This window comes from Helianthus annuus, chromosome 11 (assembly GCF_002127325.2).
Source record: "Helianthus annuus cultivar XRQ/B chromosome 11, HanXRQr2.0-SUNRISE, whole genome shotgun sequence".
NCBI lineage: Eukaryota > Viridiplantae > Streptophyta > Magnoliopsida > Asterales > Asteraceae > Helianthus > Helianthus annuus.
Genome location: NC_035443.2, coordinates 1,530,957 through 1,603,045, shown reverse-complemented (window position 1 = coordinate 1,603,045; position 72,089 = coordinate 1,530,957). Strand labels below are relative to the sequence as shown.

The 72,089-nt window shown below is 38.6% G+C and overlaps 1 protein-coding gene and 2 long non-coding RNA genes across 3 annotated transcripts; all 3 read left to right on the top strand.

Moving 5' to 3' along the window:
• The first annotated feature begins 12,394 nt into the window (after positions 1 to 12,394).
• Positions 12,395 to 15,778, top strand: LOC110889114 (probable glucan 1,3-beta-glucosidase A). Its single transcript, XM_022136620.2, has 6 exons — positions 12,395 to 12,552; positions 12,660 to 12,779; positions 13,218 to 13,415; positions 13,504 to 13,662; positions 13,807 to 13,976; positions 14,899 to 15,778. Exons 1-6 carry the CDS (start codon positions 12,460 to 12,462, stop codon positions 15,590 to 15,592), a joined length of 1,434 nt encoding a protein of 477 aa, XP_021992312.1. The 5' UTR covers positions 12,395 to 12,459; the 3' UTR covers positions 15,593 to 15,778.
• A 30,902-nt stretch (positions 15,779 to 46,680) lies between these two features.
• Positions 46,681 to 47,549, top strand: LOC118483843. The gene is made up of 3 exons (XR_004871884.1): positions 46,681 to 46,800; positions 47,076 to 47,139; positions 47,213 to 47,549. It is a non-coding gene; the product is annotated as an uncharacterized LOC118483843 (long non-coding RNA).
• A 15,442-nt stretch (positions 47,550 to 62,991) lies between these two features.
• Positions 62,992 to 63,465, top strand: LOC110891593. The gene is made up of 2 exons (XR_002565410.2): positions 62,992 to 63,117; positions 63,197 to 63,465. It is a non-coding gene; the product is annotated as an uncharacterized LOC110891593 (long non-coding RNA).
• Positions 63,466 to 72,089: the final 8,624 nt, after the last annotated feature.

Here is a 72,089-nt window from a genome sequence, read left to right as displayed (position 1 = left end):
TCACACATGCCCGCAGCATGTCTTCAAGCGTCTGAATAGTGCGCTCACTCTGACCATCCGTCTGTGGGTGGTAAGCAGTGCTCATGTCGAGTTTCGAACCGAACAATTTATGCATAGACTGCCATAGTTCAGAAGTAAAACGCGGATCTCGATCCGAGATGATAGAAGTTGGCACTCCGTGCCTAGCAACCACCTCCTTAAGGTACACTGCTGCAAGTTGCGAAAATTTATCTGTTTCCTTAATTGCTAGGAAGTGCGCCGATTTCGTCAGTCGATCGACAATCACCCATATGGTATCGTTTCCAGCCTGTGTCCTCGGTAACCCGGTAACGAAATCCATAGCGATCTGTTCCCACTTCCACTTAGGTATTTCTGGCTGCTGTAGTAGACCCGAAGGCTTCTGGTGTTCCGCTTTAACTCTAGCACAAGTTAAGCATTTACTCACGTACGTGGCTATGAGGGCTTTCATGTTCGGCCACCAATACATAACCTTAAGATCATGATACATCTTGTCCGATCCCGGGTGAATAGAATATCGTGACTTGTGTGCTTCATCCATCACAAGTTCTCTAAGATCACCAAACAAAGGAACCCATACTCTTTCCATAATGTAATAGATACCATCAGATTTCTGCTCAAGCTGCTTTTCCATACCGCATAAACCCTCAGCTTCGATGTTCTCTTCCTTCAGTGCCTCAGTCTGAGCCGTACGAATCTTATCAGGAAGGTTGGAATGAATAGTGAGTTGTAGTGCGCGAACACGTTTAGGCTTTGTCTCTTTGCGGCTGAGTGCATCAGCTACCACGTTAGCTTTACCTGGGTGATATTTGATGGCACACTCGTAATCATTGAACAATTCCACCCAACGACGCTGTCGCATATTCAATTCTCTTTGGTCGAAGATATGCTGAAGGCTCTTGTGGTCGGTGTAGATAGTGCATTTAGTACCGTATAGATAGTGCCTCCAGATCTTTAGCGCAAACACTACTGCTCCTAACTCCAAGTCATGTGTCGTGTAGTTCCTCTCGTGAACCTTCAACTGTCGAGAAGCGTAAGCTATCACTTTCTCGCGTTGCATCAACACGCAACCGAGACCCTGAATCGAAGCATCACAATAAACTACAAAATCCTCAGTACCATCCGGTAGAGATAAGATGGGTGCGCTGCATAACCTTTGTTTCAAAAGCTGGAAAGCCTCCTCCTGTTTCGTCCCCCAAGAGTAAACTACTTTCTTCTGTGTTAACGAGGTGAGTGGCTGTGCAATCTTTGAGAAGTTCTGTATGAAACGACGATAATACCCTGCTAGACCGAGAAATTGTCGCACCTCCGAAGGGTTCCTCGGTGCCGCCCAATTTCTAATGGTGTCAATCCTGGCAGGATCCACATGTATGCCTACCTCATTGACTATATGCCCCAGAAAATGTACCTCCCGTATCCAAAAATCACACTTAGAAAACTTTGCGTACAACTGCTCCCTCCTCAGGAGTTCTAGAATAAGGCGTAGGTGCCGCTCATGATCCTCCTTGTTCTTGGAGTAAATTAGAATATCGTCAATAAAAACGATAACGAAGTCATCAAGGTATGGCTTGCACACGCGGTTCATGAGGTCCATAAAAACTGCTGGTGCGTTGGTTAACCCGAATGGCATAACCAAGAACTCATAGTGACCGTATCGCGTCCGAAACGCGGTTTTGGGAACGTCTTCTTCTCTGACTCGCACTTGATGGTAACCCGACCTTAGGTCGATCTTGGAGTAAAAACTTGACCCTTGCAGTTGGTCAAACAAGTCGTCGATACGAGGTAAAGGATAACGATTTTTTATTGTCATTTTTTTGAGCTCGCGATAATCTATACACATTCGTAAGGACCCGTCCTTCTTTTGCACAAACAAGACTGGGGCTCCCCAGGGGGAAGAGCTAGGTCGGATGAAACCCCTATCCAACAGCTCTTGGAGTTGGTTCGATAGTTCCTGCAGTTCTCCTGGCGCAAGACGATAAGGAGCACGGGCAACTGGGGCTGCCGCTGGGGCGAGGTCAATCTGGAATTCCACCTGACGATGTGGAGGTAAACCAGGGAGTTCCTCAGGAAATACGTCAGGATATTCCCGAACAACTGGAAGATCCTCGATCTTCCTTTCATCAGACGATGAATCGGTAACAAGAGCTAATATAGCAGGATAGCCCTTACGCAAATACTTCTGAGCCTTCATTGCCGAAACAATACTAACTGGGGTCCCGCTGCGATGACCCTGAACTGATAAAAATTCCCCACTGGGAAGGGGAACACGTATGATCTTCTCCTTACAGAGAATCTCCGCTTGATACTTGGACAACCAGTCCATACCAACGATCACGTCGAAGCTTCCAAGAGTAACAGGAATCAAGTCAATGTCGAAGACTTGACCCAGGAGATCGATTTTACACCCAAATAGAACATGCGTAGCTTCGATTGTTTTACCATTTGCGATTTCTACTATGTGTTTCATTACAAGAAGTGTAGGACTTAATCCTAACTGGGAACTAAACTCTAAAGACACATAACTCCAGTCGGCACCAGAATCAAATAAAATAGAAGCAATAACACCGTTTACTGAAAACGTACCAGTAACCACGTTGCCGTCGTTCCGCGCTTCCCCAGCTCCCAGCACAAACCCGCGCCCACGCGCAACATTACCCCCGTTGTTCCCTGCATTGTTATTCCCGTTACCACCCCCTGTGTTCTGTCTCAGCTGAGGGCAGTCTCGCTTGAGGTGCCCCTCGGCCCCACACTGATAACACCCTTTCTGATTACCCTGAGTTTGCTGAGGCTGTTGCCTACCCGCCTGCTGCGCTGGCTGCTGCTGAGTTGGGAGTGTGGCCCTACAATCCCTGGCCTTGTGCCCCGGTCGATTACACCGATAACAAACTCGAGTACACTGCCCCTTGTGATGAAAATCACACTTGCTGCACAAGGGTAGCTTCCCCGCATATGATCCCTGCCCTGATCTGTTACTCGAGTTCTGATTTACTGATGCTGTCTGACTGAAACTGCGGGTGCTGCCAGTATCCGTCTTCTTCTGAGGCTGTGCAGAGTTGGACCCCTTGTCCGCATCGTTCCACTTACGTTTGCCATCAGCAGCAGATGCAGTGGAAGTAGTGGCAGCTGTGGTAGTGCTAGAAATACGAGGTGGCAATGAGTCGCTCTCCACCTCCTGGTCAACGATTTTATGTGCCAACCTAACAATCTGGGTTAGGTTATTGAGGTTCGCCGCTGTAACTAAACCCTTCACCCGTGGAGGTAACCCCTTAATAAACAACTCGATTCTTCGTGGCATGGGTCGGGACAAGTTTGGACACAAATCAGCTAACTCATATGACCGCTTCACATACGCCTCGATTTCAGACCCCACCATTGTCAGATGATAGTACTCATTCTCTAACTTCGCTATTTCATCTCGAGGACAGTATTCCTCCCTCATCAGTTCCTTAAAATCATCCCACGTGGTGGCGTTCTCCGCCTCAATACCTAGCAGTTGGACCTGGGCATTCCACCAGGTCAAGGCACCATCCAGAAGCGTGCCTGCAGCAAACTTTACCCTATCCCCAGCTGGGCAGTTACATATCGCAAACACTGACTCCGCCTTTTCGAACCAGCGTATAAGTCCCACAGCCCCTTCAGTGCCACTGAAGGTCTGTGGCTTGCAATCCATGAAAGTTTTAAAGGTGCAGACCGGTGGGTGAGGCTGGTTTTGTGGCGCCGGCTGACCTATTAACGAGAGAAAATAAACCAACAAGTAAGACTCAAGTTCACGACCCAAAGGAAAGGAATGTCTGGTACATGCCATACCAGCCTGATAAGCTGCCAAGGCTGCAGCCACCTGGGCGTTGAGTAATGCTTCTAGCTCAGCTTGGGTCATATGGATTTCGCCACGCCCACCACCGCGGCCTCCATTACGTCCACCACGACGACCTCCACCACGTCCGTTCATGATTCTACAGGTATGGGGAGAAGTAACAAATTAACAGACTATTTCAAGCAGATGTCAAGTATTGCTATAGTATTCACAGTTTTCGAGGTTCTAATACAACACTGACTAACAACGCGGGATTCCTTTTTCACACTAGTCGAGATTTACTGGGACTCACATGCACCTCACGTTGTTATTATGTGTGCACCCATAATAATAACCTGATTTGCATGCTTATCTCAGTTCCTCCCTACTCATGTTAAAAAGGTTTCCCAAATTCATACAGTACGACCGTCGATATCACAACATAGAGCACGTAAACCCAAGAAGAGTTCCACTCTTAAAACACGTAGTATAGACAGATAGCATAGTAATTCGTATTGTAATATCATGCGTGCGTTCGAGTGTGATATTAATCATGAGTATGTACTAGCTATGCTATGCAATAGTAAACAAGAGACGAACCTTGCTGCCTGGAGCTGAGTGTCATGGTCCATGTCGTATCAGTATGTCGTATCAGTTCAGTTATAGTCTGGTTTTATAAAACATTTTTAAAACCAATTCACTATAACCAGTGGCTCTGATACCAAACTGTCACACCCCCAAAATTACCACCTAGGGAGTGTCCCTGCTAGGCGTGTGACAACTAGCAATGAGCCACCAATTACATTGAAACACAAGTTTGAAATAAAACTTCATTATTTAAAGATACTGAAATCCCAACATAAGTTATTCAAAAACCATAAGTTTAGCGGAAGCGTTAATGTATCGTAATATAAATGTTATCCAGTCAATCATAGTAAATAAATGTCTAATAATAAATCCATCAAGCAACCATGACCACTCGCGCCCTCCAGCCAGCAAGTTCCTGCTTTCAACGCACCTAAGGACCTGCGAGCATGTAACACACGTATCAGACAAAGCTGGCGAGTTCACAGTTTTAGAAAACGTTTGTTACCCGGTGTATGTAAAACAGTTTAATACCCAATGCAAGTAATATTGTTAATATCTCATTTCCAAACACGGACGGCTCACGGACTGCCCTTCCCACGTACTCCTATCTAGTACTGGGCCAGACTGGGTCATTAGTTCACCTCCGTCCTCTACAGGCACGGGGTGAGGGTGCCAAACCTAAGTAGCGCTACTAACTAATACCCGATGAGGGACTTACAAAAGATGATAGGTGAGAATATTAACCAATATACCCGTTTTTACCCAAAGACTTATCCCCCCCCCCCATGGGATACCCACTGACTGTCCCCCAACCACTGGGACGCATGCTCGAATGTAGTGAACTCACCTGGGATTGCTCGGTAGAATTAATTATTCGTTTAACCACAGTGATTTACCAAGCCCTATGATATTCACATTTAACAGTCAGTTTGCATACAAGCACACCACATATTCTTTCACATTTAATCATCAACTATCTTTCGATTCACATTACACATCCTTCGATACATTGCTCATCTTTCGGTCTAACAATTATCACAATTATCACAATTATGTTTCGACACATCTTTCGATACACAGTTATCATCTTTCGCTTCATGGTTATCTTTCGACACACAGATTATGTTTCGGTCAACACAACTATCTTTCGGTCAACACACTATCTTTCGGTCAACACACTATCTTTCGGTCAACAGAAACAGAAACCCTAATCATACGATCAGCAATCACGTTTTGTGTTTTCACCAGGAATCAGTCTGTGAAAGTGTGTGAGTGAATGCATATAGGTGCTGTAACGTTCAAACAGATCATGATAACCGAACAACAATGATTAATAGCCTATCCGATTGACTAGAATGTAACCGATTAACCCTAGTCCGATTCCCCAACCCGAAACCATTCATCCATTAACCCTAATCGATTGAACCCTAGTTCTATGCATGAATTATCTATCAAACAATAACACCAATCATCATCATAACACAGAATCGTCAATCAATCACCTATCAGTTGAACCCTAGTTTTATGCATGAATTCTCCATCGAATAAGATCATGTAATCGAGAGTATCACATAGAAACAATATGCAAAGAATCATACTAACCGAATGATGGATGATGATACGATGTTGATGATCACGACAGGGAGTTTCCTGAGTTCTGCCGTCGCCCAAAAAGGTTTCTAGGGTTTGGGATGTTCGAATGATTCTGTGCAGTCATACTACGTAACTGCTGTTAATATAGGTAAGGTTTTGGGCCGGTGACTAGTTGGGCCGAAAGTTAAGGCCCCACATCGAAGGATCGATCGAAGGATCGATTATTGTCTCGAAGGATCCTTCCTAGGTCGAAGGATATGTTTCGTGATCCTTTGAAGGTTGAATGATCCTTCGAAGGTTAGACCTTTCGGTCGAAGGATCCCAACTTGAAAGATGTCCTAGTGTAAATCCATTATTCGAATACGTTACTCATTAACAAGTACAAGTTTGTAACATATACCCACTAACACACAAGTCTAGGATATGTAAATACAACAAAGGAGTCGGGAAATAGAATAATACTAACCTCAAGAAGTCGGGTTGTCACAAATGACGTTTAACCTTCCTGGTATGATTTAGATATATTAAAATGATTAATTTAATCATTTAAATTAGTTTCACTCGCGTTTGATCGATTGAAGATCGTACGGCTGAGGGCATCGCGTACATAATGTAGGATAAGAGGTATTGTACGTTAACCGGCCTCTATATATATATATATGTGTGTGTGTGTGTGTATATATTAATATACACACATACATATACACTGCAATTCATCATCCCCAACATAAATCAGTCTTCTCTCTCTCTCTCTTCTCTCTCTCTATATAGCACCACCACCACCGCCACCTCCTCCTCCCTCTCTCTCTCTCTCTTCTCTCTCTCTATAGCACCACCGCCACATCCTCCCCCTTCTCACCACCGCCACTCCGGCGTCGTCCCATCCAACAGTCACACCCACTACGGCGTCATCCCCCTTCTCACCACCGGTGTCGATGATAAAGATGATGAAGGTGTCGATGAGGAAGATGAATCGCTGAAGTTGAATCGCTGATTCTGCTGATGAAGGTGTCGATGATGAAGATGAATCGTTGAAGTTGTTGATGATGAAGATGAATAGCTGATTGATTGATGCTGATGAAGGAGGTTCGAAGTTTCCCCAAATAAATCATCATCATCCCCAAATCTGAGTTTGAGTTGTATTTGTTGAGACATGAAAGTTTTAGATCTGAATTTGTGTTGATAAATTGCAAGATTGTTGTGTTCATCAATCTGAAAGATTTGCAGGTTTTTGTGTTGTTGATCGACTGGTTTTGCAAATTGTTGTTTCTGATTAAGAAGGAGTATAGTTTACAGGTTCGATTATTGCAGATTTTTGTTTGCTGTTGCAACGAAGAAGAACACAAGTTGCAGGTTTTGTTTGCGGCGATCTGGGGGATGATGTTCATTAACGCCGCCGCATATCATCTTCCCCCAAATCAAAGGTCCAGTTTCATGTGGGTTAATGGGTTTGATGCAAAATTAGGGTTTGGGTTTTGTGTGGCTCGGAGTAAAGAAAGAAGGTGAGATTGTCGGTTTGATTGTCTCTGTTTGATTGTCGGAGATTTTGAAGCCGATTTGATTGTCGGTTTCTTCACTGCCGATTTAACAGCTTTGAGTTATGTGAGGGTTTTTGAGGGTTTTGGGTTTGGGAGGGTTGGTGGCAGTGGGATGGTGGTGTTGGCGGCAGTGGGATGGTGGTGGTGGGGGTGGTGGTGGTGGTGGAGGTGTGGTGGTGCTTGTTGTTGTTCTGGCAGTGGTATTATTGTTGTTCTGGCAGTGACATTATTATTTATTAAATTTGAGTTATAATAAATCTAAATGACCAAAATACCCCTGAGGATAAAGACAAAATAGGGGGTTTAAGTTAAGGAATCTGGCCAAATTTAAAATTTGGACTAAAATGGCAACAAAATGCAAACCACAGGGACCCAGATGTAAAAAGTTTGAGATTTGGACTAAAATGGTAAAAATGCCCAAACCACAGGGACCAAAATGGCAGTTTACTCAATTTTAAATTAATACCTAGCTTGTATACCATCAAAACATAATCAAAAACACTTGTAAACCTCAACTTACGGCTGAATATAGATGGTTATTTGATGGAGCAGAAGTGTGTAAGGATTTAAAGATGAAATGAATTGCTTAAAGTGGAAGAAAGGATTTTATAAAGGGTGGGGGTTGGTCGTTCGGACTCAAGGAGGTGCCAAGTGCTTTGATAAGTATTAACTGAATATTTAGGGTTAAGTTCGTCATCGGGTCTTAAACGCCCCAAACACCCCCCCCCTAAATAGCAAAAGAAGCATTCGTCGCGCGGTTTTTCGTAATTAAAAAACTAACCCAATGTTAACGAAAACCAGAACGCTTTGACATATTTACTTAAAATATATTATATTAATGTATTATAAGTGTTTTTAGACTTGACGGATGATACAATGCATGTTTGGGTGCTATGATGCGCGTTAAAATCGAAGATGTTTTGTTGACTGGGAACTGTTTCATTTAGCGTGCTTGCTACATCCTAGGGCCACAAAATCCTTATGTTATTGTCTAGGTACCATGTTTATGTAATTCCATACCCATAGGATCGTTTACGGCATGTTCGTTCAAGTTTAAATTGTTAATGTACTGTTAACTGGAAATCCTTCCGTTTAGCTGGTTTTCTGCATTCTAAGGCCCCAATATCACCCTATTAATTACTAGCATTCATATGTTAACTATAACGTGCCCTCAGATTCGTCCGAGGCACGATCAGTGTTGTTCTGTTAGTCATGTAAGCCGTAATTATCAATTAGGGTTTACCTGATTTTGCCACAGATGTCATAATACTTCTCCCACGTCCTCATGAACCACTACTAGAACCTTCATAGACTGTCTTCTTGGGACTAGAGAATGCTTGCAAGGTCTTTGCTTATTAGTCAAAGTAGCTAAATCAGAGGCTACTTCTATAGATGGAACCACATAATCAAATTTGGAGGACAAGTTCCTGAGTATCTTTTCTACCACTTTCTTATCTTCCAGAGCTTCATCATATGATCACCTTTGGCTGGCTATACCTATAACACGGGAGAAATAGTCACTAATTTGCTCAGATTCTCCCTTCATCAGATTCTCAAAGTCTCACCTAAGGCCTTGTAGTTTGAGATCAGATTCTCCCTTCATCAGATTCTCAAAGTGTCACCTAAGGCCTTGTAGTTTGAGAGCTTGAACTTGAGTATCACCTTGGAATTCAACCCTTAAAATATCCCATATATCATTCGCAGGTGTACACCTGCAATGCAAGAGAACAAGGAATCATGAACTCCTTGTTGAATCATAGCCATAACTCTCGCATCCTTCGTTCTGGACTCACGTTGCCTCTCTTGATATCCCCTCACCTGAATGCCATTTTCCACTATTTCCCAAATCTCCTCCTGGGATCTGAGAATAGTTCGCATCCGTATGCTCCAGAATTCATATCCCTCGCCTTTGAATACAAGGATTACTTGGTTAGGGTTTTGAGACATAGGTTTATCAGACATGATTTACGAACAGGAGACTGAATGATAAGCTATGCTCTGATACCACTGTTGGATTACAAAAACTGACTCAAATGGTGCTCTGCAGTACTTATTCAACCATGCACGTGAACAAAACAAAATCATCTATATTGCAAAAAGGCCCTTAAAGTTTGAATTACTTAGCAACACTCTATCTTGGGAGCGCCTAGCGACTTTTGCGACCATCGTATATAGTACGTATAAATATATTTTTAAAGAGGAATACACATTTGGTGTATGTATATTTTTTGATAACCTTCGAATTGATTTGCAACGGAAACATCACAGTGATTTGGTTCCAATTAACAGCGAATTGATAATGAATTGGTATTGGTGTGTGATGACGAATTTGAGAGGACAATTTGGACAGTTAATTGTCTTGGTACCGATAAATTTATCGGCAACCAAACATATATACATGAGGGAGAAAAACAGTTTTGAAGTTGGATGAATTTGGCGGGAATAACCGCCATTCGAAACGAGTTTAACCAACCGTCATGCCCATTCCCTCCTCGAGTTATAATGTTACACACACACATATATAATCACATAAATAATACATATATCCTAATTAAATATAAGAATTATGTTTATCATTAGTCTAATACTCTCCCCTAAACATGATTCTGTTTGCGAGAGTATTTAAGAACACTTTCATTAGCATCATCCATTGCAGCTCTTGCCCTGTTGAAATCAAACTTCCTTCTTGTATTCATCCTCTTGATCTTATGCCATCCATTGTCAGTAAAGAGTGCATAGTGCTCCGATTGATTAACAGCAACATCTTGTCTTGCTTCATTCTTCTCAGCCTGATCTGCTTCATGTTCAGCATGATCTCCTTCACTTCGGCTGCATCTTGGATCCATCTTTCTTCCCAGCACTTCATTTCCTTCTGTTGCTTCTTTATCATACACATTTGATTGAATGACCTTGAATTTGTGGTAATAGACAAGAACATCCAAGTACATTGCGTACATTAAACGCATTAGTTCCCCATCATTGCACTCAAAACCTATATCTTTGGCCACCTTTGGCCACAAATTATTTTCGCTCACTATTCGATGCCCTCCTTCTCTTTCTGTTATCAGATATAGGTCTAACAAACACACTTTGCGATTGTTTGAGGCATAAGCCGGAATTGGCCTTGTTGTCACTCCTAATTTCTTCGTTATAAACCACTCCACCATCTCATCAAACTTCGTTTGCAGTATAAACTTATACTTTCCGACATATTCATCATCATCCATCATGTCGAGTAACACTTTACAATCTAAAAAATCCTTGAATCTCATTGTCTGAAGTATCATCACGTTCCAATCTGGTTCGTTAGATGATATATCCAGTTTTTCGAAGTAATCATTCAGGAAATTTGTTTTAAACATCATAAATTCAGATTCCTTATTCATCATTTTCTGTTTTTCTGCAACACTCATCTCCTCTTCCTTTGTCATCCCAGAAATCATACTTATGTTATTGTTTAGGGGAACACTAAAAGTTGGGAACAGTTTGCACTTATCTCCGGTGAATTTCACCGTAAATCCTTGTGTAATTAACTGATCAAAACTTAAAACATTTCTATCTATATCTTGTGTATAAAATACACTTTGAACACGGATCTTCTCCGCCCCTGAAACAATATCTACAACTCCTATACCCCTTATGAAATAAAACTGATTTTCACCAGTTTTTGTTTCAACATCGTTCATGCATTTAATACGCTTAAACATATCTAGATTTCCAGAAAAATGGTGTTTCAAAGTTTTGCTTACATACCACATTTCCGACCAAAAACCTCCATCGGTTCTGACCACGAGATACTCTGATTTCTGACCATTTCTGTGATCTTCATCTTCGTCATATTGTTGTTGTGTCCCAGTGTTTATAGCGAGACGTATTAGTTGAGATTCTTCATCGTCTTCCTTCTTCTTGCAGTTTGAAATTTGGTGGCCTGGATTGTTACAGTAGTAACATCGCTTCATCAGCCACTTTCGTTCCCGTCTTTCGTGTGAACAATGTTGACATGGTAATGTTGTAGAGGTTGCCCTTAGATTATAATAACCTGGCGCTCTGATACCACCATGATAACCTTCGAGTTGATTTGCAGCGGAAACATCACAGTGATTTGGTTCCATATTAACAGCGAATTGATAATGAATTGGTATTGGTGTGTGATGACGAATTTGAGAGGACAATTTGGACAGTTAATTGTCTTGGTACCGATAAAGTTGTCGGCAACCAAACATATATACATGAGGGAGAAAAACAGTTATGAAGTTGGATGAATTTGGCGGGAATAACCGCCATTCGAAACGAGTTCAACCAACCGTCATGCCCATTCCCTCCTCGAGTTATACTGTTACATACACACATATATAATCACATAAATAATACATATATCCTAATTAAATATAAGAATTATGTTTATCATTAGTCTAATATTTTTCAAGAGGAATACACATGTGGTATATACATATTTTATTACATATGTATATGGTTTTATCTTTCAAACCAAAAAAAGGTGGGCGTTAGTATTTCAACTTGTATTTTTAAATGTTCAATCCTCTTGCTCATTTCACACTCACCTAATATATATCTCTATCCATACAAGGGATCATTGGTGTTACATTTATGAAGTGTATGAACCAATCCCAAATTTAAACATACCATCCAGATCATCCTAGTACTTTTTTTTCAGAAAAAATAGTTAACAAGAATATAATATCTTAGAAATGCAAGTGGTAGATGTGGATATCTTAGAAATGCAAGTGGAACTAGATATGATGTGGAGAAGTATACGCTACTTTTTCATATACATCAACATGGATTATTGTAATGTTTTATTTAACATTTTCCTTGTTTAAAATTGAAAATATGTATGTATAAATACACACCAGCCCTTTGATTAAACGGCATTCAAGCTACTGAAGAACGTTGAACATAAACAGAAAGATGATCAAAGCGGTTAATCTTGGGGGGTGGCTAGTCACCGAAGGCTGGATGAAACCTTCTCTCTTTGATTCCATCCCAAACAAAGATTTCTTGGTTTGTTATTGATTCCAGTTTATGTGTTATTCATTTTGCTATTCTTTTTTTCATGTTCAATTGTTGTTACTTGTTAATAACCTTAATTATGAATTGATCATCACTAGGATGGAACTACACTTCAGTTTAGATCGAAAAAAACCGGGAAATTCCTAGCTGCAGAGAATGGTGGAGGTACAAACATTGTTGCAAACCGTGAATCTGCTTCCGGCTGGGAAACGTTTACGGTAATATGATCATTCAGTGGTTACCATTCTTTAGCGACTTAAAATGTAGTTCACGACTAGAAAAATGTTAATTTGTTACGAAAATTTCCAACGCAAAAAAATGCGTTACAAATTCGGACATATTTGCAACGCATTTTTGACAGAAAAAAAAAAAAGCGTCACAAGTGCGTTGCAAAACTTTAAAGCTCTAATTAAACTGAAATTGCGTTGAAAATTCGACACAAATTTCCGACACCATATTTTTGTCGTAAATGCGTTAAAGATTGCGTAGTAAATGCATAGCAAATAGTTTTCAACGGGGCTTTTTCCAACATCAAGGTTTTGTTGCAAATGGGTAGCAAACCTGAATTTGCTACGCAATTGTAACGGAAAAGCTTGTTAGAAAATGCCAAATTTCTAGTAATGTTGACTGAAGATGGTTTTTTGTTGGTTAAATAGTTGTGGAGGATTGATGAGAACAAATTTCACATACGGGTGTTTAACAAGCAGTTTCTAGGACTTGACTCAACCGGGATCAATTTGGTGGCAATATCAAATGATCATCAAACATCAGGTGTTTTTGATATTGTTATGAAATCCGATGATCCGAACCGTATTCGTGTCCGGATTAAAGCACCAAACGGATTGTACTTGCAGGTTCTCTTAAATGGTTGATTTTATACATAATGAAAGCTTTACTGACTTTAGTATTGATGTGGTTTATACTTTATATGAACAATTGTAGGCAAAAACTGAAAATCTTGTGACTGCTGATTCAAATGGATACGGGCCATGGCGAGACGATGATCCTTCGGTTTTTGAGATGATAAGAATCCAAAGATTAGAAGGAGAGTACCAAGTGACTAATGGTCACGGTCGTTTAAAAGCACCACAAATCATGAAAGTAATGTTTTCTTTATGTAATTTGCCCTGGTGATGAAGAAAATTTTGTAAAAAAAAAAAAGTTTTCTTTTAAAATTGGTTGGTTACTTAAAATAAAATGTCAAATATTGATTTTATTTTGCTGTTTGTTTCAAATATGATTCAGGATCACTGGGATACATTCATAGTAGAAAAAGATTTCGAATTCATAGCAACACATGGATTAAACGCGGTGAGAATTCCGGTAGGATGGTGGACCGCTAGTGATCCAGCACCTCCGGAGCCTTATGTAGGAGGATCTCTACAATACCTTGATAAGGCCTTCTTGTGGGCAGGGTATGCACATGTTTCTTTGTTTAAAGTATGTATTTCTTGATACCAAATGGCCTTTGATCTTAGTAGTATTGAGGTGTGCAACTTAGCTGTGGCGGATGCAGTGTATAAGGAGGGGTAAATATTCTTTAATTCTGTCTACGTGGTGTAAAATTTTTATTTTTTTATACAAATGATACCCTTAACCCCAATTTTTTTTAAGATACCCCTGAATTTTTGGGCTAGCTCCGCCATTACAACTTAGTGTCTCTCCCTTGAGATCGAGAGTTCAAGTCCCACAATGAACAGTGAGAGATGTTTGGGAGCTCCCGCTAGAGAACTTTTTTTATGAATAAGAAAATTCAAATTGTAGATTTAATCTTAACTAGAACTTGTAATGACAATTAATAGTGAAAAATAGACATGTTAAGATCGATTACATGTTTGTAGAAAAACACATGAACAAATAAATTTTTTGTAGGTGTAAAAAAACATTTCTTAATTAACCGTGAATTTTTTTGTTAACATAAATGTAATTTCATGCAAACAAAAATAATATTTTTAGGCTTCTAGTTATAATTAAATATAAATCTAAAAAAATTATAATACATATAAGGAGAAAAAAAATATAATTTTAAAAAGGTTTAATAATTTCAATTTTTAAAGCATATGATGCAATCATTTAAACATATTGTTGAGTTTTGAACCGACTTTCCCCGGTGACTTTTGATTCGCCGTAACTTTTTTATATGTTAATGTTTTTTAAAAAAAATTACACCATAAAAACGAGCATTTTTTTTTTTTGACAAAAATAAACATTTTACGTGATGCGTGTGCCTGTATACCCCACTACATCACACGGACACCCTTCTAACATACACACGCATACATCATATACTTGTTAGTGAAAACGATATAACAAATGTTTATCCATTTGTGTGCATAGGAAATACAAGTTAAAGGTAATACTAGATCTGCATGCCGCTCCTGGTTCTCAAAATGGTTACGAGCATAGCTCTTCTTGGGATGGTTCTATCCAATGGGGCCAAACAGAAGAAACTATACAAGAAACCGTTAATATCATTGAGTTCTTTGCGGCTAGGTACGCGAACAATGCTAGCTTATATGCAATTGAGCTCATAAACGAACCTAATGCATCCGGGGTTTCACTAAGCGTCTTGACCAAGTATTATGAAGCTGGTTATAAAGCTATACGAAGTCATGCTCCCAATGTCTTTGTGATTCTATCAAACCGGATTAACGGTGATTCAAAAGAACTCCTTCCAGTTGCGAGTGGAAAGACGAATGTGGTTATTGATGTTCATTACTACAATCTATTTTCTAGCATTTTCGATAACATGACCGTCCAACAAAACATTGATTTCATCAAAACAGACCGTGCTAATGAGCTACAAGCCATCACGACGTCAAATGGACCGCTGACTTTTGTAGGCGAATGGGTGGCCGAGTGGAATGTAAAAGCATCTACTACTACTAAAGAAGATTTCCAGAGGTTTTCAAAGGCTCAACTAGAAGTGTTTGGAGGTGCAAGCTTTGGGTGGGCTTATTGGTCACTAAAACATGTGTATGACCATTGGAGTATGGAGTGGATGATAACAAATGGCTATATTAGCCTTTAGAGGTTCATCGAAATTTGATGAAGAAGTTGCGCAACCGTTTGAATTATAAAGTCTATGGGGTTGACTATGGAATATTACTATAAGTTAAGATGCAAGAAAAAGGTTTATGTTAAGAGTTTACTTCTTTTATTTTGTAATGCTATATAAGCATATGTTGATCATAATAAAAGCAATCAATTCCGGTTATTGTTGTTTAGTTAATTCAACAAAAATTATCATTGAACCCAAAATCACCCCCTCTCATCGTATTTAAAAACTTTGCATTTGCGAATGAACCACCACCTATTGATAGTTAGTTGCACATAAGGATATTAGTAATTAGTTATGTAAAATGTTAAAAGTGTTTTACACATTTATTTTTTTGCGGCGAGACCTGAATAAAAAAATGAATGTAAAAACGTTAAACCGCAAAATTTATACCAAAACGTAAATAAAAAAGAATTTCCACGCTTTATAGCAAAAAACATTGGTTGATGTAACCAATTTGAATTAGTATTGGATAATTACAGAATTCAAATTAATTATTATTATTATTATTATTAAATGATAATTACCAAATTTGAATTATAAACCCAAACATATTTATTAATTATTATAAACGAGAAAAAATAGACAACGTAAAAATCTTGAATCACACGTACATATTCGTTGCGTCATGTTAACTCGCAAAATTTAAAACGAAACGTAAAAACATTAAACCACAAACACACATTGAGTTGTGGTAACTCGCAAAATTTAGAACAAAAAGTAAAACAAGAATAAAAATTTAGGAATAGTGCAAATACACAAGTGTAGGAAAAATATATAATAGAATGGTAATATTTTAGTTAGTGGGGAATAATTCAACAAAAAGTGATTCAAGTTGGAATGCAAGTTGGGAGACTAGGGAGCATGGCGCCATGGTTGGACATTTGTGAGTTAATAATCAACACCCATGTGCCTGTTAGTGCCCTACCGAAAACAACTTGCATGATAAGAGAACAATAATTTTTCGGTCGCGAACTTAGAGCATTTACATTGAAGCCTCCATCTTTATAATTCAAGTATAAAACATATTTTTCTCTATATTTTACTAATTTTTCAAAAACTTCTCACATCCGACTCTCCATCTGTACCTCCATCTCACTCAAAAACACTTAATCTTTTTTTCTCGATTGTATATACTGACAATAAAATATAGAGGGTTGAATATGAGGCTCAAAGAGCATTCACATTCGATTCTCTATATTTATGTGAGTGAGTTCTTTATATTGTATGAAGTGGTTGTGACTGAAGAGAGAGAAAATGTTATTGTTTATTAGTAAATTTGGTAAGACATTGTTAACCCTCTATTATTGTTTAAATATATTTTGAAAGTGATTGTGAGTGAACGAAAAGAAAATATAATGATAGGTATATTTAATTAAAGAGAAGAGAAAAAAGGTGGTGTAATTATAGAGATAGAGATGGAGAAATGGTTGTGACTTGTGAGAGCATTCATATCCAACCCCCTAAAAGTAATGATTTTGAACGTTCTATTTACCCTATATTAATCATCAAATTTGGTTTGTGAGGTAAAAGTACTATTCAATTTTTTACAATCAATTAAGCTTGGTTTACAAGTTCATAATGCATCATTTTCTTGCTACATATCCAACTATACATCAAATCTTATATCCATATATACCTATACATGCATTTCTTATATCCATGCTATTTCTTTCTTTCTTAAGCTTGGTTTACAAGTTCATAATGTATCAATGTATCATTTTCTTGCTACATATCCAACTATACATCAAATCTTATACACATGCATTTCTTATATCCATGCTATTTCTTTCTTTCTTTCTTTCTTTTGTTTTTTTTTTACTTTTAAACCATTTAATTTCATCTTTTAGTTTTAGTTTTTCAACCCCTCTAGTTTTCACTCTAACGCGGATAATTTTCCACTTTCAACTTTGGTCCTTTATACTTTTCATCTTTTACAAATTTGTCATTTTACATTTCCGTCTAAGTCTTGCGAGTAAATACGTTGCAACACGTGTGTGTGGTTCACCGTTTTTATGTCTATATTTTGTGGTTTAACGGTACCTTCACAACTCGCGGGTGCTAAGCCGACTTAGTTAAATTTTTTTTATGTTTTAAGTTTCGATTTAATTTTTACGAGTTAACGTGCCTTCAACACTTCTAGTTACTTATATTTCATATCACATGGACATATATTGCTAGCATGTAAGGAAAGATTATCAAAACTAAACAAAACACATTATTAGTTTTACTAGTTACAAATATTTCTAGATTGTTAATGCACAATGAAAACACTTTTATAAGAACATCCACCAACTAATAAAAAAAATAAAAGTATGTTAAATAAGAAACAAAACAAAAAAGAATGTTAAATAAACAAAATAAAAGTATTTTAAATAATAAACAAAACAAAAAAGAATGTTAAATAAAACACAATGAAAAGAAGTCCAGAACTAGACCTTTTGGGCTTTTGAATTTGGAGAGGGCTTTTGAGTTTGTAGATACCGAACCCATCCCCCGTCCAAGCACAAAATTTAACCAAACGGGCCAAAGAAAAATATAGCAGGAACTCACTCATTTGAATTGTACTTAAATTCCTGATCGATTGGCCCAATCACATATCCAAGAAAGCCCAATAGAAAATATACCCATATATTTTGTTTCTCATAGGAGTGAGTGATGTATCTATGGCCGTCCCAAGAATCCTCGAAAATTAGTTGCCCATGACGACGAGTAGAAAAAGTTGGCTCCTAAAATATAAACTCAATAACTCATATATGAAAAGTTAATTTTGACTACCAGGTCGGTATTTAGAAGGCACAATTTCTTAAAAGAATATGACTTTGATGTGTGCACAATTATACATATAATTCATAACTCGTTTTTATTGTTTTCGCGTCAAATTATGGTAAGATTAGCTCTAAATCTATTTACTTATGATTTTCAGAAACAATCAAGCTACGAAATGACAAAAGGAGCGTTTCTATAAAGAAAATCAAGAAATTATCACTACGTAGCCTAAAGCACGAGCCATGCCTGCAAGGCACGCCCCATGCCTCTCTCTCAAGTGAAGACCAAACTTTGGTGGATCCTAAGAAGTTGACCACGTCCCGTGCTATGGATACACGGGTCATGCTTGTAGAATTGTAATGTTATAACAGCTTAACAAATCCTGACATGAGATTGCAGCAGTTGCACATGTTGTGCTTCACGCCCCGTGCTATGCAGACACGGGTCATGCTTGCAGAATTGTAACGTCATAACAGCTTAACAAATCGTGACATGGGATTGCAACAGTTGCACGTGTCGAGTCCCATCCCCAGGTCAGCTTATAACTTAATCTCTTCTCCAACCAATTCACCGTCCTTTTTCTCATCTTCTCCCCCACTTTCATTATGGAAATTATGTTTATTTCCTAAATTTGGTTTGATTTAAGGATCCAAGTTGTAAGAATAGTATCTAAGATCATGGGGTATGGTGGGGTGGGGGTTTGGCCGTTTGGGGCATGGGTTGACACGTGGAGTTCGAGCGCCCGCGTGGGGTATGGCGGGGCGTGGCTCACCCACGTGGCTTGATAGGTTTATTAAGATAAAAATAAAAATAAAAACCTAAAATTAAAAAATACACACAACATTTAAAAAAAAAAAAGCCTAAAATTTTATTAAATTCCTAAAAAGTACAAAATTCTAACAAAATAAAAAAAAACCTAAAGCGTTAGGTAGATTTCGAAAAGGGCGAGCTTGTCGAACGGCTTCCGCTCCTTGCCCCGGAACTCGATGTTGGCCACCGCCACCCGGTCTTCGTGACTTATCCAAGAGGCCATCGATCAAGTGTTTGTGGGTAGCGGTTCGGGTAGGTGACTTGGGTTGGGGTAGCGATGTGGACAGCCGGTGGGGTTGGGGGTTATATAGTGATGCGGACAGGTGGGTGGGTAAACCGTTTGGCTTGGCCAAACGGTTATATTTTAAAATTTAAAATGGCCCGCTATGACCTAGCCAACAAGCGAATAGGAGCCGGCCACGTGGGACTGCTAGGCATGCCCAACGCCCGGCCTTAAACTCCCGTCCAAGGGGTCACACCCAAACCCAAGCCCACCCGGGATGGTGACTTGGGCGTTTTTAGCCAACCCACGCCCCAACCCCCGCCCCATACCCCATATTCTAAGCATTTCAATCTTGTATGTTTATCATCAAGTTTGATAATGTTTTATTTTTAGCCATGACTGGCTAAGTTCTTGCAATCACTTTTGAAAGATGGTTCCTTAGGATGTGTTCGTTTCCTGCCGCAACCATCACACCCGCTATCACCACCGACCGACCTGCACTGTCTTGACTTGACTTGACCCGGCCCAATTCCGACCCGCACCGTCTTAACCCGACCCGACCCGACCCAACCTCAACCAGCATCATCTTGACTCGGCCCACATCGCATCAACCCAACACTGACCCGAAAGTCTCGACCTGACCTATCCCAACGTCGAATCGCAACGTCTTGATCCGACCTGACCCTTTCCACGTCAACTCACACCGTTTTGACCTGACCTGACACGACACGACACGACGCGACCCACACCTTTTCCACTCCGACGACCCGTATTGTTTCAACCCGAATCGTTTTGACCATCCTACCACCCGCATCGTTTCAACTCAAATTGGCCACTCTTGCGGTGAAGGTTAGACGTAAAACGTAGATTATAAAACTATGCATGTATCTCAACCCAAAAGGAAAAAAAAAGCTCATGGAATGTTATCAACACAAAGATGCATTATCATACTTGATTCAAGTCACAACATATAATTACATAAAGATACAGTTTCTTGATCAAATCAGTATAATTATACATAGGGTGTTACATATATGAACGACAAACAAAACTATTCGTTGTATCAGGGGCGGAGCTAGTGTATTAGAAGGGGTAGCAGGGGCTACCCCTTAACCCATCTCCGTATTGTTTTCGTAGTGTAAAAAAAAAGAAAAAATTTCGGTTTTATACAAATGATACCCCTGGTCCTAAAAAGGGTAAATTGGGATGCTCCTGAATTTTTTAGCTAGCTCCGCCACTGCGTTGTATATATCTCCGTTTTGAGTTCAAAAATATTCATATAATCTATTATATTTTCCCTAATTTTTGTGCTGATTTACAATGATTGACAGAACATATTTTTTTAGAACCGAGTGACAAAGCATATAATTTATTATATTATCCTATTTTTTGTGGTGATTCACAAATCACAATGATTGATGAAAGTTGATCGTAGAGTGTGTGGTGGTTGTGAACGGTGTGTGGTGGTTGTGGATGCTACGGGTTGAATGATGGTTGTACCTATACGTAATATATCATTTAAAATTTAGTTACAAAACTAACTTATCAATCATGTATTTAAAACAGGGCCGGTTATAAGCAAGTGCAAAGTGTGCTTGAGAACAGGGCCCAAATAATTAAAGGGCCCAAAATTTTTTATGTTTTCTTTATATATATAGCCCAAAATTTTTACAGGCCCCAAAGTTTGGTAACAAACCCAATCCATTAACTAATTATAGGCCCAAACCTTTGTCAAAAAACAATCGGTCGCTGCTTGCAGGAAATCAAAAGTCACGTGGTTCTTTGCTTTGCACCAGGCCACAAGGGTTTCTGATCAAAGTCATCAAACGCTGCAGGATTTCTGATCAAAGTCATCAAACGCTGCACCAGGTCATCGGACATCCGCAATCGCATTCCGCAGATTCACGAATCGCGATTCAGGAGAGGTATTTGTTCAATTGTTTGTTGTCTTTTGATTTTTGTTTGTTGATTGATGTTACTGTTGTTCCGAGTTACATATTGATTTCGAAAAACATTCAGATTAATGATCATCATCTGGACATCCGCAGGTTCCAACTTCCAAGTTACATCTTGAGTTCAATTTTCGAAAAAGATTCAGAATTCAGGTTAATGATCTTACTATTGTTTCGAGTCTGATTTTGTAGTATTATGAATTTTTAGTTATATAATTGAATGATTGATGAGTTTATGTTATATGAAGATTTGCTTATAGGGCCCAAATTTTTTATCTCGAACAGGGCCAAAAAATTTTTTGGGATTTTCAGAGACGGCCCTGATTTAAAAAAAAATTATCGTAACAAACTGAATGGATTCTCATCAAATTTTCGCGGCGTAGTGCTGGGAATCCCACAATTTTTTGATTTATATTAAGAAATTAAAGGTTTGTTTTGTAAAATAAAAATAGGTATCACGTGAAAAAGATAGTATTTTAAAAAACAAAAAGCTACTATCGTGCATAATATAATTTCTGAAAGAGTAAACTGCCATTTTGGTCCCTGTGGTTTGGTCAACTTTGCCACTTTAGTACAAAACTCAAACTTTTTGCATCTGGGTCCCTGTGGTTTCAGTTTTATTGCCATTTTGGTCCAAAAATAAATCAGGTCATATTTGCCTTATAAAATCCTGTTATTTTATCATTTTCCGCAGGGGCAAAATGATCATTTCTTTTTTATAAATAAATACCATATTTTATAAGATAAATATGACCTGATTTGTCCCTGAGGAAAATGACAAAATTGCAGGATTTTATAAGACAAGTATGATCTGATTTCATTTTTGGACCAAAATGGCAATAAAACTGAAACCACAGGGACCTAGATGCAAAAGGTTTGAGTTTTGGACTAAAGTGACAAAAGTAACCAAACCTCAGAGACCAAAATGGCAGTTTACTCTTTCTGAAAAGTCATAATCGTGTGAGAAGAATACAAACGATCATAATTTTACACAAACTACGTGTTCTATAAATTGTCACAATCATGTGATTATACGTTTCTATTTTTTATTGGGTCATAAATATTTATGTCTCGTAGATTACAGTAATACTTGAAAGTTAAATGGCTACAATGTATGTCTTTTTTTTTTTTTTTTTTTTTTGTGGACAAAAGATGATTTTATTATAATAGTTTGAGTAAAATGCACGGATAGTCCCTGTGGTTTTGCAAAACAACACATATAGTCCCCAACTTTTGGAAATTACACCGGTGCTTCTTGCGGTTTGACATTTTGTTACTCGGATAGTCCCTTAAGTGGATGTTCGTTAGTTTTCTCCGTTAAGTAGATGTGAAATGACAAAATTACCCTTCATCTTCTCCACTCTATAAAAACAAAACCCTAACCCTACACACCTGCAACCCACAGCAATGGTTACCGCCGCTCGTCCTCTCGTCTCCGTCCAGCCACTCGAATCCGACATGGCCATCGACGGAGCCACCCTCACGTCATGAAAGCCTCCATCCGTCCCGACATCGTCAACTTCGTTCACTCCAACATTTAAAAGAATTCTCACCAACCCTACGCCGTCCGCCGTAAAGCCGGCCACCAGACCTCCACCGAGTCATGGGGAACCGGATGTGCTATCTCGTGTATTCCTCGTGTTCCTGGTGGTGGTACTCACCATGCAGGTCAAGGTGCGTTCAAAAACATGTGTCGTGGTGGACGCATGTTTGCACCGACTCGGATCTGGCGCAGGTGGCACAGAAAAATCAACGTGAACCAGAAACGATACGCCGTCGTTTCGGCGATCGCTTGTGATGGCTCGTGGACATCGGATTGAGATCGTTCCGGAGCTGCCATTGGTGGTTAGTGATTCTGTTGAAGGTGTTAAGAAGACGAAGACTGCTCTTCAGGTTTTGAAGCAGATCGGAGCTTATTCTGATGCTAAAAAAGAGAGAAAGGTGGGGGGTGGGTGGGGTTGTTTTATTTTTATAGTGTGGAGAAGATGAAGGGTAATTTTGTCATTTCACATCCACTTAACGGAGAAAATTAACGGACATCCACTCCAGGGACTATCCAAGTAACAAACTATCAAACCACAGGGAGCACCGATGTATTTTCCAAAAGTTGGGGACTATAGGTGTTATTTTGCAAAATCATATGGATTATCCGTACATTTTACTCTAGTAGTTTAGTAAAAGTAGTCATTTTCGGAATATTGTAACATTTGGATGGATGATTTCAGTGTGCAGTTTGAGAATGTATTTTGAGTGGTAGGTTGGTTTGGTCATCTAACAAGTGGTCTAGAACCAAATTCTAAATTTTCCAGCTAGCCACATATTCCACCTACTTTATATATCTTCATCTATGACCATCCTAGTATTTTCCATAACAATTTTTCTTTTTTCGCTTATTGAAACTTCTATTGAAAAGGTTGTTCCAATATTCTGACTTTTTTTAAGTTTCTATTTGAAATATTTATAATTATATATTTTAAATAGGGAGAGATGCAAATTAAAGTAAAAAGCTATCGGGAAGCGACGTGTGTCGTTGGGCGAGCTGTAAATTTGTTTACGCTATAACTTGGCAAAAATATCACATAATTACGCATAAATTATGTACACCACATATACTTAGGCACAAATATTACACAATTGATGTAAATAATTACGCAACGTATGTAACTAATCACGCATAGTATATGTCAATGATGCAACCTATACTTATAATTACACAATATTATTGATTTAATATTTAATTAATCTGGCCTCACAAAACATTCGTTAGCCTTCGTTATTATGCTCGCAAGAAGGTCAATGACGCCCCCAATGGCGTTGTAGCAATGGGTGAGGGGACACTATTGCTTTTTTTTTTTATGGCAAATTTCTCAAGAGACTTTTTGTCTCTTCCACTGGGTTACAACCCAAGTGATAAGTGCTATTGCTTGTTTTTGTGGTGAGGTGGAGGACAAGGGGTACTACCCCATACCATCTAACCTAACGTTAAAAGTTACATATCATACATTAAATAAATGATTTTTTTTATCTCACTAATATTACTTTCGGACTTACAAAAAAGAAAATACAATGTTATTGAATATAAATTTTCTAATAACTTATATAAATGCATAATAATTTCAAAAGATATAACTAGCTATACTATCCTAAAAATTAATCTATCAAACCTTTATGCTTAATGCTTGGGGGATGGGGCACCCTTGGGGATACCCTTTCTTGGTATGAACCCGTGTTAGAACATCGCCGCCACCCAAAGGGGTGGGCCTTGCAGGTTTGGTTTTTTGGTAGAAGTACCTGTGCAAGGGTAGGTAAGAAGGGGTTTGAGGTGAGGCCTATCTGTTAAATAGTGTGTGTGATTTGTGAGTAGGATAAAAGAGTGGGGTCTATAGTTCAAAAGTACTTTGTAGTGTAAGGGTAGGGAGCCGTAAGTGTTTTGTAGTATGAGACCTTTGGGTATACTTTAACTCATCTTAATTCCACCTAAGTGCCATATCAACCTTTCTTCCTCATTTCATTTTACCCCACTCTAAGGAAATGGTTTAATCCCTTTAACTTCATCTAATCTTATTTTTTTTAGTGGTTTAAAAAATAAAAGAATAACTAATTCGGTCTCTTAACATCCGGTTAACATGCAACCCATTTAATGCCCCTTAACACAAGAAGGGAGTGGTTTGCAATCTCGGTTAACATGACATGTCACCGTTAACACCCCAAATGTTATAGTACACCCCATGACTTAAAGGTAGTTTGTAATGAATTTGACATGATGCCAATTAATTGGTAGTAAGAGTAGTAAGAATAGTACCATTAAGTGTCCCTTCCTTGTATTGCATCTCAAATTAATAAATCACTTAAAACCCTTTTTAGTAATTACTCAATTTCACCCCATTAATCAAAAGTCATATTCTCCGAGATTTTTGGTCAAACTCTTTCCATAAAATCTAAGTTTTTACAGATCAAACTCAAAAAAAATTAAGAAGATTTGGTGATCATAAATACAATGTATATCAAAACTAATCTCAATTCTTAGAACCTGAAGGGGTATGGTCCCAAAAAGCCGCGCAAACGAATCAGGTCGCGCACAAGACCATACTCCTAATACATCAATCTGACAAACCTACAGACCCCGTGCCGACTAAATAGGTAAAACCTAAGTCGCGCGCGAGGCCCAAGCAAGGTTGAAGATCAGATCCTACACTTAACGTCCTGGATGAAAATCCTCACTCCCTAGACCCTGCGCCGGCTGTATGGATATGCTCTAGAGGCCGCGCGAGGGTATGAGCGCAGGTTCATTCGAGATAGCACGAAAGGTACGAGTGGCAGAGGAATGAGCCAATCAACGTCTAACAGGTTGTATCCTATCGTGCTCCACGATCAACAATCGTGTAGGAGACAAGAAGGTACACAAGGACGCCTACGTAACACCAATCAAGGAGCGCCAACACCTGCCCTATAATCTCCACTCACCTGGTGACTATAGCCGCTATCAGCCGACTTTAGCCGCTAGCTTCATACAGTTTCTTTGGAAAACATCAATGTATGTGGTCTTTCTCTGTCATGAGGGAGCCACGTTTGTCACAGACCCCTATAAATATTTAATATTTATTTATTCTAATCAAATGCATGAATTATGAACTATCAACTTTAATATGATGGTCTCAATGTATGTGGTATTTATTGGTCGGCAAATTTGGGTGACCACGTACAATGACTATCTCCGCAACATCGAGCATCACCACATACAATATCCAAAACACCATTACCACCTTCGAGCACCTTTCACCTAGGGGTGCTAAACGGGTCGTGCTCGCGGGTTGTCGGGTTCAACCCGACCCGAACCTGAAAATTTTACACAAACCCGAACCCGACCCGAACCCGAAAATTGTATCCTACATAAGAACCCGAACACGACCCGAAGTTTCATGGGTTGACCCAAACACGACCCGTTCAACCCGAATTTTTTTATTTTTTCTGAAATTAATATATTAAAATTAAAATTTACACTAAAAATACAAATGTATATAATAATATCATATTTAAATTATAAAATCTATCTTAATTTCTCTTTTTAAGTTATAATCATTGTATAAAATACACACCTCATTTAATTTATTTAATTTATGACATAAAATATATTGTAAAAAAATATAATATAGTATAAATGTGTTAAACGGGTCAACCCGTCACCGGAACCCGACCCGTTAACCTAAACGGGTTCGCGGGTTCAACCTGAAACTGACCCGAACCCGTTTAGACTAAACCTAAACCCGCGAATTTCGTGTTAGGTTCGTGTCGGGTTTTCGGGTCGTGTCAGAAATTCACGCCCCTACTTTCACCTCAACTAAAAACCTTAAAACAATTAACACAATAACAACATTCGCATACTAATTATCCATCAAAACCCTAAACAATCAACAAAATTAAAACAAAAACCAATCAAATGAAAGAGCAACAACGATTAACTCACAGGTGTAAGAATTGTTGGAAAATTTTCGTGTAACTTTTAGAAAATAATTTTAGTCAATTTGTCAAACAAGCTGAATGCAGCGGAAAACATGTACACGAGGTTCGGTTCTAAACCGATTCCACCAATGATCTCGTCACAATCAAAATAGGTTATATAAAATAAAGAATAGTGACTACCAAGAAAGACACCTTAGTTCAACGAACGATCTTGCAAGATGATCGTTGACCAAGAAATCGTTTTTTTTCGTTTGAAACAATTTCAAATGAAACATTAATATAAAGAAAATAAAGTCTAAAACTTTACTTACTTTTTTGCGTAATCAAAGAAACAAAAACTTCGATTGTACCTCATGGTTGAGAAGGAAATTAACAAAAACTTTCACCACCTCCTCTTCTTTTGCGTCAATAGGGAACAAGTCTCCCTACTCAATTCTTTTGCTTTGGTTTCTTTTTACACACTTGAAAAAACGTCCAGGAGCATTAATTAAATTTAGAGTTCCCAGTTAGAGATTAATTACTGATCCTATTAGATAAACTTCCATATCCCCTTTTTAATAGCTACCAAACATTTGATAGATAATAATAATCAAGATCTTATGGAGTTTAAAGATATATGAGGATTAAGTTTTGTAATCTAATTACTAACTCTTCATAATTATCTCATAATTAAAACAATTATCTCTATTTATTATAGTTAACAAATTAATTATAATATTTATCCAGCTCTACGTAATTATTCTAAATAATTACCCGTTTATTTTATTACGCTTATTATTTCGTGATCCGGTGATTATTAACGATTAAAACACCGTTAAATGTCCGTTGCCCAAAGTGTAACTCTTTGGGTCGTACCCTGACGGCAACATTGAATTTTAATCGACAATTGAACATAATATCCAACAAGAATGAAATCACAAAGACTGTAAATCGTATTGGAAAAGAAGGAACCCTAGAAAATGGTGAACAATTTACTGTAACTACCATATCCGCCGTATCGACCACCACTACAAACCAGCGTTGCAATCCACCCATCGAAGGTAAACCTAATCAAACAAGGCTAGGGTGATTATCTCGTAGCTTACCACTAAATGAGGCTAGGGATTTGGGTTTTAAGTTTTTAGATCTTGCACCTCATTCGAGACACCCTAATCATTATCGCCATCGCCAACGTCTTTGGTGGTTTTAAGATATCGGATCTGGTGATGGTGATGGTCGTCGTAAACGTGTTTGTGATAAAAGCATATGAGTATTATTAAACCAAACTCTAGTGTTTCAGGCGAGTCGATAGTGATGGTGGGATGTGGTGGTGTTGGTGGATGGGGCTGGTAGAAGAACCATAGACAACGATGGTAATGCGGTGATTGTTGTCGCTGGTGGTGGCTAGTGGTGGTATGGTGATGAGTGATGTTTGCCTACGATTAACGTAACAACAACAACAACAACAATAATGCAAATATTAGAATATCCCTATCATTCAACACAAGATAACGAAAATATTCCCAATTCTAACAGTGGAGTAACAAAGGTTAGGGTCGGCGACTCAATTGACTACAGAGTGTGACGGTGAGGAACTCAAACTAGAAATGCAAGTTTTAGGGATCCAAGGAACAATTTGGACTATAACACATGGACATAAATTGCAATCTAGTCACTCTAGAAATTAAAGTGTTGTGGGAGCGACAATTTCTTAAGCAGGTAAGCGGTGTGGGAGCAGGGCCGACCCTGAGCATGGGTTAGGTGGGTGACGGCTCAGGGCCAAAAACCTCTGGGACCCGCAAATCTGGACAGTAATGATGGAAGAGATGCAAGCTCGAATGGAGAAATACAATCAAAATATTTCCAGGCATCGTTGACGGCTTAAGGTTGAGATCGTCGGTAACTGAGAATTATTGAGAAGGGAGAATGGAGAAGAAGAAACAAAGTGTATTAATTTAATTGAAAAAATTGTTTATACAATATCATTCTTTTTTAATCATTTTTTTCAACTTGTTTACAAATGTAATCTAGTCTTTTTCAACTTGTTTACTTATGTAACACAACACCTAGTCTTTTTCAACTTGTTTACCAATGTAACAAAGTACCTAGTCAAATCACATAAACGATTTAAAACGCTGCCACTAAAATTGACATTGAGTTTAACTCTTTAATTTTCTTTTCTTAATTTTCAACATATACATTTTCCATGGCAGGGAATAGTGATTCCCTACCATTGGGCGGCCGCCCCCCTTCTATTGAACCAACCATTTTATTATTTTATATCCACTTTAAAATTACGGTTTTACCTCCCAGTTTAAAATTACGCTTTTCTCCCAACTAAAAAATATAATAACCCTTTTTCCAGCAGCTCAAAATTACGATTTTGCCATAGGTTCAAAAAATACGATTTTACCCTCAGCTTTTTATTTTACACCCGCTTTAAAATTACGGTTTTGCCCCCACTTTAAAATTACGTCTTCGCCCCCAGTTCAAAATAAAATTATGTTTTTGGCCCCAGCTCAACCCTCGGTGCAAAATTACGATTTCACCCTCAGATTAAATTTACTTTTTTTGCCCCCAGCTAAAAATAAAATTATGGTTTTCCCCTACCTCAAAATTACGATTTTACCCTCGGTTCAAAATTATGATTTTCCCCCACTTCAAAATAAAAATATGACTTTACACCCAGCAAAACCGAAAATACGATTTCGCCATCGGTAAAAGAAGTTACGCTTTTACCCTCAGCCAAAATTACGTTTTCACCCCAGTTCAAAATAAAATTTTGTTTTTCCCCTGCTCAAAATTACGATTTTACACCAGTTTATTATTTTATATCCACTTTAAAATTACGGTTTTCCCCCCAGTTTAAAATTACGTCTTTGCCCCCATTTCAAAATAAAATTATGCTTTTGCCCCAGGTAAAATTTACGATTTTCCCTCGGTTCAAAATTACGATATCACCCTCAACTCAAACTTACGTTTTTTTGCCCCTAGTGCAAAATAAAAATATGGTTTTCCTCTAGCTAAAAATTAGGATTTTACCTTCGGGAAAAAATTTTGATTTTCCCCCAAGTAAAAATAAAAATATGACTTTGCCCCCAGCTAAAAATCGTGTCAAGGAGCTGCCTAACACTCTTTTTACTTTTTCTTTCTAACAAAACTATAGTACTGTTTTTTTTTACTGGTTAAGAATTATTCAGCCATCGACCCGCAACGCGGGCAGGCAACACCTAGTTTATTATACAAAAGTCAATTTTTATTTAGTGTAATGATTACATTTTATTTTTCATTTTTAATGTATAGGTTTAATATGGGAGAACTGATGTAATTTGGATCTGGGTGTAATGGGTGTCTAGTGTACTTTGGCATTTATGTCGTATTGGGTTAACACAATGTTAATCCGGCGCCGTTTTGGGAATAAAATATTTTTTTGTTAAGGGATTTCTATTATATTTATTTTAAATTATTAATTTTATCTGATTCTAACATAAATATAAGTTATTGTTGAATATTATATATTTCAAAAGTTTATGTAGACCAGTTTACTTAGCAAAATTAAAAATACCTTTAAAAAAATAAACTTTATACGTATTCCAATTAAATGTACATTTACAATGTAGGGTTGTTTCTCAGGTTTGATAGAGCATTCACAATAGATCCTTTATATTTATGGGTTTACTTATCTTATAAGGAATATTTGTGACTGAAGAAAATAGAAAATGTTACTGTTCATATCTATATCTATATCTATATCTATATCTATATATCTATATCTATATCTATATCTATATATCTATATCTATATCTATATCTATATACTATAATAAAAGAAACAAAGTTTTGGACACGTGTCATTCATAGAAGGTATCTTTAAATATATACTTATCTTATATTAACTAAATAAATAAATAATAAATAATAAATTAATATTAAATCTTATCATACTTTAATAAAATATTATCCTCAAATCTAAATTGTTAATTTAATATATTTTTAAAATAAATACCTCTCTTTTCTACTTATCTTGTTTTAAATATATAAATAATAAATTAATATTAAATGTTATCCTAATTTATTAAAAATATTTTTTTATTAATTGGTATAGAAAATTATATTTATTCAACTCGTGTAAAACGTAGGTTTTTTAAAATATAACTTTTTTATAATTTACTATACAAAGTTACATTTATATAACACGTGTAATACACGAAGTTTTTAAAGATATAACTTTTTATCATTTGCTATGTAAAATTAGATTTATTCAACACGTATAATACATGGGGTTTTTAAGGATACAATTTTTTATTATTTGGTAGATTTTTCAACCCGACTGACTATACACAGGGATTTTTAAAGATACGACGTTTTTAGTATTTAATATACAAAATTACATTTATTTAATTTGTGTAATACACATGGTTTTTAAAGATATAACTCTTTTTTATATCTATTCAACACGTGTAACATACGTGGTTTTTAAGAATGTAATATTTTTATTATTTGGTAGATTTATTCAACCCAGTTATACACGGGTTTTTTTAAGATACGACGTTTTAGTATTTAGTATACAAAATTGCATTTATTTAATCTGTGTAATACACATGGTTTTTAAAGATATTACTATTTTTTATTATTTGATATATAAAATTACGTTTATTTAACCTGTACAATATACGGGGTTCATAAAGATATAACTTTTTATTATTTAATATATAAAATTACATTTATTCGACCCGTGTAATACACGGGGTTCTAACCTAGTGTATATATATAGAAAAAACGGTTTACCCCTATATTTTTTGAAAATATTTTTTTAAAATGGTTGTGAGTGGAGAGGAATGAAAATGTAATGATAAATGTATAAAAAGTATTATTTAATTAAAAAAGAGAAAAAATAAAGTAGTGATTTTTAGTGTAATTATTGAAATAAGTATAATCGTTTGAATGTGAATGGTCTATGACCCTTTATATTTTCGTAAGTGTGTTCTTTATATTATATATATAGAGTGGTTGTGAGTACAGAAGAGAGAGAAATGTTTCTATTTATCACTAAATTTAGAGAAGATACCACCTCTATAATCTATCTACTATACTAAAAGAATACATCTTAGCCACATCGCTTATTTTTAGCCAATCATTTTGTTGATGTGGACATTCTCTTAAGCCAGAGAATTCCCTCTTGGGCGCCAAACATTTTCCTCTATTCTCCTTCTGTAACACCTCGAAAAATTTCGTCCAATAATGTCTTGACACGTGTCATAAGGTTCCGTTATGTGAAAACATACTTTAGAGGGACTAAAAGTGACCAACGGTGAAAACTATGGAACGTAAGGGTCCAAAGTGTCAACAATGGATAAATAGACTCTATGATAACCCTACATAATGTTTATAACCTTAAACGGATGGTTCATGGATCATACGACGCGGAAATTGCACAAAAGTGGAGTATTGTAAACTATAGGGGCCAAAAGTGTCAACATGTTGAATTTATACCTCTGAGTGAACTTTTGGCAGACCCGAAGCTTTGTATAGCTAAAATATACTCACTAGAATATGTGATAAAAATTTCATGAAGTTTCGTCAACGTATGAGAAAGTTATGGCCAAAACCGTACTTAAGGGACTAAAAGCGTCAACGTCGAATTTCATGGCTTTTCGGCTGAGCGCAAAGTTATTCGAGGACATTACCATGTTGGTAAATGTCCTAAGGTTCTTAAAAACCAAGTTTGGGGGTTTACGGGTCGAGATAAGTAGCCGAAACATCGCGTACAAGTCCAGGGGCCATTTCTGCCAATTATGGAAACTTGCTGGTCAGACCAGGTCCTTACGGACCGTAAAGCAAGGACCATACGGTCCGTATAAGTTGCCCAGATACCCAGTTTCGCGAATTCAGTTGTTTGAGTCCGAATTTTGAGTTGGTTCCAGCTGGGTGCACCTCCATTTTGCTCCAATAGTGTCCCTTGCATGCCTAGCTCTACAGTAAACCTAATTTACAGCTTTAAATCAGATTGAATGCCAATTCTTGGACATTTTCATAGTAACCAAGAACTCACTTCTCTCAAGAGCTCTCAAGAACTTTCAAGGCAAACTTCCTGGAGCTAATCTGATCTTCAAGGCCGATCCTAGTGTTCACTAAACATCTATAGGACTCTTGTAAGCTTCCAATTCGTTCTTTAATTCGTTCTTGTTACGATTATTAGTAAAAGTCAAACTGTTTGTTCATAACCTTTGACTTTCTGATTAAACGGATTTCTTTCAGTAATTTCTCGAATTGAAACTTGTTATAGATTGGTATTTATGTGGGAAACAAACCCTCTAAAGGGCACTAACTGATTCCCACTACATGCATGCTAAATGTCGAGTCAAACCTATTTCTAAAAAGTCAACAGAAACGATTTTGGTGAAAAATGACATGATTAATGATATAGATGACATGCAACCTGATTGATCATTAAAAATGACTTGTAATCTTTATAAGAATGTGTTTTAATCATCATCCACTCGACAATCTATAGTATAGCCACGAATCGGAACCGAAAGTCTTGTAGAACGATTATTTCGTAGACTATCGATTCGGATTCGTACATGCATGTTAGAGATCTGTATTGGATAGCCTTTTTGACTATTTTTATTTTAGTTAAACTTTCTGGAATTTTCTTTGATTGAGTCTATACTTAGCCTATTCGAATGCTTGTTTCCGGTTTATGCATAAAGTTGACTATTTTGCCCTTTTTGATTTAAAACGGGATTTTTGGAAAAGTGAAAGGATAGAAATCTTTATTTTTATTATATAAACTTGCACCGAAAGTTTCGGATCAGTTGGTGGTCCAGATTGTGAGTTATGGCCATTAGCGTAAAACTATATTATAAATTTACATAAACGGTCCTTTTCGCATAGAACCCGTTTCTGGCCACGTTTTGGTACAAAACTTTTTACCAACTGATTATATATAATATTCTGGGAATTTTGATGATTTTTAAGTAACTTTTGGCTGAACGGATCCTAGATCATCTAGTCATATCGGCTTATGTCGGTTTTGACCGTTTTAGCTATAAAAGGAGTTTTACACATCCGTTTGACCCGAAACCTTTTTCTACTGATTTTGTATGATGAATAAATTATTATAAGACTTCTGGAAATATAAAAATCTCAGATTTACTGTGAAAACCCGAAAACGCCCTTAAATCGTATTTTTAGCGTTTTAAGCGCATAGTAAGCGTTGTACTTGTTTTAAACCTATAAAACTTATACCTACTGATGTAAATCACATATTTTCATATAATAACAGTAAGTATGATATTTTGAACTCAGGTTTCCAGTTTTGGCATTTTTAGCCCTTGTGAAATTACTAAATTGCCCCTACGGTGCATAGTTTGGTTTTAAATGATACATTTGATATATGGGTCATACCCTACTGATATAATATGTTATATTAAGTATATTTACTGTATGAACCAGACCCGAAACTCAGATTTCTAATTTTATCCTTTTATTATCTTTTAAATGACCAAAATGCCCTTCTAAGGCATAAATTGAGTTTAAAATTATCCCGGGCAATATAGGACATAACTTACTGATATAATATCATATTCTAAGCATATTACTTCAGGAAACTTGCATTTGAATCTTTGGTCTACCCGTAACGCCGTTTTCGCGTTCGGTTCGGTTTACGTAACTAGTTTGCGTAAATTGACCGAAACGGGTCAAACGATATCATTTTTATTTCAAAATCCAGAATGTATTTAGTATACCCATATTATACAAGTATTCAAACTTGTCGGGTCTAAATCACATTCTATCCGGTCTTTCGCTTAATCGTGCGTAAACCGTATCACTCCTAAAACTAACCGGTCAAAGCTTAAGCTTAAATAAAAGGCCGTTAGGAATCTAATAGGTTAATTATAAACCTTTGTTCCAGATTAGGAAGCCCGGTAAAAGCTATCACCACTTATCGTTTGTGACTTATACTTGCTCAGGTAAATACATTTTGACTTATTTTCCCTATACGGGCTTGGGGTACGGTATTTAAAATACCGCTTGATCGGGCGCACAAGTCCTGCTCCCTATGGGTGTTCAGTCTTGAATAGCTTGTGTGATTTCGTTTAAACAGTTTTGTCTTACTTAAAGGCTTTGGGGGGTTGTTGACCATGTCCCGGATATCCTTGGCATTATCTTACGAGATGGCCACGACCAGAGCACGGGGTGTAGGCGTACACCCGTCGTGTATAACTCTTTGATGTGGTGTGTCAATTAAATCTCTAGCCCGGACAGTAGATCCCGGGCCACCAGAGATATAAGTGCATGTAAATCGTTCACAAGTTTATATTATATAATTATCCCAAGTTAATAAAATATTTATGCCTTGTGCATTTAAATAAATTTTAAATCATTTTCAAAATGAGTCGGTTGATTTGTATTTACCAGTGTAAACTGACGTATTTTTCCCAAAAGATTAAGTGCAGGTACTATACGGAAATAGGCTGGCTGTTTCCTAGAGAGCGTCCACAATAGTCTCGCAAACTCGGACGACATTTATCTGTTGAACTATTTATTTCTTATTTTATTGATCCGCCTGTGGATCCATTTCAACTACTGTGATATTTATTATTACGCTTTATTTAAAAGTTGAAATGTTTCTATTCTGCTTCCGCTGTGCATTATTATATTGTGTGGATTGTCTATGACGATGCCAACTACGTCACTGTACCCCACACCGGGCCCACCGGTGACACGTGGAAATCGGGGGTGTGACAGGTTGGTATCAGAGCCAACGCTGAGTGAATTAAACACTATCCTAACGTGTTTAATCTCAGTTACACAATTGCACATTCCTCGATTTTCGAGTCTAGACAAAGAACTTAGGAAATGTTCAACATTTCGTTTAATTTATTTTTAATTATTATTGCATTGTCTTATATATATGTTGTGCAACTTGTTTGATTTTTGACAGGATCAGGATGCCGCCAAGGATGAGAGGTCGTGGAGGATTTCCTACATCGCACGATCATGAGGCTGGGCCCTCACATAGACGAGCACCATCCGCCACGCACCACACAGCCGCCAACGACCTTTGGAGGTCTTTTGCCGAGCCTGCTAGGCATTCGGTTTCCGCGAGCACTTCTCCGTCATTACCCCACTCGTTTGGGCCCCATTCGGAGAACGGGCCCCATGATTCGCTTGGATCATACATACCGTTGCACCAGTCACCGCACCAGCATCCAGCGCCAGCCTACCAGGGTTTGTATAACCCTAATGCTTATGTGGAGGAGCCAGTGGGCCATAACCCACTTGGACAGGAGGACCACTTTTCTGGTGGTCACGAGATGGACGTCGACGAGGATACGGACCCCTCGCTACCGCCATCAGGTACGCCTAACCATCCGATTGAGATATCGGATGGGTCGCCATTTAGGGGATCACCCTACAATGGTGGGGACAGCTTCCAGGAGAGATTTAAGCAGCATGATTGGTATTTCACCCCCAGCCACAACTCTCCGATGATCCAGTCTCACCAGGTTTCACCGGTGCACTCGCAGCACCACTCGCAGCAGCTTCAGCAGCAGCCGCCTCTACCGCAGGACCTATCTGAGGCCCTGTGGCGTGACGTGATCACTCCGTCACCACCGCCGCCACCAGTTTTACCTCCTCCGCCTCAGAGGCCGAGGAGGAACGCGCGCATGTCTACGCGCGGAGGGATTCGCATAGGCACCCCTCCACGTGTTAGTAGCAGCCGCTACACGTCTCTTCCCGGGGAGTCCGAGACAGGGGAGTCTCAGCATCCCGTATCGGAGGTTACTTCCGTACCGATCCCGCCTCTGCCGCCGCAGAACTATGGAGAGCCGATTCCGGCTTATGCTAGTGCCGCTCAGTTTAACCCGTTCGAGCATGTTTTCCCTCAGGGTTATGATTACACAGGAGACCCTTATTGGCAAGCTGTGAACTACAGCTCACTCCCTCCTAGTGGTCCGTTGGGAGACACTTAGGCTGCTGGGCAGTCTACTTTTGGTTACCCTCCGGGTTACCAGCAGCTACCGCAGCCACAGCAGTACCAGCCACCGCAGCCGCAGCAGTACCAGCCACCGCCACCGGCGCCTATGATGTCGCCGCCGCAGGTTCAGGAAATCCTGCATGGGATTGATAGCATGCGACGGGAATTGCAGAATGATCGTCGACACAACCGCGGTATGTTCAAGAAGGTATTTGACCTGCTCAAGGGTAAGAGCAAGAGGGATCATTGAATCCTTCGATTATTATCTCATGTACTCATGTCCCTGTGTGGACATCTATCCTTGTACTCTACCCCTGCGTGGGTATATCTATCTTATTCTACCCCTGCGTGGGTATGCTATTCTGTTGACCCCTGCGTGGGTTTGCTTTATTTTATTTTGTTATTGTTGTTACTTGTTTAGCCCCTGCGCGGGCATGTTATTCATGTTATTCATGTTATCCATGTTATTTCAAAGTCCCGTTTAGGGCAAATATGTACTGGTATTTTATTTGAGATTTGAATTAGTTAATTTGAATTTCTCATTTTATTTATATGCATGAATATAATATTAAAATAATGGAAAATATCAATTTTTATTTGATTTGCCATTTCATAAGAATCTTAGTAAGGTATAACCTAGCCTGAATGCCTTATTAACAGGCCTGGCCCTGATGGTAAAACCTGGTTGAAAGGATTCAACTCCCTGTTAACATCTGAGAACATGTTAACATTCTGGCTAAGCCTGATCTGTAGAATCACACAAGCCACCCTTTTTAATGAACTATCTACAGATTTTATCTGTATACAAGTCTATTAATGACTTGATACCTACGGGTTATGACTATGTCATATAGTGGCAGTTGTGGTCTATGACTCCCTGCCTAGTAAAAGATTACCTACAGATTTTATCTGTACACAAGTCTATTAATGGCTTGATACCTACGGGTTATAACTGTGTTATATAATGACAGTTGTGGTTTATGACTCTCTGTCTAATAAAGGATTATTTATTTAATTATACAATTTATAATCCTATAAAAATCTAAATTTATAATTTAGTAATTGTCCGTTGTGACTAGGCCTATGTTGCCAATATATATATTTTCATTCCTTGATTGCTATTAAGAGCCTGAATGAAATCTATTAAATTAACTGCTAAGGTTTTTGATACCATGGTTAATAAATCGTCTAGGACGATAATACTGTTAGGTTCTAAATAAGACCTTGTCCTTTATTGTAGCCTAAAGCTACGATGGCCAAATCGGAAGAAACCAACAGTCATTCTGGGGAACGCTCAGATAATGCAAAGATTCACGTTACCGGTGCAGAACTGCAAGCACTGATTGATAATGCTGTCGCCAAGGCTATGGATAGGCAGTTCAGAGAATCTAGTGGTACTCAGAGTAGAACCCGCTCAGTGACGCATGTCAAGGCTAAGACTCATTCTGGGGCTCATAGTAAGCCGCCGTCTAAAAAGAGTGAGCCAAAGAAAGTTGAGGATGATAATCATTCCTCCAACCACAGCAGCGTCCCAAAGCAGGAGATTGAGCTGAAACGTGACACGTACAGCAGGTCCTGTACGTACAAATACTTTGTATCTTGCAAGCCCAGAGATTTCACTGGGGAAAAAGGAGCCGTCGACTGCATGACGTGGATCGACGAGATGGACACTGTAGTTGATATCAGCGGGTGTGCTGATAGGGACGTCGTTAAGTACGTGTCCCAATCATTCAAAGGAGATGCGTTAGCATGGTGGAGGTCACTCCTACAAGCTGCCGGTAAGGCCACACTGTACGGTTTGTCATGGGAACAGTTTGTGGCCCTGATTAAAGAGAACTTCTGTCCGCAGCACGAGGTCGAGCGAATCGAATCGGATTTCGTATCCTTAGTCATGAAGAACCTCGACTGTCAAACGTATCTTACTACGTTCAACACGCTGTCTCGTTTAGTGCCTTACTTGGTGACCCCGGAGCCGCGGAGGATTGCTCGATTTATCGGGGGTCTGGCACCGGAAATAAAGGCGAGTGTTAAAGCTTCAAGACCTACAACATTTCGATCCGTAGCGGATCTATCCCTCTCCCTCACTCAAGACGTGGTTAGATTGAGAGCCATAAGGAGCTCTGAGGAGAACAAACGAAAACGTGAGGATGACACCTCACGGAGATCTGAAAAGCGACATAGAGGGAACAACGACCACAGGAAAGGGTCGGGGTCTAGGAAAAGTGATTATCAGTCGGGTGAAGAACCCAGATGCAAGTTTTGTAGGAGACACCACTTTGGGAGGTGTCGGTTTGAAACAAAATCCCAGTCTTCGGAGAAGCGATGTGGAATCTGCAAGTCCACCGATCATAAGGCTGTGGATTGCAAGAAGATGAAGGATGCAACGTGTTTTGGTTGCAACGAAAAAGGTCACATTCGGCCCAACTGTCCAAAGTTTGCGAAGAAGGCCGAGGAAGGGAAGAAGACTAATGCGAGAGTCTTCAAAATGGACGCAAAGGAAGCAGTCCTTGATGATAACGTCATTACCAGTACGTTTCTTGTAAACGATATTTTTGCTAGAGTTTTGTTTGATTCGGGGGCTGATAAATCGTTTGTAGATAATAAGTTTTGTAAACTATTGAACCTTCCTGTTAAAACCTTAAGTGTGAAATATGAGGTGGAATTAGCCGATGGAACCTTAGAAACCGCCTCGACTGTTCTAGATGGATGTGTTATATCCATTAGGAATCATTCTTTCCCGTTATCCTTGCTTCCCTTTAAGCTAGCTGGATTCGACATAGTAATAGGCATGGATTGGTTGTCGAGTAACCAAGCCCAGATTCTGTGCAATAGAAAGCAAGTAATAGTTAAGGCTCCGTCCGGTGAGTCACTTACTATTCAAGGAGATACCCAGCATGGATTGCCGGAGCAAGTGTCCATGCTCAAGGCATCCAGATGCCTGCAGAAAGGATGTGTCATTTATATGGCACAAGTTACCATTGATGGGCCGAAGCCGAAGATTGAAGATATCCCTGTTATCTCGGAATATCCTGAAGTATTCCCAGAAGAACTACCCGGGTTGCCACCGGATAGACAAGTAGAGTTTCGGATAGATATCATACCAGGTGCAGCACCTGTAGCAAGAGCTCCATACAGATTGGCACCAACGGAGATGAAGGAGTTGAGGACGCAGTTGGATGAGCTTTTAGCCAAAGGTTTTATTAGACCTAGCTCGTCTCCTTGGGGAGCGCCAATCTTGTTCGTTAAGAAGAAGGATGGATCGATGCGTCTGTGCATCGATTATCGGGAGCTGAATAAGGTCACTATCAAGAATCGGTATCCGTTACCCAGGATCGACGATCTGTTCGATCAGTTGCAAGGAGCAAGTTATTTCTCCAAGATTGACCTGAGGTCAGGTTATCATCAGTTGAAGGTCAAGGATGAAGACGTACACAAGACCGCGTTTAGGACTCGTTATGGACATTACGAGTTCCTAGTGATGCCGTTTGGGCTCACTAACGCACCAGCCGCGTTCATGGATCTCATGAATCGCGTCTGCAAACCTTACTTAGATAAGTTCGTTATCGTCTTTATTGATGACATTCTTATCTACTCGAAGAGCCAAGCTGACCATGAGAAACACCTTCGTTGTATTCTCAAACTTTTGAATCAAGAGAAGCTTTATGCCAAATTTTCGAAGTGTGAATTTTGGCTTCGAGAAGTCCAGTTCCTTGGACATGTTGTAAGTGAGCGTGGTATCCAAGTAGATCCCGCTAAAGTCGAAGCAGTCATGAACTGGCAGGAGCCGAAGACTCCTACTGAGATTCGCAGTTTCCTCGGATTGGCAGGATATTATAGGAGATTCATCGAGAACTTCTCAAGGATTGCTGCGCCCCTAACTTCGTTGACCCGTAAGAAGATTAAGTTTGATTGGGGCCCTAAGCAGCAGGAATCCTTTGACATTCTGAAGCAGAAGCTGAGCAATGCGCCAGTGTTGACATTGCCCGATGGTATAGATGAATTTGTGGTGTATTGTGATGCATCACATACTGGCATGGGCTGCGTACTCATGCAGAAAGGCAAAGTCATTGCCTATGCTTCTCGCCAGCTAAAGGTGCACGAGAAGAACTACACCACCCACGATTTGGAATTGGGTGCGGTTGTATTTGCTTTGAAGTTATGGAGACATTACTTGTATGGAACCAAGTGCATAATTTATTCGGATCACAAGAGTCTTCAGCACCTGTTCAATCAGAAGGAATTGAACATGCGTCAAAGGCGATGGATGGAAACTCTCAATGACTATGATTGCGAGATACGATACCATCCAGGCAAGGCAAATGTGGTTGCCGACGCCTTAAGTAGAAAGGAAAGAGTGAAGCCAATCAGAATCAATGCCAAGCGCATTGAGATAAGGAATAGTTTGAATGAAAGGGTGTTAGCTGCACAGAAGGAAGCTGTGCTGGAAGCTAACTATCCTGCAGAAAAGTTAGGAGTAACTGAGGAGCAGTTATCCTACGACAAAGATGGAATGCTACGACTAAACGGACGAATATGGGTTCCAGTTTATGGAGGACTTCGGGATGTTATCCTCCAGGAGGCCCACAGCTCTAAATATTCCGTTCATCCTGGAGCTGATAAGATGTACCAGGATTTGAAATCAAACTACTGGTGGATTGGTTTGAAAAAGTCCGTGGCCGAGTATGTGGCCAAATGTTTGACTTGTGCGCAAGTCAAGGCTGAGCATCAGAAGCCGTCAGGTTTGCTTCAGCAACCTGAAATTCCCAAGTGGAAATGGGAAATGGTGACAATGGATTTCATCACCAAGTTACCAAAGACGAAAAAGGGAAATGATACCATATGGGTCATAGTAGACAGACTGACTAAGTCAGCTCATTTTCTACCCATCAAAGAGACGTATAGCTCAGACATGTTAGCTCAATTATACGTCGATAAGATAGTAGCGCTACATGGTATACCTATATCTATTATCTCTGATAGAGATACTAGATATACGTCGCATTTTTGGAAGAGTTTCCAACAATCGTTGGGCACTCGTTTGAATTTTAGTACGGCTTACCATCCTCAGACTGATGGTCAGAGTGAGCGTACTATTCAAACTCTGGAAGACATGCTTCGAGCATGTGCGATCGACTTAGGTGGTAGTTGGGATAAGCACCTACCACTGATTGAATTCTCCTACAACAATAGCTACCATTCCAGCATAAAGGCTGCGCCTTTTGAGGCCCTATACGGTAGGAAGTGTAGATCGCCCATTTGTTGGGCGGAAGTTGGAGATGTCCAGTTGTCTGGACCAGATATCGTCTTTGAGACGACAGACAAGATCGTTCAGATCCGTGATCGTTTGAAAGCTGCCAGAGATAGGCAGAAAAGTTATGCGGATCCTAAGCGCAAGGATTTCCACTTTGATGTGGGTGAAAAAGTATTGCTCAAAGTATCGCCTTGGAAAGGTGTGATGAGATTTGGAAAGAAAGGCAAGCTGAGCCCGAGATACATAGGACCTTTCGAGATAATCGAACGTGTCGGGGCAGTCGCTTACAAGTTAAAATTGCCTGAAGAGCTTAGTGCCATTCATAATGTGTTTCACATCTGTAATTTGAAGAAGTGTTTCGCTGACGATTCACTGGTTATACCGCATACAGATATACACATAGACGAAAGTCTAAAGTTTGTTGAAAAACCTTTGTCGATTGAGGATCGACAGGTAAAGAAGCTTCGAAGGAAGCAAGTGCCTATTGTTAAGGTCAGGTGGGATGCCCGTAGAGGTCCCGAATACACGTGGGAAGTGGAATCCACGATGAAAGAAAAATATCCCCATTTGTTTGATTAAATCTCGGGGTCGAGATTTCTTTTAAGGGGGTGAGGATGTAACACCTCGAAAAATTTCGTCCAATAATGTCTTGACACGTGTCATAAGGTTCCGTTATGTGAAAACATACTTTAGAGGGACTAAAAGTGACCAACGGTGAAAACTATGGAACGTAAGGGTCCAAAGTGTCAACAATGGATAAATAGACTCTATGATAACCCTACATAATGTTTATAACCTTAAACGGATGGTTCATGGATCATACGACGCGGAAATTGCACAAAAGTGGAGTATTGTAAACTATAGGGGCCAAAAGTGTCAACATGTTGAATTTATACCTCTGAGTGAACTTTTGGCAGACCCGAAGCTTTGTATAGCTAAAATATACTCACTAGAATATGTGATAAAAATTTCATGAAGTTTCGTCAACGTATGAGAAAGTTATGGCCAAAACCGTACTTAAGGGACTAAAAGCGTCAACGTCGAATTTCATGGCTTTTCGGCTGAGCGCAAAGTTATTCGAGGACATTACCATGTTGGTAAATGTCCTAAGGTTCTTAAAAACCAAGTTTGGGGGTTTACGGGTCGAGATAAGTAGCCGAAACATCGCGTACAAGTCCAGGGGCCATTTCTGCCAATTATGGAAACTTGCTGGTCAGACCAGGTCCTTACGGACCGTAAAGCAAGGACCATACGGTCCGTATAAGTTGCCCAGATACCCAGTTTCGCGAATTCAGTTGTTTGAGTCCGAATTTTGAGTTGGTTCCAGCTGGGTGCACCTCCATTTTGCTCCAATAGTGTCCCTTGCATGCCTAGCTCTACAGTAAACCTAATTTACAGCTTTAAATCAGATTGAATGCCAATTCTTGGACATTTTCATAGTAACCAAGAACTCACTTCTCTCAAGAGCTCTCAAGAACTTTCAAGGCAAACTTCCTGGAGCTAATCTGATCTTCAAGGCCGATCCTAGTGTTCACTAAACATCTATAGGACTCTTGTAAGCTTCCAATTCGTTCTTTAATTCGTTCTTGTTACGATTATTAGTAAAAGTCAAACTGTTTGTTCATAACCTTTGACTTTCTGATTAAACGGATTTCTTTCAGTAATTTCTCGAATTGAAACTTGTTATAGATTGGTATTTATGTGGGAAACAAACCCTCTAAAGGGCACTAACTGATTCCCACTACATGCATGCTAAATGTCGAGTCAAACCTATTTCTAAAAAGTCAACAGAAACGATTTTGGTGAAAAATGACATGATTAATGATATAGATGACATGCAACCTGATTGATCATTAAAAATGACTTGTAATCTTTATAAGAATGTGTTTTAATCATCATCCACTCGACAATCTATAGTATAGCCACGAATCGGAACCGAAAGTCTTGTAGAACGATTATTTCGTAGACTATCGATTCGGATTCGTACATGCATGTTAGAGATCTGTATTGGATAGCCTTTTTGACTATTTTTATTTTAGTTAAACTTTCTGGAATTTTCTTTGATTGAGTCTATACTTAGCCTATTCGAATGCTTGTTTCCGGTTTATGCATAAAGTTGACTATTTTGCCCTTTTTGATTTAAAACGGGATTTTTGGAAAAGTGAAAGGATAGAAATCTTTATTTTTATTATATAAACTTGCACCGAAAGTTTCGGATCAGTTGGTGGTCCAGATTGTGAGTTATGGCCATTAGCGTAAAACTATATTATAAATTTACATAAACGGTCCTTTTCGCATAGAACCCGTTTCTGGCCACGTTTTGGTACAAAACTTTTTACCAACTGATTATATATAATATTCTGGGAATTTTGATGATTTTTAAGTAACTTTTGGCTGAACGGATCCTAGATCATCTAGTCATATCGGCTTATGTCGGTTTTGACCGTTTTAGCTATAAAAGGAGTTTTACACATCCGTTTGACCCGAAACCTTTTTCTACTGATTTTGTATGATGAATAAATTATTATAAGACTTCTGGAAATATAAAAATCTCAGATTTACTGTGAAAACCCGAAAACGCCCTTAAATCGTATTTTTAGCGTTTTAAGCGCATAGTAAGCGTTGTACTTGTTTTAAACCTATAAAACTTATACCTACTGATGTAAATCACATATTTTCATATAATAACAGTAAGTATGATATTTTGAACTCAGGTTTCCAGTTTTGGCATTTTTAGCCCTTGTGAAATTACTAAATTGCCCCTACGGTGCATAGTTTGGTTTTAAATGATACATTTGATATATGGGTCATACCCTACTGATATAATATGTTATATTAAGTATATTTACTGTATGAACCAGACCCGAAACTCAGATTTCTAATTTTATCCTTTTATTATCTTTTAAATGACCAAAATGCCCTTCTAAGGCATAAATTGAGTTTAAAATTATCCCGGGCAATATAGGACATAACTTACTGATATAATATCATATTCTAAGCATATTACTTCAGGAAACTTGCATTTGAATCTTTGGTCTACCCGTAACGCCGTTTTCGCGTTCGGTTCGGTTTACGTAACTAGTTTGCGTAAATTGACCGAAACGGGTCAAACGATATCATTTTTATTTCAAAATCCAGAATGTATTTAGTATACCCATATTATACAAGTATTCAAACTTGTCGGGTCTAAATCACATTCTATCCGGTCTTTCGCTTAATCGTGCGTAAACCGTATCACTCCTAAAACTAACCGGTCAAAGCTTAAGCTTAAATAAAAGGCCGTTAGGAATCTAATAGGTTAATTATAAACCTTTGTTCCAGATTAGGAAGCCCGGTAAAAGCTATCACCACTTATCGTTTGTGACTTATACTTGCTCAGGTAAATACATTTTGACTTATTTTCCCTATACGGGCTTGGGGTACGGTATTTAAAATACCGCTTGATCGGGCGCACAAGTCCTGCTCCCTATGGGTGTTCAGTCTTGAATAGCTTGTGTGATTTCGTTTAAACAGTTTTGTCTTACTTAAAGGCTTTGGGGGGTTGTTGACCATGTCCCGGATATCCTTGGCATTATCTTACGAGATGGCCACGACCAGAGCACGGGGTGTAGGCGTACACCCGTCGTGTATAACTCTTTGATGTGGTGTGTCAATTAAATCTCTAGCCCGGACAGTAGATCCCGGGCCACCAGAGATATAAGTGCATGTAAATCGTTCACAAGTTTATATTATATAATTATCCCAAGTTAATAAAATATTTATGCCTTGTGCATTTAAATAAATTTTAAATCATTTTCAAAATGAGTCGGTTGATTTGTATTTACCAGTGTAAACTGACGTATTTTTCCCAAAAGATTAAGTGCAGGTACTATACGGAAATAGGCTGGCTGTTTCCTAGAGAGCGTCCACAATAGTCTCGCAAACTCGGACGACATTTATCTGTTGAACTATTTATTTCTTATTTTATTGATCCGCCTGTGGATCCATTTCAACTACTGTGATATTTATTATTACGCTTTATTTAAAAGTTGAAATGTTTCTATTCTGCTTCCGCTGTGCATTATTATATTGTGTGGATTGTCTATGACGATGCCAACTACGTCACTGTACCCCACACCGGGCCCACCGGTGACACGTGGAAATCGGGGGTGTGACACCTTCTCATGTAAGTTTCTTCCGCCATCTTTCTCTCTCTCTCTCTCTTTTATTTCCCATTTTTATTTCATCCTCCTTGACATTCAAAAACCCTAATTGATAAGCGATCGATCACCAAAATATCCAATTATGAATCGAGATCGCAGATATGGCGAAGCGATCAGGTACCGCTAGAAGAAGAGGTGACGAATCGGTACCAACTTGGGTTGTTGACTCGATGTTTCGGTTCGTTCGATTCACTGAGTTTGAGATCCTCTTCATTCTCTTCTTCGTCATTGCCTTCATCATCTTCAAAGATCTGGTTAGTCCTCTATTTCAATACCACTTTTGAACCTCAAGTTTTATGTTAAATAGTTTCTAGTGTTTGTTTTTCTCATTGAATTACTGAAAATTTGTAATCTTCTTTCTTATATACGTATTATATTATTGTATTTCCATTTCGTCGTCTTCGCAATTTAAAAAAAAAAGTTGTACGGAAAACGCTGTAATGGGTTCGTGGTGTTTGCGGCTGCTGATTATTATTCTACTCTTGGTGTTCCTAAATCTGCCACCATTAAAGATATTAAAGCCGCTTATCGCAAATTGGGTCGTCAGGTATTACTTCTTTTTAGGGCTTTTGCTTTATTCATTTGAAGTTCTTTTTTAGGGATTCATTAGAATAAGTTTTGATGTTTGGAAAAGTGACTGTGATTAGGATTTAGGATTAAGATTGTCCGAGTCGTTACAAGTAGAATTGGCTGTGTGTGGAATTTTGGTGATATGTTTGAATTTGTAAAAAAAATGTTAAATAAATTTGGAATTGAAAAGTTCATATGTTAACCTTAAAAGTCAAGTTAAATGTTGGGATTTATTGGTTTCCAACTTTTTAGGAGCTGAACATGAAAGGAGCCAAACAAGAATGCAGGCCTTTGATGAACAACTTAGAAACTTTATGTAAGTACAATATTCTACTTTCAATTAAGTTTTTAAATTTCAATTGGGTTTAGTCTTAAACAGTTTGGGTCAGGTTTCAGGTCGGACCTGTGAGCACGTTTAGCTATAGAAACGCCGTGTTTTTGTGGGTATGGAAGAAGAGAGAGTAGGAGGAAGTCAGTTTGTGGTTGTATTGTAAGGAAGAATTAGAGGTCTGCATCAAAAATCTGAAAACTTCTCATTTCTAAAGAAAATGATGTTAAAAAGTATGTCAATACATATCGAAGTACGAGTACAAACAAAGTTTGTGGTAAGATTTTCTAGATCCTTTATAGAATGCATGTGTTATACTGTTGTTGAATGGTTTCTGTTCTTTTGTATAGGACCCTAAACATGGACATTGGTGGCTGCAATTTGCATCCGGTGTGCTAATCGGCTAATCGCCATCTTTTTTATTTAGTCATCTACAAAAAGAAGTGAGTATGATGCATCGATGGTATCTTCATCTTGAATAGTGTATAAGTGGTGTTTGTATAACAGTGTCCGTAGAATTGTGCATCTCATAGTTATTGTTGATTATGTGAATGTACTCCAACGGCTTAACCTGCATACACTCCAACGACTTAACCTGCATAGAATTGTGCATCTCATAGTTTGTATAACAGTGTCCGTAAAATTTTTAGTTACGACCATTAATTGATTTTGACTAACAAAAATCATCCTCATGTGTTCGTTTTTTATCAGTTAATATCTGTTTCCGAAAATTAATATATTATCTTATTTAGGAGGTTGCACATGAGAATAGACTAATGTTGAGCTAATTACTGGTAAGGTAAGAACTGAAGTGGAAGCAGGAATATGGTCTACAACAGGTAATGTTATTATTATTATTATTATTATTATTATTATTATTATTATTATTATTATTATTATTATTATTATTATTATTATTATTGTTATTGTTATAGTTACAGTTTAAATATCTAATGGTTTATCATAAGATATCTATTGGTTAATTAGCATATTGTACAAATATTGGATCAGTGGTTTATGATAATGTAACACCTCGAAAAATTTCGTCCAATAATGTCTTGACACGTGTCATAAGGTTCCGGTATGTGAAAACATACCTTAGAGGGACTAAAAGTGACAAACAGTGAAAACTATGGAACGTAAGGGTCCAAAGTGTCAACAATGGATAAATAGGCTCTATGATAACCCCACATAATGTTTATAACCTTTAACGGATGGTTCATGGATCATACGACGCGGAAATTGCACAAAAGTGAAGTATTGTAAACTATAGGGGCCAAAAGTGTCAACATGTTTAATTTATACCTCTGAGTGAACTTTTGGCAGACCCGAAGCTTTGTATAGCTAAAATATACTCACTAGAATATGTGGTAAAAATTTCATGAAGTTTCGTCAACGTATGAGAAAGTTATGGCCAAAACCGTACTTAAGGGACTAAAAGCGTCAACGTCGAATTTCAGGGCTTTTCGGTTGAGCGCAAAGTTATCCGAGGGCATTACCATGTTGGTAAAAGTCCTAAGGTTCTTAGAAACCAAGATTGGGGGTTTACGGGTCGAGAAAAGTAGCCGAAACATCGCATACAAGCTCAGGGACCATTTCTGCCAAAGTTTAAAAGTTGTTGGCTGATCAGGAGGGTCAGGCGACCCGCCTGGGAAAGCCCAAGCGGGCCGCGTGGGTTGCCCAGCGACAGAAATTCGAAAAATGGGTAGTTTGGCCCGAATTTGATGTTGGTAACAGCTGGTGGCACCTCCAATTGAGCCAATAACATTCCTTGCATGCCTACATCAACAGTAAACCTCAAAAACTCTGCTTTAAATCCGAATTCATCTCATTTCTTGGCATTTACAATTGTGAACAAGAACACCAAGACTTGCAAGAGCTCTCAAAGCTTCTCTGGAGATAATCTGATCATCAAGGCCGACTTCTAGTGTCCACTAAACACCTATAGAACCTTTGTAAGCTTTCAATTCGTTCCTTAATCCATTCTTGTTGTGATTATTGATAAAAGTCAAACTGGGTGTTCATAACCTTTGACTTTCCGATTAAGCGGATTTCTTTCAGTCATTTCTCGAATTGAAACTTGTTATAGATTGGTATTTATGTGGGAAACAAACCCTCTAAAGGGTACTACCTGATTCCCACTACATGCATGATGAATGTCGAGTCAAACCTAATTCTAAAAAGTCAACAGAAGCGATTTTTGTGAAAAATGACATGATTAATGATATAGATGACATGCAACCTGATTGATCATTAAAAATAACTTGTAATACATATAAGAATGTGTTTTAATCATCATCAACTCGACGATCTATAGTATAGCCACGAATCGGAACCGAAAGTCTTGTAAAACGATTATTTCGTAGACTATCGATTCGGATTCGTACATGCATGTTCGAGATCTGTATTGGAAAGTATTTTTGACTATTTTTATTTTAGTTAAACTTTCTGGAATTTTCTTTGATTGAGTCTATGCTTAGTCTATTCGAATGCATGTTTCCGATTTATGCATAAAGTTGACTATTTTGCCCTTTTTGATTTAAAACGGGATTTTTGGAAAAGTGAAAGGATAGAAATCTTTATTTCTAGTATATGAACTTGCACCGAAAATTTCGGATCAGTTGGTGGTCCAGATTGTGAGTTATGGCCATTAGCGTAAAACTATATTATAAATTTACATAAACGGTCCTTTTCGCTAGGGGTGTGCATGGGTCGGTTTGGGTCGGTTTTTACTATTAACCATAACCATAACCGCTAGTTCGGTTATGGAGATTTGGTAACCATAACCATAACCAAACTTCGGTTATGGTTAATCGGTTATGAAGTCGGTTATGGTTAATTTCGGTTACGTAACCAAGCAAGGTTTGAAATAAAATAGGGTTGTGCACGATTTGAACTTAGCTTGAGCCTATTTTATAAGATAACGAAGACTAAACTTTTTTGGTTAAACTACCGATTTAGAGTTCTTTTTAATAAGGTAATTCTCAAAAAAAAAAAAAAAAACAATTATGACTATAATACCTTAGTTCTTTATCAAAATAAATGACATCTACATCAAGATCATTTTGTTACTAACATACTTTTATCTTAGTAAAAACCCTCTATAAGGTTTTGTAAAACACAAATCTATTAGATAAAGTTAACATCACAACTTCGGTTCGGTTTCGGTTATATTCGGTTAACCAAAGCTTCATAACCATAACCATAACCGATTGAGCGGTTATACAAAGTTTCATAACCATAACCATTGGTCATATTTGTTATCGGTTATTAGTGGTTCGGTTATGTCGGTTATGGTTCGGTTATCGGTTATGGTGGTTAATTTGCTCACCCCTACTTTTCGCGTAGAACCCGTTTCTGGCCACGTTTTGATACGAAACTTTTTACCAACAGATGTAATATAATATTCTGGGAATTTTGATGATTTTTAAGTAATTTTTGGCTGAACGGATCCTAGATCACCTAGTCATTTCGGCTTATGTCGGTTTTGACCGTTTTAGCCATAAAATGAGTTTTACACCTCCTTTTGACCCGAAACCTTTTTCTACTGATTTTATATGATGAATAAATTATTTTAAGTATTCTGGAAATATAAAAATCTCAGATTTAATTTGAAAACCCGAAAACGCCCTTAAATCGCATATTTAGCGTTTTAAGCGCATAGTGAGCGTTATACTTGTTTTAAACATGTAAGACTTATACCTACTGATGTAAATTGCATATTTTCATATAATAACAGTAAGTATAATATTTTGAACTCAGATTTCCAGTTTTGGCATTTTTAGCCCTTGTGAAATTACTAAAATACCCCTACGGTGCATAGTTTGGTTTTAAATGATAAATTTGATACATGGGTCATACCCTACTGATATAATATGTTATATTAAGTATATTTACTGTATGAACCAGACCCGAAACTCAGATTTCTAATTTTACCCTTGTATTATCTTTTAAATGACCAAAATGCCCTTCTAAGGCATAAATTGGGTTTAAAATTATTCCGGGCAATATAGAACATAACTTACTGATATAATATCATATTTTGAGCATATTACATCAGGGAAATTGCATTTGAATCTGTGGTCTACCCGTATCGCCCTTTTTCGCGTTCGGTTCGGTTTACGTAACTAGTTTGCGTAAATCGACCGAAACGGGTCAAACGATATCATTTTTATTTCAAAATCCAGAATGTATTTAGTATACCCATATTATACAAGTATTCAAACTTGTCGGGTCTAAATCACATTCTATCCGGTCTTTCGCTTAATCGTGCGTAAACCGTATCATTCCTAAAACTAACCGGTCAAAGCTTAAGCTTAAATAAAAGGCCGTTAGGAATCTAATAGGATAATTATAAACCTTTGTTCCAGATTAGGAAGCCCAGTAAAAGCTACCGCTCTTATCATTTGTGTTACATACTTACTCAGGTAAATACATTTTGACTTATTTTCCCTATACGGGCTTGGGGTACGGTATTTAAAATACCGCTTGATCGGGCGCACAAGTCCTGCGCCTTATAGGTGTACAGTCTTGAATAGCTTGTGCGACTTCGTTTAAACAGCTTTGTCTTACTTAAAGGCTTTGGGGGGTTGTTGACCGTGTCCCGGATATCCTTGGCATTATCTTACGAGATGGCCACGACCAGAGCACGGGGTGTAGGCGTACACCCGTCGTGTATAACTCTTTAATGTGGTGTGTCAATTAAATCTCTAGCCCGGACAGTAGATCCCGGGCCACCAGAGATATAAGTGCATGTAATTCGTTCACAAGTTTATATTATATAATTATCCCAAGTTAATAAAAATAATTATGCCTTGTGCATTTAAATCAATTTTCAATCATTTTCAAAATGAGTCAGTCGATTTGTATTTACCAGTGTAAACTGACGTATTTTTCCCAAAAGATTAAGTGCAGGTACTATACGGAAATAGGCTGGTTGTTTCCTAAGAGCGTCCACTATAGTCTCGCAAGCTCGGACGACAATTATCTGTTGAACTATTTATTTCTATTTTCATTTGATCCGCCTGTGGATTCATTTCAACTACTGTGATATTTATTATTACACTTTATTTAAAATTGAAATGTTTCTATTCTGCTTCCGCTGTGCATTATTATATTGTGTTGATTGTCTATGACGATGCCAACTACGCCACTGTACCCCACACCGGGCCCACCGGTGACACGTGGAAATCGGGGTGTGACAGGTTGGTATCAGAGCCAACGCTGAGTGAATTAAACACTAGCCTTTTGTGTTTAATCTCAGTTACACAATTGCACATTCCTCGATTTTCGAGTCTAGACAAAGAACTTAGGAATGTTCAACTTTTCGTTTAATTTATTTTTATTTTTTTTGCATTGTCTTATATATTTTGTTGTGCAACTTGTTTGACTTTTGACAGGATCACTATGCCGCCGCGAATGAGAGGTCGAGGAGGATTTGCTACTACCCACGACCATGAGGCAGGGCCCTCACATAGGCGAGCTCCATCCGCCACGCACAACACAGCCGCCAACGACCTTTGGAGGTCTTTCGCCGAGCCTGCTAGACACTCGGTATCCGCCAGCACTTCACCGTCTTTACCCCACTCGTTTGGGCCCCACTCGGAGAACGGGCCCCATGGTTCGCATGGATCCTACATACCTTTGCATCAGTCACCGCACCAGTATCCAGCGCCAGTCTACCAGGGTTTATATGACCCTAATGCTTTTGCGGATTAGCCAGTGGGTCATAACCCACTTGGACCGGAGGACCACTTTTCTGGTGGTCACGAGATGGACGTCGACGAGGATACGGACCCCTCGCTACCTCCATCAGGTACGCCTAACCATCCGATTGAGATATCGGATGGGTCGCCATTTAGGGGATCACCCTACAATGGTGGGGACAGCTTCCAGGAGAGATTTAAGCAGCATGATTGGTATTTCACCCCCAGCCACAACTCTCCGATGATCCAGTCTCACCAGGTTTCACCGGTGCACTCGCAGCACCACTCGCAGCAGCATCAGCTCCAGCAGCAGCCGCCTCTACCGCAGGACCTATCTGAGGCCCTGTGGCGTGACGTGATCACTCCGTCACCACCGCCGCCACCAGTTTTACCTCCTCCGCCTCAGAGGCCTAGGAGGAATGCGCGCATGTCTACGCGCGGAGGGATTCGCATAGGCACCCCTCCACATGTTGGTAGCAGCCGCTACACGTCTCTTCCCGGGGAGTCCGAGATAGGGGAGTCTCAGCATTCCGTATCGGAGGTTACTTCTGTACCGATCCCGCCTCTGCCGCCGCAGAACTATGGAGAGCCGATTCCGGCTTATGCTAGTGCAGCCCAGTTTAACCCGTTCGAGCACGTTTTCCCTCAGGGTTATGATTACACAGGAGACCCTTATTGGCAAGCTGTGAACTACAGCTCACTCCCACCTAGTGGCCCATTGGGAGACACTTGGACTGCTGGGCAGTCTACTTTTGGTTACCCTCCGGGTTACCAGCAGCCACCGCAGCCGCAGCCGTACCAGCCGCCGCAGCCGCAGCACTACCAGCCACCGCCACCGGCGCCTATGATGTCGCCGCCGCAGGTTCAGGAGATCCTGCATGGGATTGATAGCATGCGACGGGAGTTGCAAAATGATCGCCGTCACAACCGTGGCATGTTCAAGAAGGTGTTTGACCTGCTCAAAGGTAAGAGCAAGAGGGATCATTGAATCCTTCGATTATTGTCTCATGTACTCATGTCCCTGTGTGGACATCTATCCTTGCACTCTACCCCTGTGTAGGTATATCTATCTTATTCTACCCCTGCGAGGGTATGCTGTTCTGTTGACCCCTGCGTAGGTTTGCTTTATTTTATTTTTGTTATTGATATTACTTGTTTAGCCCCTGCGCGGGCATGTTATTCATGCTATTCATGATATTCATGTTATTTCAAAGTCCCGTTTAGGGCAATTATGTACTGGTATTTTATTTGAAATTTGAAATGATTAGTTTGAATTTATCATTTTATTTATATGCATGAATAATAATAAAATAATGGAAAATATCAACTTTTATTTGATTTGCCATTTTATAAGAATCTTAGTAAGGTATAACCTAGCTTGAATGTCTTATTAATAGACCTGGCCCTGATGGTAAAACCTGGTTGAAAGGATTCAACTCCCTGTTAACGTCTGAGAACATGTTAACATTCCTGGCTAAGCGTGATCAGTAGAATCACACAAGCCACCCTTTTTAATAAATTATCTACAGATTTTATCTGTATACAAGTCTATTAATGACTTGATACCTACGGGTTATGACTATGTCATATAGTGGCAGTTGTGGTTTATAACTCCCTGCCAAGAAAAGAATTATCTACAGATTTTATCTGTACACAAGTCTGTTTATGACTTGATACCTACGGGTTATAACTATGTTATATAATGACAGTTGTGGTTTATGACTCTCTGTCTAGTAAAGGATTATTTGTTTAATTATACAATTTATAATCCTATAAAAATCTAAATTTATAATTTAGTAATTGTCCGTTGTGACTAGGCCTATGGTGCCGATATATATATTTTCATTCCTTGATTGCTAATAAGAGCCTGAATGAAATTTATTAAATTAACTGCTAAGGTTTTTGATACCATGGTTAATAAATCGTCTAGGACGATAATACTGTTAGGTTCTAAATTAGACCTTGTCCTTTATTGTAGCTTAAAGCTACGATGGCCAAATCGGAGGAAACCAACAGTCATTCTGGGGAACACTCAGATAATGCAAAGATTCACGTTACCGGTGCAGAATTGCAAGCACTGATAGATAATGCTGTCGCCAAGGCTATGGATCGGCAGTTCAAGGAATCTAGTGGTACTCAGAGTAGAACCCGCACAGTGACGCATGTCAAGTCTAAGACTCATTCAGGGGCTCATAGTAAGCCACCCTCTAAAAAGAGTGAGCCAAAGAAAGCTGAGGATGATAATCATTCCTCCAACCACAGCAGCGTCCCAAGGCAGGAGATTAAGCTGAAACATGACACGTACAGCAGGTCCTGTACGTACAAGTATTTTGTATCTTGCAAGCCCAGAGATTTCACTGGGGAAAAAGGAGCCGTCGACTGCATGACGTGGATTGACGAGATGGACACTGTAGTTGATATCAGCGGGTGTGCTGATAGGGACGTCGTGAAGTACGTGTCCCAGTCATTCAAAGGAGATGCGTTAGCATGGTGGAAGTCACTCCTACAAGCTGCCGGTAAGGCCACACTGTACGGTTTGTCATGGGAACAGTTTGTGGCCCTGATTAAAGAGAACTTCTGTCCGCAGCACGAGGTCGAGCGAATCGAATCGGATTTTGTATCCTTAGTTATGAAGAACCTCGATTGTCAAGCGTATCTTACTACGTTCAACACGTTGTCTCGTTTAGTGCCTTACTTGGTGACCCCGGAGCCGCGAAGAATTGCTCGATTTATTGGGGGTCTGGCACCGGAGATAAAGGCGAGTGTTAAGGCTTCAAGACCTACAACATTTAGATCCGTAGCAGATCTATCCCTCTCCCTCACTCAAGACGTGGTTAGATTGAGAGCTATGAAGAGCTCTGAGGAGAACAAACGAAAACGTGAGGATGACACCTCACGAAGATCTGAAAAGCGACATAGAGGGAACAACGACCACAGGAAAGGGTCGGGGTCTAGGAAAAGTGATCATCAGTCGGGTGAGAAACCCAGATGCAAGATCTGCAGGAGGCACCACTTTGGGAGATGTCGTTTGGAAACGAAATCCCAGTCTTCGGAGAAACGTTGTGGAATCTGCAAGTCCACAGATCATAAGGCTGTGGATTGCAAGAAGATGAAGGATGCAACGTGTTTTGGTTGCAACGAGAAAGGGCACATTCGGCCCAACTGCCCAAAGTTTGCAAAGAAGGCCGAGGAAGGAAAGAAGACTAATGCGAGAGTCTTCAGGATGGACGCAAAGGAAGCAGTCCTTGATGATAACGTCATTACCGGTACGTTTCTTGTAAACGATGTTTTTGCTAGAGTCTTGTTTGATTCTGGAGCTGATAAGTCGTTTGTAGATAGTAAGTTTTGTAAACTGTTGAACCTTCCTGTTAAAACCTTAAGCGTGAAATATGAGGTGGAATTAGCCGATGGAACCATAGAAACCGCCTCAACTATTTTAGATGGATGTGTTATATCCATTAGGAATCATTCCTTCCCGTTATCCTTGCTTCCCTTTAAGCTAGCTGGATTCGACATAGTGATAGGTATGGATTGGTTGTCGAGTAACCAAGCCCAGATTCTGTGCAATAGAAAGCAAGTAATAGTTAAGACTCCGTCTGGTGAGTCACTTACTATTCAAGGAGACACCCAGCATGGATTGCCGGAGCAAGTGTCCATGCTCAAAGCATCCAGATGCATGCAGAAGGGATGTGTCATTTATATGGCACAAGTTACCATAGATGAGCCGAAGCCGAAGATTGAAGATATTCCTGTTATTTCGGAATACCCTGAGGTATTTCCTGAAGAACTACCCGGATTGCCACCGGATAGACAAGTAGAGTTTCGGATAGATATCATTCCAGGTGCTGCACCTGTAGCAAGGGCACCATACAGATTGGCACCAACGGAGATGAAGGAGTTGAGGACGCAGTTGGATGAGCTTTTAGCTAAAGGCTTTATTAGACCTAGCTCGTCTCCTTGGGGAGCGCCAATCTTGTTCGTTAAGAAGAAGGACGGATCGATGCGTCTGTGCATCGATTACCGTGAGCTTAATAAGGTCACTATCAAGAATCGGTATCCGTTACCCAGGATCGACGATCTGTTCGATCAGTTGCAAGGAGCAAGCTATTTCTCCAAGATTGACCTAAGGTCAGGATATCATCAGTTGAAGGTCAAGGATGAAGACGTACACAAGACCGCGTTTAGGACTCGTTATGGACATTACGAGTTCCTAGTGATGCCGTTTGGACTCACTAACGCACCAGCCGCGTTCATGGATCTTATGAATCGCGTCTGCAAACCTTATTTAGACAAGTTCGTCATAGTCTTTATTGATGACATTCTTATCTACTCGAAGAGCCAAGCTGAACATGAGAAACACCTTCGTTGTATTCTCAAACTTCTGCATCAAGAAAAGCTTTATGCCAAATTTTCGAAGTGTGAATTTTGGCTTCGAGAAGTCCAGTTTCTTGGACATGTTGTAAGCGAGCGTGGTATCCAAGTAGATCCCGCTAAAGTAGAAGCAGTCATGAACTGGCAGGAGCCGAAGACTCCTACGGAGATTCGCAGTTTCCTTGGATTGGCAGGATATTATAGGCGATTCATCGAGAACTTTTCAAGGATTGCTGCGCCCCTAACTTCGTTGACCCGTAAGAAGATTAAGTTTGATTGGGGCCCTAAGCAGCAGGAATCCTTTGACATTCTGAAGCAGAAGCTGAGCAATGCGCCAGTGTTGACATTGCCCGATGGTATAGATGAATTTGTGGTGTGTTGTGATGCATCACATACTGGCATAGGCTGTGTACTCATGCAGAAAGGCAAAGTCATTGCCTACGCTTCTCGATAACTCAAAGTGCACGAGAAGAACTACACCACCCACGATTTGGAATTGGGTGCAGTTGTATTTGCTTTGAAGCTATGGAGACATTACTTGTATGGAACCAAGTGCATAATCTATTCGGATCACAAGAGTCTTCAGCATCTGTTCAATCAGAAGGAATTGAACATGCGTCAAAGGCGATGGATGGAAACTCTAAATGATTATGATTGCGAGATACGATACCATCCAGGCAAGGCAAATGTGGTTGCCGACGCCTTAAGTAGAAAGGAAAGGGTGAAGCCAATCAGAATCAATGCCAAGCGCATTGAGATAAGAAATAACTTGAATGAAAGGGTGTTAGCTGCACAGAAGGAAGCTGTGCTAGAAGCTAACTATCCTGCAGAAAAGTTGGGAGTAACTGAGGAGCAGTTATCCCACGACAAAGATGGGATGCTACGACTAAACGGACGAATATGGGTTCCAGTATATGGAGGACTTCGGGATGTTATCCTCCAGGAAGCCCACAGCTCTAAATATTCCGTTCATCCTGGAGCTGATAAGATGTACCAGGATTTGAAATCAAACTACTGGTGGATTGGTTTGAAAAAGTCCGTGGCCGAGTATGTGGCCAAATGTCTGACTTGTGCGCAGGTCAAGGCTGAGCATCAGAAGCCGTCAGGTTTGCTTCAGCAACCTGAGATCCCCAAATGGAAATGGGAAATGGTGACAATGGATTTTATCACCAAGTTGCCGAAGACGAAAAAGGGAAATGATACCATATGGGTCATAGTAGACAGACTGACTAAGTCAGCTCATTTTCTACCCATCAAAGAGACGTATAGCTCAGATATGTTAGCTCAATTATACGTCGATAAGATAGTAGCACTACATGGTATACCTATATCTATTATCTCTGATAGAGATACTAGATATACGTCACATTTTTGGAAGAGTTTCCAACAATCGTTGGGCACTCGTTTGAATTTTAGTACGGCTTACCATCCTCAGACCGATGGTCAGAGTGAGCGTACTATTCAGACTTTGGAAGACATGCTTCGAGCATGTGCGATCGACTTAGGTGGTAGTTGGGATAAGAACTTACCACTGATTGAATTCTCCTACAACAATAGCTACCATTCCAGCATAAAGGCTGCGCCTTTTGAGGCCTTATACGGTAGGAAGTGTAAATCGCCCATCTGTTGGGCAGAAGTTGGAGATGTCCAGTTGTCTGGACCAGATATCGTCTTTGAGACGACAGACAAGATCGTTCAGATCCGTGATCGTTTGAAAGCTGCCAGGGATAGGCAGAAAAGTTATGCGGATCCTAAGCGCAAAGATTTCCACTTCGATGTGGGTGAAAAAGTGTTGCTTAAAGTATCACCTTGGAAAGGTGTAATGCGATTTGGAAAGAAAGGCAAGCTAAGCCCGAGATATATAGGACCTTTCGAGATAATCGAACGTGTCGGGGCAGTCGCTTACAAGTTAAACTTGCCTGAAGAGCTTAGTGCCATTCATAATGTGTTTCACATCTGTAATTTGAAGAAGTGTTTCGCTGACGATTCACTGGTTATACCGCATACAGACATACACATAGACGAAAGTCTAAAGTTTGTGGAAAAACCTTTGTCGATAGAGGATCGACAGGTAAAGAAGCTTCGAAGGAAGCACGTGCCTATTGTTAAGGTCAAGTGGGATGCCCGTAGAGGTCCCGAATACACGTGGGAAGTGGAATCCACGATGCAAGAAAAATATCCCCATTTGTTTGAATAAATCTCGGGGTCGAGATTTCTTTTAAGGGGGTGAGGATGTAACACCTCGAAAAATTTCGTCCAATAATGTCTTGACACGTGTCATAAGGTTCCGGTATGTGAAAACATACCTTAGAGGGACTAAAAGTGACAAACAGTGAAAACTATGGAACGTAAGGGTCCAAAGTGTCAACAATGGATAAATAGGCTCTATGATAACCCCACATAATGTTTATAACCTTTAACGGATGGTTCATGGATCATACGACGCGGAAATTGCACAAAAGTGAAGTATTGTAAACTATAGGGGCCAAAAGTGTCAACATGTTTAATTTATACCTCTGAGTGAACTTTTGGCAGACCCGAAGCTTTGTATAGCTAAAATATACTCACTAGAATATGTGGTAAAAATTTCATGAAGTTTCGTCAACGTATGAGAAAGTTATGGCCAAAACCGTACTTAAGGGACTAAAAGCGTCAACGTCGAATTTCAGGGCTTTTCGGTTGAGCGCAAAGTTATCCGAGGGCATTACCATGTTGGTAAAAGTCCTAAGGTTCTTAGAAACCAAGATTGGGGGTTTACGGGTCGAGAAAAGTAGCCGAAACATCGCATACAAGCTCAGGGACCATTTCTGCCAAAGTTTAAAAGTTGTTGGCTGATCAGGAGGGTCAGGCGACCCGCCTGGGAAAGCCCAAGCGGGCCGCGTGGGTTGCCCAGCGACAGAAATTCGAAAAATGGGTAGTTTGGCCCGAATTTGATGTTGGTAACAGCTGGTGGCACCTCCAATTGAGCCAATAACATTCCTTGCATGCCTACATCAACAGTAAACCTCAAAAACTCTGCTTTAAATCCGAATTCATCTCATTTCTTGGCATTTACAATTGTGAACAAGAACACCAAGACTTGCAAGAGCTCTCAAAGCTTCTCTGGAGATAATCTGATCATCAAGGCCGACTTCTAGTGTCCACTAAACACCTATAGAACCTTTGTAAGCTTTCAATTCGTTCCTTAATCCATTCTTGTTGTGATTATTGATAAAAGTCAATCTGGGTGTTCATAACCTTTGACTTTCCGATTAAACGGATTTCTTTCAGTCATTTCTCGAATTGAAACTTGTTATAGATTGGTATTTATGTGGGAAACAAACCCTCTAAAGGGTACTACCTGATTCCCACTACATGCATGATGAATGTCGAGTCAAACCTAATTCTAAAAAGTCAACAGAAGCGATTTTTGTGAAAAATGACATGATTAATGATATAGATGACATGCAACCTGATTGATCATTAAAAATAACTTGTAATACATATAAGAATGTGTTTTAATCATCATCAACTCGACGATCTATAGTATAGCCACGAATCGGAACCGAAAGTCTTGTAAAACGATTATTTCGTAGACTATCGATTCGGATTCGTACATGCATGTTCGAGATCTGTATTGGAAAGTATTTTTGACTACTTTTATTTTAGTTAAACTTTCTGGAATTTTCTTTGATTGAGTCTATGCTTAGTCTATTCGAATGCATGTTTCCGATTTATGCATAAAGTTGACTATTTTGCCCTTTTTGATTTAAAACGGGATTTTTGGAAAAGTGAAAGGATAGAAATCTTTATTTCTAGTATATGAACTTGCACCGAAAATTTCGGATCAGTTGGTGGTCCAGATTGTGAGTTATGGCCATTAGCGTAAAACTATATTATAAATTTACATAAACGGTCCTTTTCGCGTAGAACCCGTTTCTGGCCACGTTTTGATACGAAACTTTTTACCAACAGATGTAATATAATATTCTGGGAATTTTGATGATTTTTAAGTAATTTTTGGCTGAACGGATCCTAGATCACCTAGTCATTTCGGCTTATGTCGGTTTTGACCGTTTTAGCCATAAAATGAGTTTTACACCTCCTTTTGACCCGAAACCTTTTTCTACTGATTTTATATGATGAATAAATTATTTTAAGTATTCTGGAAATATAAAAATCTCAGATTTAATTTGAAAACCCGAAAACGCCCTTAAATCGCATATTTAGCGTTTTAAGCGCATAGTGAGCGTTATACTTGTTTTAAACATGTAAGACTTATACCTACTGATGTAAATTGCATATTTTCATATAATAACAGTAAGTATAATATTTTGAACTCAGATTTCTAGTTTTGGCATTTTTAGCCCTTGTGAAATTACTAAAATACCCCTACGGTGCATAGTTTGGTTTTAAATGATAAATTTGATACATGGGTCATACCCTACTGATATAATATGTTATATTAAGTATATTTACTGTATGAACCAGACCCGAAACTCAGATTTCTAATTTTACCCTTGTATTATCTTTTAAATGACCAAAATGCCCTTCTAAGGCATAAATTGGGTTTAAAATTATTCCGGGCAATATAGAACATAACTTACTGATATAATATCATATTTTGAGCATATTACATCAGGGAAATTGCATTTGAATCTGTGGTCTACCCGTATCGCCCTTTTTCGCGTTCGGTTCGGTTTACGTAACTAGTTTGCGTAAATCGACCGAAACGGGTCAAACGATATCATTTTTATTTCAAAATCCAGAATGTATTTAGTATACCCATATTATACAAGTATTCAAACTTGTCGGGTCTAAATCACATTCTATCCGGTCTTTCGCTTAATCGTGCGTAAACCGTATCATTCCTAAAACTAACCGGTCAAAGCTTAAGCTTAAATAAAAGGCCGTTAGGAATCTAATAGGATAATTATAAACCTTTGTTCCAGATTAGGAAGCCCAGTAAAAGCTACCGCTCTTATCATTTGTGTTACATACTTACTCAGGTAAATACATTTTGACTTATTTTCCCTATACGGGCTTGGGGTACGGTATTTAAAATACCGCTTGATCGGGCGCACAAGTCCTGCGCCTTATAGGTGTACAGTCTTGAATAGCTTGTGCGACTTCGTTTAAACAGTTTTGTCTTACTTAAAGGCTTTGGGGGGTTGTTGACCGTGTCCCGGATATCCTTGGCATTATCTTACGAGATGGCCACGACCAGAGCACGGGGTGTAGGCGTACACCCGTCGTGTATAACTCTTTAATGTGGTGTGTCAATTAAATCTCTAGCCCGGACAGTAGATCCCGGGCCACCAGAGATATAAGTGCATGTAATTCGTTCACAAGTTTATATTATATAATTATCCCAAGTTAATAAAAATAATTATGCCTTGTGCATTTAAATCAATTTTCAATCATTTTCAAAATGAGTCAGTCGATTTGTATTTACCAGTGTAAACTGACGTATTTTTCCCAAAAGATTAAGTGCAGGTACTATACGGAAATAGGCTGGTTGTTTCCTAAGAGCGTCCACTATAGTCTCGCAAGCTCGGACGACAATTATCTGTTGAACTATTTATTTCTATTTTCATTTGATCCGCCTGTGGATTCATTTCAACTACTGTGATATTTATTATTACACTTTATTTAAAATTGAAATGTTTCTATTCTGCTTCCGCTGTGCATTATTATATTGTGTTGATTGTCTATGACGATGCCAACTACGTCACTGTACCCCACACCGGGCCCACCGGTGACACGTGGAAATCGGGGTGTGACAGATAACTTATGATATATCCCCAGAATAATGATATTTCTACATTTATGATGCAGAATTTGAACCTCAAATATATAGTCAAATATCTTGATCCTTAAAGACAAAGAACGATTTTCATATAATCATTGAGTAAGAATTGTAGTTTATTATTATTTTTATATGTTTATTAGTGGTCTCAGTTGTTTGACTTTTATTAGTTAAACTGCAGGTCTTTGATAAACTTGAATTACTTGGCTGCAGAGTGATTACAAGGGGCATTTTGGTCATAGTACAGGTTGTTGTTTTGTTCATTTTAGGTTCCGTTTTATCTATCGAATAGTGAGTGATGGGTTATTTGTTGATTTACGGATCAAGTTGTAAACGGGTTTGGTTCAATTAATTTCGGTCACACTAGAACTTGCATTATGTTTAATTCTGGATGTTTTGTTTAATTTTCTTTAGCAGAAAAAATCTGGATTTCCAGATTTTTTTAATATTTAGTCACAAATGCGTTACAAGAAAAACTAACAATCCGTCAGAAAATGCGTCACAAATTTCTGACGCCATATTTTCGTCGGAAGTCTGTTGAAAATTGCGTAGTAAATGTGTTGTAAATGGTTTCCGACGGAGCTTTTTCCAACATATGTAACGGATGCATACGGTACTGAACCTGTAATCTAATTGGTTCAAGAAGCACATACCACTCAAATAAAAATTGAGCTAACCCAACACAATGTTGCGGGGGTGATAATAATTTTGAGTTTTTGTAGATTTTATCTTATTCATGTGTAAAATAAAATAGTGAAATTCATATTGGTTTTTATTACAAACCAAGATTATATCACATATCTGTATCGATATTTAGATTTGGTGTAGTCATCATGAATTTTCTAACAGACTACATGGTCCATCAAATAGTGAATTTTCTATCTTCTGGTTTGACCCTAAAAGTCAAACTGTTTCTTTTAAAAGTGCAATAGTCTTTTTCCTTTATCTTCTACTTGACCGTAAAAGTCAATTTATTTTATCCGTAAATAAATAAACAATGACCAACACAATTCTTTCCGTTTTAAACATTTTTACCGTCGGCCAGTATTTTATATTTGTTGAGAGATGGTTAATGCAATAGTTCTCGGACATTGAATTTCTAGAAAGATTCCATGAATTGAAGTTTCCATTATTGACGCTTTTTCGGTTCAACATGTTCAAGTTAAGTTAAGTTCATCTCAATGTCAGTAGATATCATGTGTTTGTGTTAAGCCATCCACGAAACTCGCGAGATTTTAAACTAGTGATAAATATTTGTGAAAATAGTTGTGAGCGGAGGAGAGAGAAAATATAATGATAAAGATATAAAAAATATTATTTAATTGAAAATGAAAGAGAAAAGGTAATGAATTTTGGTTTAATTATATAGATAGAGATAAAGGGTAGAATGTTAATACTCTTACAAATGGTAAAAGAGTGAACATAACAAAAAAAAAGTCTATTACAACCCAGTTTAAAACTTCCGATTCCAACACTAGGTGTTAGATTGTAAAATACTTGTGCCTTTTACAGTTTTGTTTTTATTGTTGGATCAGTTCTGTTTAAATGTAATGGAAAACATGAATAATACCTGTTACAGCAGACAGGCCAGCAGAGAATCCAGTCAGAGATGCAGCCATTGAGTTCGACATGATTGTCAGGATGATCTGGTTCCTCCTTAGGGTGTAAGTTATGATGGTGATGAAACCGAAATTAGGGAGGTTTCGGTTATGGGGAGAGAGTCACGAATTCTTGATGTTAATGAGGGTTTGATTGTGTAATGTGTGTAACCCTTTAACTCTCTAATAAGCCCCTTATTTATACACCCAAGAGGAAACCTAATTAGTTAATAAGGGTAATATGATCCATCAACAATTACCAACTAATTATTAATAGGTTATTAATATATTTTGATCTAATATAATATAAATGATTATAATGGCTAAAAGATTAAATAATATAATATCAATATATTTAATCTCACATTCTCCCACTTAGCCGAGTAATCATTTATCATGAGTATTAGGTAAGCCTGGCCAGGAGTTAACACTCATTTTAGCTTTAAACCAAGAACTATAGCAGAGAAATACAGCCGTTGAATCATCATTCGACTCAGGACCCCCATTAATCATACTATACCCTCAATTTAAAACCTAATAGTTACGATCAAAATATGTATAAGCCCTTTAGCGTCTGATCTGTATTTATATTTGTCTATATGTCATTACACCGGCAGAACATATGTTAGAGACATACAAAATCAAACTGAGGAAATTTTATTAATTAAAACATAAGCTAGTACAATATGCCATTAAACAAGGTCTTTAGTAAGTCCCATATTCGATACATGTTCTTCGAAAACTTTAGGTGGGAGACCTTTAGTCATCGGATCCGCTAGCATATCTTTAGTACTAATATACTCAATACAAAGATTATTTTCCTCAACTCGTTCACGTACGAACAAGTATTTTGTATCGAGATATAAACCAGCTCCAGTCGAACTGTTACTGTTCGAGAAACTAACGGCAGCTGAGTTATCACAGTAAAGCTTCAATGGTCTATAAATGGAATTAACAATTTTGAGTCCAGTGATCAGATTTCTAAGCAACATTCCATGACAGGTTGCGTTGTAAACAGCAATGTATTCTGCCATCATTGTGGAAGTTGTAGTTAACTGTTGTTTATGACTCTTCCATGAGATAGGTCCGCCTGCTAACATAAAGATGTAGCCCGAAGTGGATTTCTTGTCATCTTTGCACTTGGCAAAGTCAGAATCAGAATAACCTACCACTTCTAAGTGATCACTTCTTCTATAAGTCAGTTTATAGTCTTTCGTCCCTTGCAGATATCTGAGGACCTTCTTAGCTGCTTTCCAGTGATCTAGGCCAGGATTAGTCTGATAACGGCCTAGCATTCCAGCAATATAAGCGATATCTGGGCGAGTACAGACTTGAGCATACATCAGGCTCCCGACTACTGACGCGTAAGGTATCTGGCTCATTTGCTCCTTTTCAACCTCTGTTGTCGGACACTGGAATGAACCGAAAACATCTCCCTTAACTACTGGAGCGACGGAGGGTTTGCACTGTTGCATGTTGTAGCGTGTAAGGACACGATCTATGTAAGTCTTTTGAGACAATCCTAAGATCCCTTTTGTGTCTATCTCGGTGAATTTCAATGCCAATGACGTAAGAAGCATCTCCGAGATCCTTCATGTCGAAGTTATGCGAGAGTAACCGCTTCGACTCATGCAACATGTCTAAACTATTACTTGCCAATAGAATATCATCTACGTAAAGGACAAGTATAGTAAAATTACTCCCACTCATCTTGAGGTAGGTGCATTGATCCACTTGATTCTTCATAAAACCTTGCCTCTTCATGACTTCATCAAACTTGAGATACCATTGACGTGATGCTTGTTTTAACCCATAAATGGATTTCTTCAACTTACAGACTAGATGCTCCTGACCTTCAGGCTTAAAGCCTTCAGGTTGTTTCATGTAAACATCTTCGTCTAAGTCTCCGTTAAGGAAAGCAGTTTTGACGTCCATCTGATGTAGCTCTAAATCAAAATGAGCTACTAGGGCCATAACGATCCTTAATGAATCTTTACGAGAGACAGGTGAAAACGTCTCTTGATAATCAATTCCCTCTTTCTGAGTGTAGCCCTTTGCAACCAATCTCGCTTTGTAGCGTTCAACGTTCCCATTCGGATCTAGTTTTGTTTTGAACACCCATTTACAACCTACAGGTTTGACACCGTTGGGTAATTCTACCAAATCCCAAACGTCATTTTTCTTCATGGATTCAAGCTCATCAATCATAGCTTTGTTCCATTCAGAAGACTGATCACTGCTAATGGCTTCATTATAAGAGATAGGATCATTGAGCTTTCCAGCATCCATTTCAGTCAGGTAGGTAATATAATCATCCCAATTAGTAGGCCGTTTTTGCCTAGATGACCTCCTGAGCTGATTTTCGGGTTGAGCGTTGTCTTGGTTTTGAGCGTTTGATGTGCCTTCGTTATGAGGCATGATGGGTTCTGGTTGTGGAGATGGAGTTTGTGCAGTGGCTTCAGGTGCAGTTGCATGGGGTACAAGAGGAGTAAACGGAGTAATGGTAAGCGACGAGTCTCTCCCCCCCGCGTCTTGTACTTCTTGCAATTCTTCGTAAGGGTTAGTACTGCTCCCACTGACCTTGAAATCCTCCAGGAACGCAGCACGCTTGGTTTCAACAATACGGGTGACATGGGAAGGACAATAGAAACGATAACCCTTTGAATGATCAGGATACCCGATAAAGAAGCAGGTAACTGTTTTAGGGTCAAGTTTCTTTAGGAAAGGATTATATAATTTTGCTTCAGCAATGCAGCCCCATACTTTCATATATTTAAGACTCGGTTTCCTTCCTGTCCAAAGTTCATAAGGAGTTTTAGGGACAGACTTAGAAGGAACTCTATTGAGTATATGAACAGCTGCTTTTAACGCTTCAGTCCAGAGGAATAAAGGTAAATTAGTGTTGGCTAACATACTGCGCACCATGTTCATAAGGGTACGATTTCTTCGCTCAGCGACACCATTCTGCTGAGGTGTACCGGGCATGGTGTATTGGTTCACAATCCCCTGGCCCTTACAAAACTCATAAAATGGACCAGGAGCTTGACCCACATCAGTATGTCTTCCATAATATTCACCGCCTATGTCTGATCTCACAACTTTAATCTGACGATCTAATTGCTTTTCAACTTCAGCTTTATAATCTTTAAAAGTTGTAAGAGATTCAGACTTTTCCTTTATAAGATACAAGTACATGTAACGAGAATAATCATCAATGAAAGTGATAAATGAAGTATGTCATGTGATGCCAGCGATTTGATAGGGATCACTAATGTCAGTGTGAATGAGTTATAATAAATTAGAGCTCCTAGTGGCACCTTTCTTATTCGCTGATGTCATTTTGCCTTTAAGACATTTGACACATGTTCCAAAATCAGTGAAATCGAGAGGAGGTAAGACTTCATCCTTTACGAGACGATTTAATCGTTCTCTTGAGATGTGGCCTAAACGTTGATGCCACAACATAGATGAAGTCTCTAAGTCTCGAATTTGTTTCTTTTCCATCTTTGTGAGTGATTCATTAATATTATATGACAACAAAGATTTGGAAAAATTATCATCTAGTTCTAATCTATAGAGACCACCATCCAGAATGCCAGTACCATAAACAACGGAATCATAGAGAATAGAGAGTTTGCGATGACCATGAGAAACGACAAAACCGTCCATGTCTAACTTTGGTCCTGATACAAGGTTCCGAGTTACCTCAGGAACATATAAGGTATCATAAAGTTTAATACATAAACCAGTTTTCAAAAATAATTGTAATGTTCCTATGGCCTTCACTTCTAATTCCCGATTATCCCCAACTTTAAGTGTTCTTTGGTTTCTTCCCAGCTTCCGGATTGTAAGGAATCCCTGAAGTGAATTGGTAACATGAACCATAGAACCAGAATCAAACCACCAAGAATTAGCAGGAACATTTAAATTAAAGGACTCAAGTATCATGAAAAAATCGTTACCTTTCTTAGCCAGCCACTCCTTGAAGTCAGGGCATTCCTTTTGCTTATGTCCTGTCTTTTTACAGAACTTGCAATAGGGTTTGCCTAAGGAGCTCTTAGAGCTGGAAGGTGTGCTTGTATTAGGATTTGGATTTGGCTTTTGAACCTTAGAAGCATCCTTTCTTGGATAAGAGTTCTTCCTCTTCTTTGAGCTGGAAGTGGTGAAGTTAGCAACATCAGTAGTGCGATCCATCTTCATACGCTCTTCCTCCTGCACGCACATAGCGATCAGCTCACTCATCGTCCATTTGTCCTTCTGAGTGTTGTAATTGATCTTGAATGCTTCATAGGACGAAGGAAGCGAAGTGATGATGAAGTGAACAAGAAAACCATCACTGATTTCCATCTCAAGGCCCTTCAGCTTATTGGCCATGTCATGCATCATCATGATGTGTTCGCGAATGCCGCTCCTCCCATCATATTTAGTTGTCACCAGCTTGAGGATAAGAGTACTGGCGTGTGCTTTTGATGTTCCCTTGAATTGATCCTCCACAGAAGCCAAATAGGTTTTAGCATCTTCAGAATCAGGAATGGCCCCTCTGATTGAGTTATGAATGGACTGCTTCATGAACATGAGAGACATGCGGTTACACCTAGTCCATTTATCATGAACTATCTGCTCAGCAGCAGTACTGGTAGCGGTAAGGTCCGCTGGCTTATTCTCTCTTAAAGCATAATCAAAGTCCAGCAGCCCAAGCGTAAGCATGAGGGCATCCTTCCATTTAGCAAAGTTATCACCAGTCAAAGGTGGAATCCCGCAATTGGGTGCTGATAGTGGAAATAAGATGAGCAAGTTATGATACAAAAGAAGAAGTCCTAATGTGATCTAATGGGCTTGTTATACTAAGGCAGGCATAAATAATGACCATTTTAATTATGAAGCTGTGATAATGTCTATTACTAACATCAAAATAATAGACTTAGTAAAAAATTCTACTTAAACGAAGACAAATCAGCTTTGGCCAGAAGTGTAATCATTCAAGTATGTGTGCAAAGTAATTGTGACAAATCAGCTTTGGCCAGAAATGAGACAATCACTTTAATTATGCACTTGTCAAGTTATGCTAAACATAAATGAATTAAATCAGCTTTGGCCAGAATTAAGACATTTCAGGTTTGTAATGCATACTCAACATAGCTTTCATAATACTTGAACAATAAATAGATGTATTAAATCAGCTTTGGCCAAAACTAATACATCAGAAGCTCATTCAAGTAAAGCTATTTTGGTTTTGTAAAAAAAATTATCTGATTCTGATAAATTAATTAAGTGTTAACAAAACCAAGTATTTAATAGCAAACCACCTGTTAGCAAACCAAGTATCTGATTCTGATAAATTAATTAAGTGTTAAAAAAATTTTAGGTCACATTAAACAGCTAAAGTAATGAGGTTTCGAGTCTTGTGCGATCGGTAATGCACAAATCTTGTGCGATCAATAAGGCCCAAACACTTGTGCGATCATTAAGGCCCAAGTACTTGTGCGATCATTAAGGCCCAAATACTTGTGCGATCATTAAGGCCCAAAACTTGTGCGATCATTAAGGCCCAAAACTTGTGCGATCATTAAGGCCCAAAACTTGTGCGATCATTAAGGCCCAAAACTTGTGGATCAGTAATGCCTTGTGCGATTAGTAAGGTCTTGTGCGATCCACAAGTCTTGTGCGATCCACACATCTTGTGCGATTTCCCTTGTGCGATCAGACTTTTTTTTTTTTTTTTGAGATCTGATCTTGTGCGAATGTCTTGTGCGATTTTAATTTCGAAACCACTATTAATGCTGTTCATTGTGATAATTAACTGAAAATCGAAATTTAAGGGATTGTGGGATAGTGTTTCCTATTTTATTTCTGATCTAATCTTATCAAAGGATTTCGAAAATAATAACTGAAAATCCATTAACAGTTTTCGAAAACTTAATAGAGAAAATTAAGATCAAAATCATTAAAAACACTCACTAATCCAAATTAGATTCCAAAATTTATGGAATTTTTTCGAATTTTCTTAGAACATTATGATGAACCCTAAAAAATTTAAAGCATAATTCTGGGATCCGAAATCAAAATTTTAAGATTTCAGTTAACAGATTTCGAATATTATTATCCCATTAAGATTTCGAGTCAATTTATCAATCAATTATCTTCCGAAAACAGGGATTTCGGTTCATTAGAACTCGAAATCAACCATGCTATTCATAAACTTTCAAAATTCCGTTTTCCAGATTATGATCCCAGAATAATGGATACGAAAACAGATCTGAGTTTATCAACATATGCTCTGATACCACATGTTGGATCAGTTCTGTTTAAATGTAATGGAAAACATGAATAATACCTGTTACAGCAGACAGGCCAGCAGAGAATCCAGTCAGAGATGCAGCCATTGAGTTCGACATGATTGTCAGGATGATCTGGTTCCTCCTTAGGGTGTAAGTTATGATGGTGATGAAACCGAAATTAGGGAGGTTTCGGTTATGGGGAGAGAGTCACGAATTCTTGATGTTAATGAGGGTTTGATTGTGTAATGTGTGTAACCCTTTAACTCTCTAATAAGCCCCTTATTTATACACCCAAGAGGAAACCTAATTAGTTAATAAGGGTAATATGGTCCATCAACAATTACCAACTAATTATTAATAGGTTATTAATATATTTTGATCTAATATAATATAAATGATTATAATGGCTAAAAGATTAAATAATATAATATCAATATATTTAATCTCACATTTATCCCATCTTCCTAACACGTCTGGTTTCTTTTTGGATTTATGGTATTTATTTTATTAAAAGAATTTGGTTTTTTTATGTGTATTTTTTTCATCCCCTAATTTAAATGTCTAAGTTTCTTCACTAATTGGGGATAATAGCTATTGAAAATAAAATATTAGAGAGTTATGGACTATAGATAGTTGATCGAGAGCTTTGCTTCCAAAAATGCTAGGAGAGCTACATGGTTCCCTTAAGTAAGAAGATTCGATCATTTTACTATACTACTTTTCTTTTATAACAATTATCGTCGTATTATAGGTTTTTACTTTTTATACATGAAATTGATAAGTTTATATTATAGGGCTGGTAGAACAAAATTATTTTTATATTACTGAAGGCTCACTATTTTTTTTTTAACATTTTCGAAGACAGGCCTGTTTAATAGTGACTAAAATATATTAATGAAAGATAGAGTATAAAAAAAGAGAGTATGTTGCCAACTATATACATTTAATTTCTTTTTTACATTTTTATTTAATAAATCAACATACATTTTTCATTTATATTTAGAATCTCAGTATTGGTACATAGATATAACATAGACTAAAAAGAAACAATTTGCAAAAACAAATTCTTCAAAGCTTAAGCTTATCTCTTTTTTCTTTTGTCTGTTCTTTATGTTTTAATTTTAAAAATTTAGTTCTTTTTTGTTTTTTCTTCTCTTTTAACTTAGTTTTTCTTTTTCAATTTAAGTTTTAATTAGTT

Coding starts and splice junctions, on each gene's coding strand:
- LOC110889114 (XM_022136620.2), top strand. CDS start 12,460: ATGATCAAAGCGGTTAATCTTGGGGGGTGGCTAGTCACCGAAGGCTGG. Junction 12,553..12,659: donor TCCCAAACAAAGATTTCTTG/GTTTGTTATTGA, acceptor GATCATCACTAG/GATGGAACTACACTTCAGTT. Junction 13,977..14,898: donor AAGGCCTTCTTGTGGGCAGG/GTATGCACATGT, acceptor TTGTGTGCATAG/GAAATACAAGTTAAAGGTAA.